Source organism: Falco punctatus, assembly GCF_963210335.1.
Source record: "Falco punctatus genome assembly, chromosome: 3".
NCBI lineage: Eukaryota > Metazoa > Chordata > Aves > Falconiformes > Falconidae > Falco > Falco punctatus.
This window is the reverse complement of record NC_137582.1, coordinates 57,571,822-57,643,910: the sequence shown is the minus strand read 5'-3', so window position 1 is coordinate 57,643,910 and position 72,089 is coordinate 57,571,822. Positions and strand designations below refer to the sequence as shown.

Below are 72,089 nucleotides of genomic sequence, written 5' to 3'. Positions count from 1 at the left end.
CAGGTAGTTGTAGAAAGCAGTGAGATCCCTGCTGAGTGACCTCCTCTCCTGACTAAACAACCCCAGTTCCAAGTAAAAAGAAAGGGAAGAACTAGGGAAAGAATGACTTTCTGTTGCCAGAAACATGAGTTGCAGTAAAGGGCTGTGTCTCCCCCCTGCTCAAGCCAAGGGAAGAAAAATTCCCACAGCTGTTCTGGATGCCCCACGACACTCACATGGTGAGCATCCAGGCAGGGATTGACTGGAAAGCTTTGCCAACAAACAACAACAACCGACTGCCACTGGGGAACTGGTGCAGGGTCCTTGTGGACCCGAGTACTGGGGAAAGTAGGCTTCCCTCATTAAAACTCACATACCTCAGAGTTATATTTGACCTATGTATCATTAGTGATTGCCTTTACAGCTATGTCATTATTGCAGTAAATAATGGGTGGATTTCTGACCCATGTAGGAGAGCTTTGATCCTAGACAAGCTTAGAAATATGCCTTTCCCAGTTTGGGGACTTTTCTTTTTTAGTGTTCCTTCTGTTACCTATTCCTGGGTGTATTTAAATTGTAGGTACTCCTCAGAATGATAGCTAGACACAGAGGAAAGGGAACATCCACAGATTCAGCTCTGCCAGAAAATATTGATTCAAGCTTTAAAACGGAAGCGGGGAGATAAAACACATAAAGGCCAGTTACAATAAATTCTGGATCATACATGTCCAGATGTGTTGGGTTAGGCTGGCCAACAGCCAAATGCCACCCAGCCGCTCATTCACTCTTCCTCCTTAACAGGGCAGAGGTAAAAACGAGATTAAAAAGATCGTGGGTCAAGATAAAGACAGGGAGATCATCAATCTGTTACCATCATGGCCAAAACAGTCTTGGCTTGGGAAGAATTAATTTCATTTATTGCCAATTAAAATAGATTTTGGTGATGAAAAACAGCAACAAAAAATGGCCCCATGGTGCCACCATTTTGGCTGAGGGGCTCAGTTGTGCCCTGCGATGGGCTGGTTGGAGCTGGCTGGCACCAGCTGTATCTCACAGGCAGCCCTGGCCCCTCATCACAGACGCCACCCCTGCTGGCCCCCCACTGCCAGCACCTACACACAGCACACCGTGTGAAACATTGCAGAGTGTAAAGACCCCCTTCCAACCAGTCGTAAACACCACAGGGGTAACAGGCAGCAGTTACAAAAAGAAAACAAGTTAGTGTGACAGATTTCTTTCCAGAATATGCAATTGCATATATAATTCCTTAATAACAGGGAGCTCAGTTTTTTACCATCGAGATTACCATAGAGATATCTGTAATCCATATTCAAGACTAGATCCTTTGAATGTGATGTTTCCAGATAAAGCTCTTCTTTCTGCAGGGATGTGATGTTGTTTTTGCAGATTTCATTGCTGTATATTAAATCTAAGTATCTTTACATTTTCCACCTGGACGCCAGAGCATTTCCATATTTCATAACACAAGATTCAGAAGTTCCATCAAAGCGAATGCACTTGCTCACTGGTTGTGAGACTTCTGTTGTACATAAATTGTTAGGATCAAAATACTTCTGAAAAAAAAAAAACAGGAGAACCCACAAGATATTTTCATTCTGTCCAGGCAGGAAAGAACCTACTTTATGAATAAATATCTTTCAAATAACTCGCTCACAGCAGGAGAAGCAAATCTAGGAAAAAATAAAGGAAATCAGAAACTTTAGAAGAAACTTATTAGCATGCCTCAGAGAAAGAAAAGACCAGTGAGTCTGACTCAAGCAAAATCAAACTTCACATTAAACAAATTGCACCATTGATTTAGCCCAAAGTCTTGACTTTTCCTGGTAAAAGAACATGACAATAAACGGATCCCGTACATCCGTTAGATTGAGCCTTTCATGTAATGCATCAGAAGGTGTTTTTCAGCACATCCCATTCTGGCATCATTAATCAGCAAAGCCCCTATCAAGCCAGAAAATTTATAGAACAGAACTGCAAGATTATTATTAAACCAGTGGCCCTGACACAGCAAGAGCCTACCTAGAGGGACTAAGTGCACGGCAAGCTATGTAAGGTGTTTTTCTAGGAGGCTGTGATTTTTTCCAGTACAAATGAAACAAAAGATCTCTGGAGCTGTGGAGGCCTAAACCTCCGCTAAAATTAAACAACTTTATGTCAGAAGTGGAGACCCTCAAAATACTATTTCACTAACTTGGATTGTGAAGGAATCACTCTATCGGTTTAAGATACATTTGCTTAATTAAAGTCCAATGCCATCACAAATTATGTGCCAAGTAGAAACAAAAAAAAGACAACTGAGCAGAGAAATTATGTAAACCTTAAGATGGGCTGAGTATACACCTCTTCACAGTTACAGGACTTTTCAATGCCAAGCCTCTTCTCTGGCTTGCAAGTGTGACTTGATGAACCCTAACCAACTAATAAACCCAACCCAGTGTGAGACATCCAGGGGAAGTTAGTCTCCATTTCCAAAGGGCTCCACAAGTGCAGGGGCAGTGTCACCCAGGCCCACTGGCAAGGGACAGGGCCACCACGTGCTTTGGGCTACCTCATGTTGCTCACTCCTGAGTGCTGCTAGTGGGCTGCACAAGCCAAGGGACGATCATCTATTTTGTTCAACAGAAGGATCTTCGGGAGTATAGAAAGTTCTGTTCAAAATGTTGAAATTGTTTGACTACAAACTCCCTGTTCATGTTTAGAGGATTTCCAAGAAGTTATCATGAAATGTCTCCTTTTAATATTCCCAGTGGCGATTATCATGACATATCTGTTGGGAGAAGAGAGAAATAACCAAATTTGAAAGTTTATGTTTCTATTCCCAAGATTTTTCTAATGAGTGGAAACAACCTACATTTTTAAAGCCACTATCCCTTGAATATTCTTTAAGCATCCGGTCAGAGATAGATGTCCAGCATAAAAAATATGAGTCCATCTGCCCAAAAATGGGAGCAGTGACACCAGGGGTTTTTTAGGGAAGGTTTTCAATTTGTCAAGGCTCGTGTCACCTGGTGTTTATGTGATGCAGGATGGCCAAAACACTGTGGCGTAAAAATCTTGGGTGACGCAATATCTGTAGCAATATTACACATGCAAGTTGTTCAGGCAGGTCATTTATAAATCAGTAGGAAAAAAAGTGAAGGCTTTTCCAATGAATGGACAGGCCCCAAAACTACTACTTTTAGGTAAATTCATGCAATAATTTGGACTTCCCTTTCTACCTTCTAGTCTAGTTTAGAGCAAGGCATCAGTCCTTGCCAGGTCAAAGATTTCAATTTACCCAAAACGAAGCCAGTTCCTGCATATTGATTGTTCTCCCTAGCTGTAAATTATCACTGATTACTTTGAGAGCAGAAGTGTTGATAGTTTCCTGCCATTACTGACCTAATTGAAATTAAGTCTATAGTATAATTTTGTATTTATAGCAACTAAAATATGGTTAAAGTGCCTCAGTGTTTCAAAGTTGTGTTCTTTTGCTTTAAAGAAAGCTCTACAAAATAAAATATAACAATGTCAAAATCTTTTTTGTTCAGTGGTGCTTTATCGAAGTCAATAAATTTGTTCAAAAGCAAATTCTGGAGGACTGACAATCCCTTAAAATATGTACCTAGAATTCATGCCAGTGTTCTTCATTCACAATGCTCAAGAATTCAGAGTTCCTCTATATGTGAGACTTAAGAACCTTCATGTGGCATGGTGTGTTGAGGAAGAGGATGCTGAAAAGATTCAGTGATGGTAGCTGGGGATCCATACTGAAGTACAAGCCCCAGACCCCTGCTTGTCCAGAGAAGCTCAGGCCATGCAATAGCACCAAATCCATGTTCTGCCTGGTCAGACTCCCTCAGATTACTTCCTTCTAGACAGATTTCCACATCCTTTCAACCACAAGACACCAGCCACCTGTTGGGCTGCTCCACAGAGAAGCCAAGCAGTGACCTGGCACAAATCCAAACCTGTAGGGTTTTCTTCAATAAAAATTGGAGCATCTTAATGGGGTAAAGAGAGGGAGGATTGCACAGTTATAGCTCGTGTTCATTTGACTGAGTGAGTACAAGCCTTCAGTTCCCAGAGCTGTCAATCTGATCTTTTTCACAGATCACTTTTTTCTGTCTTAAGAATACATATGTCCATGCTAGACCAAATTGTACTGTCACTTCTCAAGTAAAATGGGATCAAATGCATCAGTATAGTCAACCAGAAATAGACTTTGTTACCTTCTTCATTTGCTTTCAAATTGTGTATGGGAAAAATAACATGTCCAGAAAAAACAGAAATAGAAACAAGAACAAATAGCTGAAAACTCAAACTCCCTCTTTGGGATCTGTCAGCAACATCAATGTTCCTAAAGTAGCTCTCATATTTTGACTCCTTCTGAAAAGTAGAGAGCAAACAACACAGTCAAAGTAAGTATTTTACTAAAGGATCTTTTGCAAGGCTGGTGATACTAAGTAATTAAACATACAAAATATGAATTTATATTTTCACAATTCTTTTTCCATTCTATAGGAAGAACAAATGCTCTGTGCAGACAGAATCAATCATTGTAGAGAGAATTAGATCTCTACATATGAATGAATAACTGTCAAATATTGAAAAATGAACTAACATCTCAGAAGAGGACCCTTGCAGTACAGTCACATAGAGAAATCTGTGCATAACAAAGGATGATACAAAAACCACTTCATTATCACTTCTAGGGAAAATATTTTTAAAAATCTTAAAATCTGCTTTCTCAATTCTATAAACTAATAAGTGCTGCAAACACGCAAATCTGCAGTGTACCATCTGCTGTTCGTTTTCTTGAGATAGATGGCTATGCCATCCTCCTGAGACACAGAGAATAATGAAGTTGTGTATTGTTGCTTTATATTGTTTGTGAGGTCATATCTGAGGCCCACTTTTCTATATAAGAGGCAAAAAAAAAAAAAAAGGCAACAAATTCCTGGACAAGGTTCAACAACACTAACAGATTTGGAGCACACCATAGCCATTTGCTTCTTTTACATCCTGCTGGTTGTACAAAGGAGCAAAAGATGTAACTGGGGTTGATCAAGGTGGGGAAAATTTACTTGCAACTTTTGAAATAAATTGAAGAAATAAGTTCTTCTCCATTTGACTGCTTATTTACAGTGTGATTTTTTTAAAGAATTTAACAAGTCCAAGTCTTATCTAGCCTGAAGAAGGGAGATGCTGGGGGAAATGTGAGAAGGGGGAGCTCCATCACAGTACCAGAGAGCTCAGTCTCAGAGCTACTGGCCATAATGAATGCCCTTCCATGCGCCTGAGATCAGAAGTTGAAAGTAGAGCAACCAAGGAGGCAAATGAAGGCTTTGACAGACAGCTTAAATACTCGGATTTTTTGCCATCGAAAGCTTAATTCTGCAAATGAACATGCAACGTTGAGAACCACAAAGTAAAGTGAATAGTGAAAAGGGGGGGGGGGGGGGGGGGGGGGCGGTTCCTAGTATTAGTGGTTTGAGGGCTTTCATCATATCACATCTGTGGCCTGTCGAAGTGTGCTGAGCTCAAGCTATAACCATAAGGTGAGTCAGCAGATTCAGATGAGCAGTGCTCAGTACAGTCAATACAGCAGTTACAGAAGGTTTACACCTCCAGGAGGTCTGGGCCATTACTTGTTTATCACTGAAAGAGTCTTGGGTTAGAAGATAGCAACTGCTGGCTAGAAAAGATTAGTGATGCTAACTAGTCAGAGCAATGCTTGTGGCCTAAAGAGGGAAGAACAGCGAGCTGCAGCAGAAAATGTTCATCTGACCAGAATAAGCATTCAGCAAAACACTCTACCATTCATATCCATTTATTCTTAATACTTAATATTTTAAACTGAAATAACTTTTAATAGTATAAAGACCAGAAATATGCAGTAGAAAATTCTTTATTAGGGAAGCACTTTTTCCTTCGTTAGGGTAACTTCAAGTGATGGATAACTTGTGCCTATGCCAGCCCTTACAGGTCTAGCTAACACTTTTCTTTTTCCCAGAAAAAAGCATTCTAACACAGCACTTGCTCCTTAGACATAAGTAATTCAGCCTAAAACTGTAGAAATGTCTATCATAAGACACCACTGAGGAAGAGAAACCAAAAATTTCCAATCTTACGATGAAATTTGGAGTCAAAGTCATTGTGCTCCCTCCTGGAACTCCCACTTCTAACTGGACAATTAAGAGAAAACAACATGCAGGGAAAATGCTTTTATCAGTGCAGAATTAATTTTAATTAATGGAAAAACATTTTTTTCCCCAGACTGCCTTGCTGGTCAGAATGTATGTATAAAATCACACCATCAGAAACTTCCATTTATGTTCTTACTGTGGCTGAGTGTGAGCATTTTTACCTTCTCTCAAGTGAAAATTACAGCTGAGATTTTCTCCATGACATTTAAAGGAATTAAGCTCTGCATTCCTGTTAGCAGCAGGATATGAATGTCTACCTTCTCCAGGTAACTCTGAAAGGCCCTTTAGTTAGTTGACTATATAATTGTACCGCTGGAGCCTCAGAAGAAAGCATAACTTGATGGTCACCCATCATTTAGCACAAAGGCTGAATGCTCACATACACCTCTGTGTCTGTGCTTATCCCAATTGCTTTTATGATATTCTTTCATAGGGCTGATTTTCTGCAGGAAAAAGGGAAAATACCTGTAATCAGGCAAAATTTTGCAAAGACAGGTAGCATCTACATTCCGCAGACAGGAGCTTCCCTTGGAGGCCTTCACACAAATTCTTGCCACAGACGAGACAGGAAACTTGTCACTTGCTCCAGGACTGCCTCACTGTGCACCTGGCATTTCAAAACAATTTCAGTGATCAGGTTCAGCAAACTGGATCCCACACACCATTTCTTTGGTTTAGTTGTTTTCTTTTCCTCTTATTTTGGGCAGTGTTGCAGAGAACCCTCTTTGGGGACCAACTTTCCTAAGTTAGGCATGATTTCAGTCATGGGTCCCCCTGGGCTCAATGAAACAAAACAAACAGATGTTTCGAGTTTTGGAAGGAATGTAACAGTGGAAATAAAGAGTGATAATGCTGACAAGATCCGGCTTAATCTAAATATTACTACCAACTTTTTCTACCACACAGTACCAGATTCGTTTTTCTTAAATACTAGTCACAAAATCAAATGCTCAAACTTATCTGTTTTATTTCTTAGATCTCAAAGTGATGCAGGAAAGGAAAGGGGGACCATTATCTTTAGAGCTTGTCTTTATATTTTTGCCCAAAATTGACACTTTGCCTAGCACAGTGTACATGCCAGTTTATACCACAAGGTTTAGGGGTAAGATCCTTCTTTCCATTTTTGCTCTGTTCAATGCCCAACAAAATTAAGTCAGTTATTTTTAGGTGTTTCCTAAGTGCAAGTAATTAGGTAAAGAAATCAAAGGGCTTGAGGATAGCAGCTAACCCAAACTTCAATTCAGCATTCATTCTGGTTATATTGCTGACTTTGGAGGCCATATTTTTTGGTGTTTAAACAAGTCTAACATAGACTTGTTAGTTACTGTTACTCCAAGGAGGCTCCCTTGAAGGAAACCCTTGGACCACACCAGAGGCTAATGGGAGTGCTGGCAGAGCCCATGTGTTCTGTTCTTGTCAGTCCAACCAGGTACAAGACATAATACCAGTGAAAATATTTTGACACAGGCTTATTATTACAAAAAGACCATCAAAGTTGGAAAGAAAGAAAATAATATATACTTGGAAATACATTCATTTGCATATATAATCAAATATTTAGTGGGGCTCACAGTCGTCTCCATTTTGAGTGATGGACCCTTAAAATAGCACTAATGAAAATACTTCTGTTTACTGTGTGCACTTTAATTTCTTTTATGAAACTGAGGCTTGATTGTGTATTTTTCTCTGCCATTTCGTAGCCTGCCATCAAAACTCTAAGTGACATAACACACAATAGATTCATCCACCATGAAGTAGGCGCAGTAGGGGTTTGGGGTATTTGTGTTTTATTTCCAGTCAAACAATACACAGGAGGCTGTCACACTAACAAGGTATATAATGATTGACTTGCTCAGCCACTCTGAGACCTTTACTCTGACACAACAGAAATCTCAATAAACAGGAAATTTATATTTGAACAGCTTTTGTTTTGAAATGTTGGGTGTTATCTGCTTCCTTTTCTGACCAGTACATATGGCTCACTCCTATTTAATTGAAAAAAAAAAAATAATTTGTTCAAGTTGAGCCATAGTTGTACATATTAATGTTCTCAAAGTGATGTTTGCTTTGTTCTTTTCACACTTCTATTTAACATGTCATTTGGCCTTTTGATAGACACAGTCTGCAGACAATCCTTAGTGCTGTAACTCCAGACTCTCTAATGCTACAAATGTCTTCTATTGAAGGCATCATAATATAAAAACATCAATACAGCCATCCTGTTGTCTGAAATCCATAGAATAACTTAACCATCATGTGACTTACGGGCTCATTAAACATCAGACTCACAGCTTTGTAATGGTGTCTATGGTCCTTTATCTCATACGGCAGTTAGAAGATGAGAAAGCCTGCAAAGCAATGTTATTCCTGAAGCCTGGCTGTGTGAGTTCCAGGTGCAGATGTGCTGCCTGGATCCCTCTCCAAACCACTCTAGACAAGTTTCAGGGACATGTAAGCTAGGGCTCTCCCACTCTTACTTGCTGCATAAACAAACATAAGCAATTATACATCTAAAGTAAGGCAACAATTTCATCTTTTAGCTGTGAGGAGGCTTTGATCCAGCTAATTCATTTTTACCCTCAAATTCTGAGGTGCACAGTCCTGCTATGTAAGCATTAGGTTTTACACAGTACAATTTTAACTCCTTAGGCTGCAGGGATAGACTTCTTGCTCCTGGATCATATGACAGTTCAGATAAGGTTGGAAGGCACCAAAGTTGCCATTTTTCTTTATCAGGTGCTTCAATCCATCTTAACACTGACCTCCTGGTCTGGAAATGATGATGGACATCTGTCATGACAGCTACAATAATCTTTGCAACAGGCGGATTATGCAATGTCTGCACATGAAGCAGGAGCTAGTGCCCCCATCACAAAAGGCTTAACTCTGGCTGTATGTGCACTCTTTGCGGTTTCATTAAATACAAAGAATGAGTTTTAAAACTTGAAAGTTCTCCTGTCATTTTTCTGTGCCCACACATTTGAGCCAAACAACAGGGCTCTGTGAAAAATAATCACTCAGCTACTGAGCATTTGGCAAGTGAGGAGGCACAGGGCAAAATCCTCAGCCATGATAAATCAATACTCCCTGATTTATATTAGCTGAAGTTCTGGCAGTCTCTGAGTAAACCAGCCATACTAGACAAAGTGAGGAGGCGTTTGCCACTCTTTCACCCCTTCATAAAATGAAGCCAGCAGTCAGCTTCTCATCTCCTAAAATCCTTTAATATGAATCTAAACAGGCTCCTGCATGAAGAGTTCAGATTGAGTTTGTCCCTGAGCAGTGATCTCTCTCTTGTATCTTTTAATTTACATAAGAATACATGGGTAATAAATCACTTCTGTCATGTGAGACGTGCAACATTCATTGAAATTCACTGGCAGCAACTGAAAAAAACCATACCTGCAACAGGCAACTAGGCTAAGCCTTGTGGGTGAGCTCTTCTGGGTATAGACATGTAGATCTGTATCACGCAACACTCAACAGAAAAAGATTGGCCACTGTCTGGTTTTATACTAATGAAGACTGGGGAGAGGGAGGTGTGAAAAAAAATTGAAAAAGGTAGAACTGAGCACACATCATATCCTCTTTTGAACTTGCGGAGCTTCAGCCCGTTGAACTTTGTCCTGGCAATGGATATTTCCCTTAAAGAAGGGACTCTCAGCCCAGGTAAAATTCCACAAACAGCAGGAATTTTTTGCTCTGGACAGCACTGACTGTGCCTGTGGGTGGTTTTTTCCATACTTAACTATTTATCTTACTATAATGTTGCTTATATTTTACTTAGATAACAATATGTAAGTGGGTAGTTTAAAGGCAGGGCTTAATACCTTGTTGTCTATGTTACCCAGATGACACAACCCATGCTTCTTCAGACAGGTTGCAGATAAACAAAGTGCTTCTCCTTAAACAGAGTTTACCTCACATAAGCAATCCATAAGCGACCTACAACTGTTGCTGAACTAGCAGCAGGAAAACCCCTCACATTTTGCCAGGAGGGCAGCCTTCCCATCTTCACCAACTTTTTCGCAGTTGTTCTGGTTTAACATTTCTCTGACTTTCAAGGTGGCCAGTGGAGGGAGTTGGCAGCACATTCCCCCTTTCCATGCTCAAGTTGCCCTTTCAATGCTCCCAGTTCATAACAGAGGTTGTAATATTCGGCAACATTCTGCACTGGCAGCTTTGCTCCCGGAGGCACAAAATTAGGTTTGTTTTGTCTTGCAGTGGAGCATGTATTTCTGATCCACGATTCACCTCAAAGGCCATAGCCAAACTAGCAACAGCAGATTTAGGAGCTGCTGTGATTAAATCAGTTGCAAAGACAAAAGGAACTAGAAATGAGCTGGTTGATTGCCAGAGAAGCAACAAGAAATAATTAGCTGTAGATTGGGATGTCCCGGGGTCTCTGTGTCTGTATCAATACTGGTAAATAAAACCGTGAGCGAGTGCTTGCTCTTTTTGCTTACACTTCTCTTCCCTCGAGCAAGGCAGCCTAAGACAGGCGCATCCCCCCTCCCGTGCTTCTGCCCATCCCTCCCTCAGCACCTGCGGCCACCCTGCTCCCACCCCTCCTGCGGCTGTGCCCGAGGCTGCCCGCACCCGGTACACGCAGGCCAGCTCCCGTGGGACGGGGAGGCGGGGGGGGAAGCCCTGCGGGATGGCTGAACACGCGGTCCCCTCGCCTCGGGGGCCACCAAGAGGGGAATGGCTTGCTAAGCCGGAGCCTGCAGGGATGGCTGGGGTACTGAACGACGCTACTCAGCGTTTTCAGGCTCCGCATCTGTATTGACAGGGAAGAGCCATGCTGCAAGCTTTAACCCGCTGACAGAGGCTCTTAAGGCTTCTCCGTTGCTTTTCCTGTTATCTGCACAGAAAGCCAAACCAGAGTTATTTTCTTTCATTATAGCAAGGATAGCAGGGGATGAAAAATAGCCTGGAAGCCTGTACTCAGATTTGTCAGCTGAATGAAGCATTCACTCTCATCAAAACTCAGAAATACTCAGACTCAGCTTTGGATCCTAAAACGCAAATGCACTGACGTGGGCCCCTGGGTTCAAACCAGGAAAAAAAAAAAACCCTTGTTGACTCCTTCCCAGAGATTTGGGGAAGGATAGGTCTTTTCTTCTTTTTCTGTACTTGCATTGTCAAAGCTAATGTCAAGGAAAATGATTTCGTGTGATTGCAATTTCTTTGAACAGATATATGAAGCCTGACTTGCCCTTCAGTTCTGAACAAATTGTTCCCTGTGTCGCTTTCCGTTATGAATATCTTGGGATGTTTGTTTGGTTTCTCCCTGGCTTGCAAATTAGAAAAAAAAATAATATAAAAGGAAAAGTAGGCTTACTTGTTTAAGCCATCTTTTAATCAGTACCACACAAAAATTGCTTCCCTAGACACAGTAGCACTGCAATTCTTATATACCTTTAGATACTGAATTTAATCAAATGAAGTCTAGTTAATGTAGAAAAATAATCCCAAAATAGGCTTTAATGACTGAGGACTTACCATAAAATCTTTGGAAATACACAAATGTAACAAAGCACATTATTTCAAGGAGCATAGTCTTAGGAGACCCACCCAAACCCAGAGTTTGTTCATATACCGATGAATACTACACAGTCTTGTCATCTTCAGGGAAAATCAGCCTTCAGGTCCTACTCTGAGTAACATCCCTGTTTAAGAAGGGTGCAGCCACAAACAATTAGATCTCACTGAAGTCAACAGCACTTAAATGATATTGGCCTGTGGGTGTATGACTCAGTGCTTTCCTGAACAGGTGTGGGTTTCATCTGGGCTTAAGAACATCACCTGACTGAGGGTTTAAACGAATGCTGTCAGCTCAGTCAGCAGCTGCTGTGACCCAAAATGCAGCATCGGTTTTTAAGAAGAATTCCCTGTTCTATACCTCTCATAAAGGCTAAAGAAGTGGTGTTCTACTCTGCTGATATAAAGCCTTCACCTTTATGTTATATGCTGGAAGAGCATAAATGTATCTTTCATCCAGGGCCTCCACTGATTCACCTTCAAAAATTCTTAGTTCTGTAATTATTTGTCTCCTTTGATACTTTAATATCTGCATCCTGTTGAACTTCAAATGTCTAAATCAATACATTTTTATCTTTTAAGCAGCTGACAGAACAGGCATGTATTGGAGCAAAGGTCTTGCCACTAAAACTCGTCTCTGCATGCCAAAGTAACTGCTGGACTCTTACATTACTGGTACAGTGGCTAAAACATTTCTAGCCATCAAATTGATTCAGACATCTTTGAACTGTCCCTATTCGGTAATTAAGTATTATTGTTCTACATTACAAATGGGCAGTGAAGGCCAAGGGTCCCATCCAATGAGCTTTGATGCTGGATGTCTCGATGATTTACTGTGGTCTCCACAGAAAATCAGCACAGAACAGGGACTTAAGCTCGTATTTCTGGCAGGAGTCTAACCCCTTCACATCAGCTGCTCAGGGAAGTGAGCAGTATATTTATATTTAGTCCACACTAAATCTAAATTTACCTCACAGCCTCCTAACACTGTGAATCTACATACAGTTTAAGAGTCTGTCACAAAGGTTATCTGAAACCTCATTCACTTTTTCATAGATAAAGCTCCCCTAGCAGATGCAGCTTTGACATAAAACAGGCAAGAATTTCAGATATGCTTTCCTGAGTGTTAGTAAAAAAGGCTTGAAACTTTGCTGCCGGGAAGAAGGTAGGCTTGCAATTGCTTCAGAGTTGCAAATCAGGAGCAATCTCACTACCACTAGTGGCATTGGTATTGGTGGGATGGCAAAAGTGCAATACCAATGTGGGTCTAGACATAGATCCATCCCTTCCACTAGCAACCCTCAGAAATGGATTCTAATGCAGTTGCAGCTGAGCTCTTTTATGATGTAGTACATATAAGAGTAAAAGCTGACAGGCTTTATAGGCTGGAAAAATTATAAGTAAGCTTAGGTTCTCAAAAGAATTTGAGAGTTTTAATGTTTTGTCCAGACCAAGATGTCCCAAGAGGTCCACAGCTCCAGAGAATGATGAGCTCCTGTCTTATGAATGAAAATCTCTATTCTGAAATTCACAAATGGAAGCTCCCAAAATCAAAGTAATTTTCAAATCTCTTGGTCACAGAATAACTTCTTGCTCTGTTCTTAAACCTGAGAACGATATCTATTTTTATGTGTGCACATGTACAGATTTGTGTTCGGATATAATAATCAATACAAATCAACTATAACAAGTAATAATTGCATCAGAACTTTTAGAACAACCTTTCCCTTTGTATTTTGGAAATTCTTTTTCTCCTGTATGTGGACAGATGGCCACTTTGCTTTGGATCTTTGCTTGAGGGTCTTTTTTATACCATGAGGCTATTGATCAATATGCAGTGACGATATTGGCCATGCTAAAGCACTTAGCAGGGAGGATCATGTAAAAGTTCCTTTCTTCCAACCTATTCAGACGGAAGAAAGATTAAATATAAATAGGACTTTTTAAGGCTCCGTTCAAGGAGTTAGAGGAGAGTTAGAGGAGAGGAGTTAGAGGAGAAAATTCAGGTCAATTCACCTATCCCTCTAACACTGCTTAGAGTTCATTAAAATAAAGAAAAATAAAGAAAAAGGCAGTGCGAAATTCTGACAGTTATAACCATCACTTAGAAAGGATGAAAGTGTCCTTATAAACTAATAAGTCTTTAAAATATCTCATAGGGAATCACAGACCCTCCGCTTCCCTTAGCTTGTTTCCTAGAGATGGCTAGCCATGGGAAATAAATAGAAAAATGGCATTAATCTTGTTGTTATATTTTACCCACAAGCCTATTTACTTAATATTTTCTTACTGCAGGAGCTGTAAAATGAAGTTTATGGCCTGTATGAAGCTCAATAAGGATGATGATTCATCTCAAGAACAAATGTTTGGGCATAAAAAAAAAAGGGAAGATTCAAGAAATGACGTCTGTCCTAACATAGATCCTTTTGTGAAGAGTACTGTCCTTACCTCTACCACCAACTGACTCAACTCACTTTTTCACTGGTGAGCAACCAACAGACCACTTACTCCTCTTCTAGATTTTCCTGACACATGTAATGTATAGCCCTGTAAGGCTTCTTCACATTAGTTAATTAAATTTGACTCAGTCTGCACGCTGGCACTGAGACCTCCAGGCATGGGCTAGCCCTGTCCAAGCTGTCGAACTCTCCTAGCCTTCAAGAGGCCACACTGCCTTTTGGGGGTTGATAGCTCCTGAATCACTTCATGAGCTGGCGGCAAGCTGTAATTTTCTGTGGGTCACAAGTGTGCCAATCATGGGCTGTTGCAGCAACACCACCACAGACAATCAGGTGTCTATGCTCCTCAGCTTTCCCTGGTACCACTTAATTTCCTTGCATAGACATAGCCATTTGCTCAGCCCAGCGTTGCCCAAGTTCATCAGCTTTTCACACCTCTGAAAATCAGGTTTCCAACAGCTTCCCAATTCTGATCACTTACTTAACAGTAAGGACAAACCTTTCCTACATGGTAAAGAAGGGCATTGTATTTAGGCATGAACAAGGTGATGGGTTTGAGGCCTGAGATCGTTACTTATTTGATCTTTTAACAGCTGCAGGAGTTTTAAAGCAAGGCACAATGAGGAACTACCAAAAAAAACAGGGTCTGACATTTGTGAGCATGACCTTGACATGTCTCCACCACTGGACAAGAAGAACTAAACCCTGAACAGAGACCTAGCAGCATGCGTGTGCTATGGTGCTACACATGGCTACAAGAGACCAGTTTACCACCAGTTAACGGATACCCTTTGTCAGATGACCTGCAAAAAGTGACTCTGGGATTCCTCCTAGCCTGTGTCAAGCACAAAACAAAACACAACAGCTGAACACAAGAAGTTAATGCATTCCGATTCAGTGGTGGGAAGGACTAAATGCTTTAACAAAGTGTGCAAATGCAACTCAGCTGACAAGTGTTAACTCTCTAATCTACGGTAACTCCATCTCTTTGTGTTTCTGCTGACGTTCCCTGAGATGAAAAGATATTATGGATCTTTTGAGTAAGAACACTGAAAAGCAGAAGAAGAGACATCACAGCTCACAGACACCGTGCTTTGAATTCTCATCTACAGTCAAGCCAGTTTACAGAGTTTTCTGCCCATGAAGAAAGAGCCAGCAGTACTATATATGAGATTTATTTCCCAGTTGCAGTAATATAGCATTATCAAATAATCCCTCCATAAATAACGATCACATCCACAAGACATCTTAAGAACTGCCCATGAGGAATCTAGAGAAGTAAACATCAAAGTAAGGCACTTTAATTAATCCTCTAATATAGCTAAAAGCCAGTTTTGGAAAGAAATGGCTAGATTACGAGAACACATTAGGTTACTAAGGGAATCCATTCCAATGGAAGTGAAATCTTATGCTTTTTACGGAGAAAAACACCCTTTTAATTGCAAAATGACAGTGGCACTTGTCATACATAAAGTGTCTGGCTTAGCAAGTAATTTGTTGATCTCAGCTGCATCATCAGATCAGTAAAGATTCAGAATAAGAATGTGATTCAGAGTTCTCCAGGATCACAACAAAAAATTTCTTAACCTGCTGAGAAATCATGTAGCTCCTACTTCTAGCTAGGTATATTTGCTATATTTCAAGTGTATATACATATATATGTCTGAGGTGCTACACATTTGCTCTTTATCTTCTACATGCAGCTTTATAAATGAAAATAAGAGAAAATAAGAGAGATACCTAGTTCAGTGCTGACCATCATGATAACTCTGGCATTCATAAGAACTCTATTCAGTATATATTTTCCTATTAATTCATAGTACCTATCGATCTAGGAAGCATTTCATGTTTTCTTAGCCATTGACTAATGATTTAAGTTAATACATCGTTCAGTAAGCTTAATATTTTTAAGTTCTAAGGAGCTTCTAGATACAAATGAGTATATCACAGGCTCTGCACTAAGAAGATGGCACTCTGGGGAGAATGTTAATGGGACCCCACAGAAAATCACTTTAATGTGTTATGTATGGACAATTTGAATTTTGGAAGGAAACATAAAAAACTAATGAGTAGCATTAAGCTTAACATTAAAAAGCAAGCCATTGTTATTGAGCGCTATAAAGGCAACAGCATTATCAGAAGTATCAGAAGTTACAACTTTATTATGAAAAAATCCTATCCCAGGTAAAAGTGCTACAAAGCTTGTGCTTTTCCACTGTTTCTAATGATTTGAGACTCCTGTGTCTCTCTTCCTCTCTTCTCAGCTTTCATAGAATTATAGAATATCTTTCCTCACCTATGCTCTGTATCTCCAAGTACCATGTTGATAGCACACCTGATTTCTTTTGCCATAGATCAGCTTTGCTTTTCCACTTGATTTGCTGGCCTGATTTGAAAATTCCTCTCCCTTTCTTGACAAATGAGCATCAATCATCTGTCTTTTCAGTTCACCTTGTTCCCAGGCCCAGATCACAAGCGTAGATAGCCCTGCTTCTGCTCTTTGGTGTCTCCTGCTCCCCCTTTCTCTTTCTTCTCTTATCACATGCTCATGAAGTTCTCCAGACCTTGCCTCTCCCTACTCACACTGCTTTTTTCCCACTTTCCCATTGCAAGGTCTATTGCCCTCACCCACTGCACACCCCCACCTCTTGCTTCTCCGTTCCTCCTCTCCCCAGCCTGAGCAATACACTCCATTCTGAATTCATCCCCTTCTTCTCCCTTTCTCCTTTAGTTCTTCAGTTCTGCTACATCCCTAGCTAAAAAAAAAATATCTATAATTCTGAACTTTAACTGAATCTCATGTTTCCAGAGCTGACAGTTTATCACCACCTTTGATTCAGTCCTTCAGCCATGTTTTCCATCTCCAGTTCACCCTTCCCAACCATACAGTTCTCCTGCTGCGCAGAATTTCACCAGCTCACTTTGAATGAAAATTGTCAGGTTTTTCAAAACTCCTTCCCTTCCAAGACTTTTCTCCTCCTTCTGCAGGACATATAATCTGCAACATTGACTCTGAGCAGACAAGTATCTCATTAGTTTCTTTCCAAGATTGTCTTTTAATCCAGCTGGCACTCTTCCACTCCTTCTTTATTATTTCTATTTCTCAGCTTCCTCAGGATTCTCCACCTCACAATATAAATGTCTTCTGAAAAACAAACCACCTTTGCCTCCACTTTCCTCTCTACCAGCCGTTCCACCCACCTTCTTTATCTGCAGGTGTATTCTGGAGCTCTTCCAACCAAGTTCAGTCTTAAGCCCTCTTTTCTAACTTCTCTCCCTTTGCCCTCCAGTGAAGAAGCCACATTTTAACCAAAGTTCCTCATGAATCATTCCTCCTAAAACCCAGAACTAGCACCCTTTATCACCCTCTCCAACCTGCCTGCAAGACTCTTCCTCTTGGAAAGCTGCGCTCCATGACTCATCTACGTCTTGATTCTCCTCTTTTCTGTCTAACCACACTTTCATGTTTCAAATGATTTTCCTCATTCTTCCCTCCAGTTTTCTACAGAAGCCTTCTACACCTGGGCTCTGGCTCTGTTTCTTTTCATGTTGTCTCCAGATAATTCATTTACAGATAATTCTACAGATAATCAAATTTCAGATAATTTCATCTAAAAAATAAATAAAGTACCTGCCCCATGATTCAGACATCTGCTTAAGAGTGGCATGGTCAGAGTAGGGCTCTTCATCTTTCCCTCTGACAGTTTTCCTTTTTCTCTGTCACTATGGAAATACCACTGTCCTGCCTCTTCTCCAGCTCCTCAGGTCCATAGCCTTGGCACAGCCTTTAGCTGAATCTCCAGTTGATTCTTACTCCCTCTTTTTATATTACAGTTACAAGTTACATGCTTTTATTCTCATTCATAACCTAAAACACTCCTCCAGGCTCTCACCATCTCCCATCTTAACTAACACCATCTTCTACAAATTTGTCATATATAACATTGCTACCTATTTCCATTCATAACATTACAGCAAAGAAAACTTTCCTAGCCTTTTGCTCTGAGCATGTGATTTCACTTTTCACAGCCTTCCCCCTCTTCATTCACACTAAACATCAGCTTCTTGTCTTCATTCTTCACAGCTTGTCTCCACAGTATTTATCATCTTTTGCATGCTATAAGTGACAGTAACATTTAACACCCGTTCCCACAGCACACATGGCAGGAACCGGCATTCAGGGCCAAAAACAGAAGAGAGGTGATTTAACATCCCTTGCATGAAGCCGACTGGGGGTGTGCCCAAGTGCCGACAGAGCCACTTACCCTATCTTTGCTGGTAAGGAAGGGAATTTACTCATCTGTAGCCTGGGGAGCAAAAGAAAGCTTAATTCATGCAAGATAAAGTAGGAAGAGACAACCCTTTTGAATCAGCTACTCAGCAGGTGGTAGGGTACCGTGTTGACATAGTCCAGGAGCCGGAGGCAAAATTGCCGCTGGGCTGATGTTGGCAGTCTTGGTCTGTGCCCAGTCATAAGATACCCATCAGCCATCAGAAGTATCCCTAAAAAGCTAAAGATGGAAATGACTGAAACTGCAAGATGTGTTGGCAGCAGAGAGCTCAGACACAGGGCTCTGTAATGGGACACACCAAACAATCCAAATACACAAGGGTAACAGCTCAGTACAGCCAGCAGGCAATTTTTTTCCAGAGTCAGTGCTGAGTAAATACCTACATACAAATGAAAGGATCTCACAAAAAAATGTTCTCCAAAGCAGTTAACATGTTAGCCTCCCAGTCTTTCTTTTGAACTGTCCTCCTAAAAACATTCGCAAATGACAGTCACCAGTCATGGATACACAAGGCAGCTAAAAGCAAGGGCTGTTCAGCCCACCCCATTAGAGCTGAACTGTGCAGTACGTGCAGCCTGTGCACTTATTCGTCCCTCCTTACTCGTACCAGTGCTATTCACCTGCCTGGGCTTCAGTCCCCGCTGCATGTCTGGGGAGACTTCAGGGTCCAGTTTTGCAAGTTTTTTCCCTTCACTCTCTAGGCTGAACGTGGAGCTTCTACACCAATAGATGACAGAATCTGAGACTTCAGCTACCTAATCTGTAGATGCATGCAGATACAAAACCTATCAGAGCTAAATACCATTTTTTGAAAGTTTTCTAGTGTCAAATCTGAACTGGTTTCCCATTGGTTTGCCCATTAGTAGCAAATTGCCTGGGCATTTGGCTTAAAAAAGCCTCATACACATAAACAGACTTTTTGTCCAAATAGAAACTGAACAAACCTCAAAGGTTTGCCCTCCTTCTGTTGTGATAGTAACGTTTTTCACTACCTTTATTTCTTTGTAGTATGTGTATTTTTACCGCATAACAAAATGGACAAAATCTGGGATTGTCATTATGGTATCCAAAGGTCTGTGCTTTTCAAGCAAAGGAACCCAATCTGTTCCTGTAAGCTCTGTGTCCAAACAGAAAGTCAAATCAAGTTGCTTATAAATCCATATCTGTTAGAAAGAAGAAAATGAGCAAATCTCCCTCACTGTGTCTTCAAAGAAAGCTTAGTCCCCTCTTCAGCCTCAAAAAGTTCTTTTAACAGATTTGTGCCCTGTAGAGTCAGCTCCCAGAAGCTCAGGGGCAGCTTGCAGCCCTGGCCAGCTCTGCTGGTGAACAAAGCCAGGCTCCAGGCACCGCAGCTCACGCGGGGTGGATGGATGAGACAAGCCCCTGCCTTGCCGTTGTTCCCCGGGCAGTAAGGGAAACTGCTTGCAAACAGCAGGACTTCACGCCAGCTGAATCCCCTTTCTGCAACAATATTGCAGGCATCCCCGTTTTCTAAGGTCTTGCTGGTTTGAAATGCTGTGGTTTTCATTGTCACTTCTACTTTACAGGGTGACCAGGAAGGTTTACCAGCAACTTAGTGTGGAGAGGAAAGAGGCAGGGGCGATGGACTGTCAACGTTAGACTGTTAGACAAGAACACATCCCCCACAAGCACAGTACCTTCAGAAAAAAAACAGAGAACCTCCCTGCAAAGATGCTTACAGCATTTGAGTCTGAAGAAATATGCCTCCCTCAGGACTCCTCTTATGGCTGCCAGTTATAAGGGCCACATGCTACCACATCATTAATATGGTGTGTTTAATTAGCACATACGTGTTGTGTGGTGTTTGTTTTGAAATCATACAAATCTAAACGCATCGTGCAAACTCCCTGCATTAAAATGACAAAATAAATTGTGTCTTCATTCAGGCAGCAAGTTGTGGTGGTAACGTACTGCAGAAAAAAAAGGCTGAAAATGAGAAAGAGAGAAAAAAAAGTAAACAGGGAACTAAATAAAGAGATAATGAAGGGAGGGAAAGAGTTAATTGGCTGTGTCTTAGGACACTAAAAAATTAAGGAAGATTTCAAGGCATTAACGAAGCTAGCATTTCTGGAATGTAAAATGGCATTTGTATTACACAGCTCAATACCATGCTAGGAATCAATATTCTCTGAAATGCAGGAGAATTTAAGAAGGTCGTTGCTTTGTGTAATCATGGTCCTTTTGGTAGTGCCTCCCCATGGGATCTGTAAGCCAATGGTTTCTTATAGAGGGCTGACAAATTTTCTTCTTAACGAATATGAAGTTTCTCTCAGGTCAATGGCAAGATAATGGGAAAGGAATATTTCCAGATCCCAGGTTCATTAAAGCCTGAAATCTGTACCAAAGACCATTGCATAGTTTTCCTCACATGAGGAGGTCGTGCTCAGCCAGATTAGTGGAGATGTTCCCACTAACCATCCACCCATCAAATGCAGAGGTGTTGCAGCATGAGGTCCTTTCTTGGCTTGATAGAGCCTGAATTTAATTCCTTAAGGGCATGGTTCAAGGTCTGCTGATAATGCCAGCATTTCTCCAAGGAGTTTCAGTGGACAGCCAAGTTATCACTGAGCTCCTGGTTGTGGTTTTATTTATGTGCTTATATTGGAACTTGCTTTACATTTATTGTCTGCAGTTGCCTACGTGACCTCAGAGACCTTTTAAAATTAAGAACACTTTACTAATGCAAATATGAACTCCTCATCTGTTTTTCTTGTTTGTGCAGTTCCTAGCAGAATGGGGGTTTTGTCTGTGACTGAGCTCCTAGTTGCTATGGCAATACAAATAATAAATAAATAGTAAAATTAATACATTGGCATAAAATATTCTGATTTAGTAAGCACGTTCTCTAGAATAGTAATAACAGCACTTCCTACAGTTTAGTTTTCTGAGCAATATTTCCCTACCGGGGTGCCTCAAAACACTTGTTAACAATGTCATGCCTTATACACACTATAAAATGGTAATGCAGCTCTACCACGTATTACTGCAGCATTTCGGCAGCGCTGGTCATTGCTTCCGTTCTCTGTTGTCAGAGGTGTGCCTGGGAGAAGACGTATGCTGTTGCGGGGCAGGGGGTGCACGTGCATGCACACACCAGAGCCAGGCGTGTTCGGACTGGTGAGTTTGCACGTATGGAGGACAAGCAGTAACTTCATGGGCTTCTCTCCCTCAACAACACCATAATGTGCCCACTCTCATTCAGACAAAATCCCTTTCACAGTTCTCTGTCTGTGCAAGAAGGCTACAAAAGAGCTCTAATTTACATTTATACTCACTTGAAAGAGTACATTTATTTATCATAGAAAAAAATTAAGCTTCTCTAGCCAAGATACAAGTTTGTGACATAGAGCTGTAGATCGAGTCGTTATTTGAAAGAACTGCAGAACTGATGCTTCCTGAACAATCTCAAAATTACAAGATTTTTCTCTCTTTTTTCTGAATGTGTACTAATACACATTTCCATTGTAGATGGACATAAGTTCTAAAAATTGAAACCATGCAGGAAAATAGCTATTTTTCTTCCGTTTTGCAAAGAAAATAATGAATATTGTGGAAACCAAAGTGTCTGAAGATTTGTTTCTTTATGTAAACAAAATTATATTTGCGCCTAAAAAAATGATACATAAGATCGTACAGACACAGAAACTGCTGCTAGGTATATTTACAAAATGAGGAAGAATGAACTTTCATTCTTGAACAGTGACAGATGTACCTGATAATATCCAGCAGCTCTGCTGGTCATTGAAATGCTTAAGTATATTTTGGCCTGTTGACACACTTCTAAAATAGGTGTAAAATTAAATGTTAAAAAAGAAAGCGTAAACACTGCTGGCTTGCAAACAAAAAGGAAGGTTAAATGCACAGCAATCAGAGATAGTAAAAAGACCTGGTACTGTGCAGATGTAAAATAAACTTGTATTTCTGAAGACAAACCTTGAAAAATTAACTCAGTAACTCTATGCATCTTCATTGCAATACATTTAACTACATAGGACTAAGGACCAGCAGTAACACATTCAAGAGCATGTGGGAATTGCAGTTGCTTACTACTGCAAGCTTTAAAGTGACTTCTGAAATAGTTATTAGTTACAGACAACATTTCTGAAGAATTAAAGTACAGAAGTAACAATATCATAATAAATAGCTTTTGTCAGCTGTCTCCTAAATTTCTTCTGTTTTTCATAGCAGGCCTCAGCAGGGAAAAATAGGAAATTAAAAACAAACAAACAAACAAAACCAAAAAAAACTATATATTTTCCCTACCTTTTTCCAGATCCTCTGGTTGCAGAAAACTCTTTCCTCCAACTCACTTCTTCATTCGTAGAGTGTAATCTGACTTTACAACATAACAAACATCCCTTGAAAGAAAACATTACATGGGAGAAAAATTAACTTGCAGTTCAACCACAGGCAAAGTGATGTTCTGCTCTTCTGCTCCTTTGAGGACAGCAGATTATTAAAGATCTGACTTTCTCATGAGAAAGCAAGAGGACAAACATGCAATAGTGGGGGGGGAGGAGGAGGATGTGACCCTCATTTCTCCAGCTCACAGCTTAATCACTGGCTTCTGCTTGATGCTGTGTCCTGCAAGGGTGACATCCCTCCTCCACACGCCTAGCAGGTGACACCCTGAACATTAAGTAGGTGAAGTAACATCTGGTTTGTGGATCTTGCCAAAAAGTCAATGTTTGGTTATGTCAGGACTTTAGGCAACCAAGCTGATGCCTGCCCACAGAAAACTGATGTTTGTTACCAGGACAAAGAGAGACATCACTGAACTTCAAACATCTGTACTGCTGGGTGGGAGGAACAAGAACACAGTGCTGTCTCAGGCACCAGGCCATCTCTTCCCCCTGCTGGCTCCAGCCTTCAATGTCAAACCCTGAGATACAACTACCACCAGCCTACAAAGCAAATTTATCATGACAAGCACAATGATCTAGGGACAACAGCTGCCCAGCAACTTGGCCCTGCTTTCACTCAGATCAAAGAGATGAGCTGCTTGTTAACAGCAGTAACCTCGATGCACACTTTTAATGCTAGTTTCTACTCAAAACTGAGAGTCTTCTAATGTACTCCAAATCCAAAAGCCAGGGGGAGAAATGAAGGAATAGGGTCTTGTAAAAGAGAAGCCTAATACTTTTCCATATCTTTATCCTCCAAAGGTGGAAAAATATTCAGTGCTGTTGGTTAGGGAGCCAAGTTTTGAAATGGCAAGTAGTGGCAAGCTTAATGTGCAAGAGCAGACCTGTGTCATTTAAACTTATTAAGCCTAAAAATCAAGATCTAAAATAGGATCTGCACAGTCTGTACAGAGTTAAAATAATCAATACAAGTGGGTTCTGCATTAGCTTTATGTAGAGCATAACCTGAATTGCAAGGCTACGTTTGGTTACCCTTCAGCTTTCTGGTTGAGCAGCACATAGCCTACCAAAGGCTCACTCACCCTCCCTCTATATCTTTGGCAAAAGCATTCAGGCCACCCCTGCAGCACCGGTCCACCAAGAATGTTTCCAGGTTTCCTGTCCTAGTTTCAACTGGGACAGATTTAATTTTCTTCTTAGTAGCTGGTGCAGAGCTGCGTTTGGGATTTGGTATGAGAGCAATGTTCATAGGACACTGGTGTTTTCAGTTGTTGCTGGGTGATGTTTATACTAAGTCAAGGACTTTTTGGTTCCTTGGACCCTGCCAGAGAGAGGGCTGGAGGAGCACGAGAAACTGCAGGGGACACAGCCAGGACAGCTGGCTGAACTAGCCAAAGAGGTATTCCATACCATATGACATCATGCTGAGTAAATGAACTGAGGGAAGAAGAAGGAGGGGGGGTACATCCGACATTATGTAATTTGTCTTTCCAAGTAACAGTTATGCACGGTGGAGCCCGGCTTTCCTGGGGATGGCTGACCACCTGCCTGCCCATGGGAAGTGGTGAATGAATTCCTTGCTTTGCTTTGCTTTGCTTGTGTGTGCAGCTTTACCTATTAAATTGTTCTTATCTCAACCCTCGAGTTTTACATTCCTTTCCAATTCTCCCCCCCCAATCCTGTGAGTGAGGGGCAGCGAGTGAGTGACTGCACGGTGATGGGTTGCAGGCCGGGGTTAAACCTAAACAGTCCTTTTTGGAACTCATGACCCCTGTCTTACTTCATTGAACAGAATAGCATTTATGCTCAATATCATTCCACATCAATGTCCACATTAAAGTACTGCCTGTAAGGGCTCGTCTGCTGCATATGCACATTGCTTCCAGCCCCCACCAGGCAGCATGACAGGGAAGCCCCAGTTGCTCTCCCCTCTCTTCCACTGACCATGAAGATTAAGCTGTGTAAACCTGAGTGTTTGGCAAAAGGTTTGTTGAAATGCTTTACTGCAACTGGAAGAAAAGATTTCTTTCACAGACAGTTCCATGTGTAGGTTGAGGAGGAGAGCAGAGGGCACAGTTGCTGTGAGGCTGGTGGCAGGGTGCAAGCAGCTGTGGGCACTGGGGAAAGCCACCTGGTTTGGAGCTCACAGTCATTACTACAAATACCTCTAGCAGAACTGGAACTTATAATTCCTTCCTCTCTCTGCTAAAACTCTTGAGAAAATGCTCCCCAGCTCCTTAAAAAACAATCTGCTCACTTTCTGCTGGCCTGGAAACATAATAAAACCCCAGCATCCCATGTAACCTCAGTGTATATGTTACTTTTGTTTCATCTGATAGAAGTCAATCTTTTCCACCCAGGATTATACGCTCGTTACAAAAGGAAGTCCACTCCGTGTCCAGCTTGGCTTTTCCCATGATGGTTGGTATAAGGTACTCCACAAAGTGATGGATCTGTCAACACAAGACAATTTGATTTGTGTTCATCCCTATCAGAATGGACTTCTGCTGAAGCATGGCTCCTTGCCAGTCCAAACCATTACCTGAAGTTTTCCCTGGCTATGTTGCCTGTGTGCTGGCATTGATGAATTTTGATGGTTGGGTCGAGTGCTCTCTCCTGGAGATATCTTCTTATTCTGCAGCACTATTTCCCTCTTTAAGCTAGAGTGCAGAGCTTCTGCTGAATTCATGGAGTCCCACTCACTTTCGCTCATGACCATTAGAGACTTTTTGCCATGGATCATGCGTGCCCTGGTGGCAGCACAGGTGGTATGTTGTAGAACCATTGTCAATGTGGAATTATTTCTCATCATGGGGGGAAGGACACAGACTGTTATTTTTATCTTTATAAACCCATCTGGACATTTTCAGCTCACCAGATATTTTTTTTTTTTTTTTTTTTGATTAAGGCAGCCAGACTCTTAACAAACTCCTGCTGGCTTATGTCTTTCACTGCGATGTGGAGCATCTTAATCCTAAGTGGTCAGAGAAAGGCAGCAGCATTTCCCTGCCCCTTTCATATTCCTATGGCAATGAGCCTGGGATGATTGCTCCACATGCAGAAAGTCATAAAAAGCCAGAGGGAATTCTGTACTTGAAAGAGTTTCAGCCACAAAATGCAGCGAGTACCAGCAGCAGCTCTCAGTGTGCTTCAAAGGAATAATGGGTGCATAGCATATCTGGTGAACAAATGATACAGTACATATGACATTCTTTGGGTATTCTGAATCTTGGCAGGTATTTTAGCAGTATCTCTTTTTTCCTAGATGGTTATGCTACAGTTTCTGTACAATTAGGTGTGTATACATATCAAAAAGAGAACTGTTCAAAACAGAAACAATGCAAGTCTTTGACCAAGCTGGTGAAAGTGTCAGACAGTGAAAAATTATGCGATTTCTTTAATATTTCACTTTAATCACTGCAAGTTGTTAGGTAAATTACTGAATCAGCTGAAATTTATTCAAATATGTGGCTTTGTACTACAAAAGTATACTGAAACACTGTTGGATTTACTTATGGTTTACTTGCAAAAATTCACTCCTACATTTCAGACTCAGGCTTTGGAGCAGTATGGAAAGCATAGCCAAGTTATCATACAACGCTTTCTTGCGGTGCTTGTTCTAGAGGCCTTGTTACGGAAACAGAAGTCAGAATGCTCCTGATACATAAAAAGTAGCTGTACTGGGTATAAACACGAAGTGAAATAACTTATAAGTCATGACCAGAAATTTTTAAAATTGTAAACAAGACAGGAAAGAATAGCTCAGGTAAGATTTGGGGGTTTTAATGAGCTGTGACTTTTCCATAACATCCAACAACGTCTAGCATGTACCCTGCTTGGGAATATACAAGAAATGATACTTTGAATATAGGTACTCAGAGTTTTCAGGGATTTTTATGCAGGTAACAATGTGATGTATCAAATAGCAAGAGCATATAGTGCATAATTAAAACACGAAATTCATTTCTAAAGTAAAGTTAAAAGTGGACTTAAAAAGGGAGCCACCCAGTCGATGAAGTCCACCTGGTCTGTTAAACAGTCACTTAAAGGCAGCTTACAGAGTAACGAGTCCTTAATTTACTGATGGCCATATGCTCGTTTTGGCAAAGATGATCCTTCCGCATGCCCTGATTTGTAGACTTCTCTTAAACTGTTGGTGACCATTAGAAACAGGCTGCTTGGCTAGCCTTTGGCCTGGTCCATATGGATGCTCTTAAGATCTCACCATTAGAACTGAGCAGAAAAGTAGTCAGCCCCTATTTCCCACAATTCAAATGCGGAGGAACCGAGTTCTTCTCCTGTGGTGCCTTCTCAAGGTCTCTGCATGGTCAGTACAGCAGAGCCCTCTGACACCCTCTTCTCCTGCCTTGCACTCACAGGATGTGCCAACCTGGTCCCCACACAGGTGCATAGGTAAGGCATTTGTTGCCATTTAAAGGCTATTTTTCACCTAGCATCTACCTATAGCAAGGGAAGCTAAAAAACTCCCGCTGGTTTGTGTCTTCACTGTGTTACCAAGCATCCTAATTCGAGGCAGAAGCATTTTGCTGCAGAGTCAGAGGACACATTATACCCCTTTTATCAGTACACAACCCCAGTCATAATGTATGCCCACAGGAAGAAACATTTCCCATGCAGGGGATGACTCAGACTAGGTCAAAGCAGAGATATAAGGAGAGTGGAGAAAAGTGAACAGTAACTGCAGTTTACTAAAGGTGGCATTTATCTTAACAAAGTGACAGCTGCTCACTGTGGAGTTACAAGGAAGTATTGTGGGGGTTTTTGACTCCGAAGCCCACCCTTTACAAGCCACTGACCTGGAATACAAGAAGACTACACATGCTGCAAAAGTCATCTTTAATAAGATAGGGTCAGATTGTGATGAAGCTCACTCATATTTGAGTGGCCCTTCCCTTCCGCTTGTGGCCCCATGGACATTAATACCATCACTATTGGGAAAATAAGGCTGAGTAAGGTGCAACTGCAGTTGCACTCCTGTTGGGCGCTGGTAATTGATAGCTTTCAATAGATTTAATTTTTTTTTTTTTTCTCTGAGTGCCCAGCCCTACTGGACAGTAACAACAGTATGGGGTTCCCCTGGTAGGACTCTTACAATGACCAGGTTATCGAACTGATTTTACATCCCCACCCCATGGTACCTCCAGCTATGTTAGAGCTCAGGAGCGTGAGTTGCAACAGCCGTCAGGAATTAAGTTGACTCTCTGTTTATAAGATTAAACAATGACTAAGCTTAGCAAAAAGCATAAACAGTGGTGTAATAAGGCTGTCATTGCAGTATAACTAGAATAAAATGAAACTGTTATAAAACATAACTGCATTTTATTATAGCAAACGCAATCAGAAAACTGCTTCCTTTTAGTAAAAATGTTCCACCTGTCTGCATACAGTGTACCACACAAAGTCCCCTCTTGGCTGTATCATGACTCTTTCCTGATGCAAAACACAGCACTGCACCAAACCAGCTAGAGAAACCAGAAATCATTAACCAAACATACTCTTAAAGAGTCTGGCCAGTTTCCCTTCGTTCTTGTGTATTTGCTGGCCCAGGGGAAAAATAGATACAACCTACAGAAGCTGTACAAAAGCAGAGTGACCATTCGGTTTGTATCAGAGATGGGCTGTGCTTTGTACCATCCATCTGTCAGGCTGTGCTGAGGAGAGATGCCATGAGAGTGGAGAGGAACACGTGAGGCTTTAACCCACGTTGCACAAGAAGAGCATCCCGGGTCTGGTGCAGAGGAGACAGGCTCGTAACCTGCTGGGAACAGGCTGGCCACAGCCTGCTTACAGAGAAAGTGCACTGCTCTTCCCTTGTTCTGGCCATGAGTTTGTCTTCAGAGGGACCTCTTGGAGAAGGAATGAGCTGGCTTTCACACAGGCTATGGCGCCCCATTACCTGCATGGTTCCCTCAGCCTGCCAGGAAACTCATCGACCCACAGAAAGTCTTGGGAGGGAACAAAGCCTAACAGAATGACTACGTGTAGTTTTGTGGCAAGCAGCTAGCAAGAGGTTGGGCTGGGTTATGGTTCATTTCCTTGCAACTGGGGAACATCTCTTTGCTCAGGTATCACTTGAACAGACCTCGCTTTTTTATTTATACTCATTAATGACAGCATTCCTGAGACACAGATGTCACAAGGTAGTATTTGCAAGGTCATCAGGCAACCTGATTTTAAAAACTCGCATCAGCTCACTAAATAAAACTCTCTGATTTACCGTACAAGACCAGAGAACCAAAGATACATAAAAAATCAAGTAAGAAAAGAAAAGAAATTGTGATGCTTCTTTTTTTTTCCCTTTGTTAAGCACTGACAATGTTTGAGAAAAGTAGAGATGTAAAGGGAAAAACTTGGAGACAGAAGATCCAAACTTCCCCTTGATTCTAAACTTAGCTCAGCCACTGGCCCACCGTGCAGATGACTCAGTGCACTTCCTTGAACTTAAATCGTTCCTCTTACAAAACTTGTTAAAGAAAGACGTCAGTGTAAATTAGATGTTGTGTCTAAGTTTAGCTATGGCCAATACATAAATATTGGAACTTTAATGTGTTATCATTTTTGTCTGATGTAGAAATATGTGTATGTACCTACACATATGCATACACATATATATATATATATAGCAAGGGAGAGAAAGATTTCTTTGTGCTATTTTTACGATTTAATTTACATATATTGTTATTTTGCTGGTGACATAAGAGCTCACAACTGATTAAAAGTTTAACCATTTTCAGAGCAGCCTGATTCCCACACCGCCCAAGCACTCTTCATTCTCTCAAACTGTCAGGGAAGTTTCAATCCCATCCAAGCAGTGGGAGCTGAGAGAGTACACGTTCGGCATATAACATACATGATGGCTGATTTCTTGTGACACTAATCTTCACTCCTGAGGGAAAGGCAGTCATTTATTCATAACTCTACCACTCAAAAGTAACCATTCTTCTCACCATGGAGATAAATGTCAAAATAGAGATCAGCCATAGGCTGAGTCTAATCTAATCTGTCCAAAATGAATATATATTTAGATCTGTTGTCAGATCTCGAATAGTAAATGCTTTAGCCTGGGCAACTATTTTCTCAGTCTGCACTCTCCACCTATAAATATGCATACTATGTTGGATATACACTATCAGAGAAGCATATTAACCCTGCAAAAATGGGCAGGATGTGAGGCTGTCCAACCTTTCTGGTATGAGCAAAGAGTCAGAGGACAAAGCACAAGACTTTCAGAAGTGTGTAACAGAAAGGCAAAAACATGCAATTTTTGTTAAAGTGTTTCTACCCTTGAAGACCCATCTGAAATTAGCAGGCCCTTCACTCCCAAGTAGTTGATCCAGCAAATGAGAAAAACAGACTCCAGCCTGGATCCCTGTTTTGAAGGATCTGTGGAAGATGCCAATGGAAATTCCCTTTCTCATAAAACTGTTAATTTTCAACATCCCCCTCATTTCTCCAGGTCACATTTCCATTTGGAGGATGTCAGCTGGGACGTGTTTGTTCCTCCTAGATCCTTTCCCATCCAATTATACCTATGCAGTTATTCATATCCTGATATTGAGACTCTGGAGAACACCACAGAAGAACCAGCAGTGATTGCCATTTTTCTGTCCAGCTTCTCTGCTTCATGCTACTATAAATCTCCATGACATTCTTTTTGAAGTGGAATATCTGAAATTCATCTCAGAGCCTGAAGAGAAAGAGGTCTTCTCTGAGCGACCCACATAAAGAAATTACACTGTTTCAGGGATAGGTACATCTACCTTTCTTAGGTATTTCATTATTGAAGTCGTAAAACAAACACTCTTGTATAAACGGCAAACACAGGATGATTGTTTCCAGTGCTTGTAAACTGGCATATTTCTGGTGCCCAGATATCCTTGTTCAAAACCAAATCCCATTTTTAGGCTAGGATAAACTCTATCAACCACCAATTAACTAAATATTGCAAAAGATGCATTAGTTTTTACACGTATTCTGCCTTAGCAGTTCAGCCACGTTACCTCTAAGACATCACGTACTACTTCTCTACGTATTACAGGTAAGTAATGGAGTCATGGTCAGTTTCAGCGAAAAACACTTTCAGATGTTCCACATGGATTTAAAGTCAACAGGACCTCAACTGTGCCAGGATGGGATTGCCTCTAGGAACCCAAGTGCAAAACAAGGAGATTTGGCCAGGAGCCTGGTATGAGTCACTTTTGCTCTGTCCTACCATTTGCACTTAGAATGGGCCAAGTCTTTCTCTGGCATAATTATACAGATCTGCACCAATGCCGGATTGGGCCCGTGTATCACAAATACACAAATATACAAATGGTATTGCTGGAATGGGTCTACACTTTCTAAAGGTGGCAGTAATGGGTGCCAAGTGACAGCGGAGATGATAAAGCATGGTGGTGGTGCAGAAAAAGATGAATGCCTACCAGAGTAGTAGCTCAGTAAGGTAAACTCTCTTGAAAAAGTTTTTTAAGACAACTTAACACAAAGTAGTACAAAATAGGAACAGAGAATGATGGTGTCACTTCCAGGCCACAGCTTCTATGCATGTAAAGTGATCATCCAGAAAAGAAGAGAGGTGTAGGAAAGGGTTATGAACAATCATGATCTCCCAGCATGATGAAATGGCGAAGAGAGCAAACACAACCCTTGTTAGCAATGACCAGCTCCTAAGGAATGGGAAAGTTACTACTTTTTGCCACATCCTCAAGGTGTCCTCAAGGTGGTCATTGCTAGGTACTGTAACCATTCCTAGCCTCAACACTTTAGCAAGGATGTTAATAAATACAAATTGTTCAGAAATAATGCCATCTGTGGAGAACCTCTCTCATGGTGAGCACTTAGACATCGATCTTGCTACCTCAAAGACAGGGCATAGAGGAGAGTAGATCTCTGCCTCAGACTACCTACATGGAGAGGAAAATCTACAGACTCAGAGATTCTTCAGGAGGCTACAAATCTCTTGGACTCAGAAATGAGACAAACTGAAACAAGGAACAGAGTGCTAAACTGCCACATTTGGAACAACTTACCTGGAAAATTTGCCATTCCTGCAAGTCTTGTAATCAATACTGCTGTCATACAGAATAGCTCACTCAGAAATTAAACCCTAAATGAAGGACTCCATGAAAACCTACGCCCTGTATTATCTAAGATAGAACAGATGAACATAACAGTGCCCTTGGGTCTTAAAAATCTATGAGTGTAGTTAAGAGGACATGTACTTCTAGAGGCTAAGCATGAGGTCCCTAGACTTTTCAGGGATGTGCTTTCCCTGAAGGTTTTTCCTGAAGAAAAACTAAATAATTTATCCTAGAACTGGAAATTAAGCTGCAGAAGTATTGAGTAACAAGCCCCCAAATAGATCAAACTTCCTCCTGATTTTCTATTTTCTATTTTCCCTAACTGTAGGTGAAAACGTATACAGCCAATAGATTAACTTTTTTTAAAAAGGCTCCAGAGGCACATGGAGGGGAGGTCAATACCCTCAGAAGCAAACCCTGTGAAAGGCAGATGCCGGCCACAGCCAGGTTTACACTGGGGCTCTACAGTCATTCTTGTTTCCTCAGCCAGCTTTCTCCATTTCTGCTGTTAGTCTTATAGCAGCATACAGAACATCAACAATCCCCCCAAAACTCATGCTAAAGGACTCAGTATTGCACATTCTCCAAGTGTATCATTTCAGATGGCAGTTTAAATCACTCGGAACAGAGCTGAGCTTCTTTATTAAATACTTGATTTGGTGAAGAGGAATTTCAGCAGAGTGAGGCTAGGACCATCTCTATGTCATTTACAGCAGAATTTCCATCTTCTGCACATCTTCAGCGAGTGCCAGGACTAGATGAAGATGACCATATTTTTCAGGTGGACCAATCCCAAGTTTCATCCTCTAGCTACCAGCACTTAGAAGGTCTTCAGCTTGGATCTCTTAAGCATGTTTTCAGTTTATAAGGGCAGGAAATTTAGTGTGATTATATGTATGAGGACCGCATAGTTTACTGAATAAACCTAACAGCAGGTTTTTGCTGTATGCTGCCTTTGGGAAACAGTGACTTGGTTTTCTTATGCTGTCTTGTCTGAGAAGTGATTGTCCTCTCCCCCTCCCCCAATAGGTATTTTTTGCATTCTCCTCTGACCCAATCTGCATTTATCAGAACTTCTATCATGCTTTGCACTAATTCCTAAGACATAGCACTGACATCACCAGATTTCTAAGTTCTCTCAGTGTTTTGCAATTAGCCAGTGAAAAGCTGTTGTTGAAACTATCCTAGGAGGTGAATTTGTGGCAGAGAGGATATGACCAGTCTGCTTCAAATCCTGGACTTAAGAGTTTTGAAAAATAAATTGCTAGGAAATTGACGTTTAATTCCTGTGATTTATGTTTGTGTGTGGTTGTGTTTGGTTTATTTTAATTGTATAATCTTAGAAGAAAATAAAGTTTCCTTTAAACTAAATTGCTGTTACTTTTCATTTCAACATACTTAGGTAAAGTCCCTGAGCTAACAATAAAAAATAATCAACATAAGCAGCTATTGCTAAACTAAAAGTGAAGATTAAAGGTCGGACATCCTGACCTCTGCTTTGAGACAACAAACTACCCTGCCTGTGCTTTTTTCGTTGTAGCCACATATTACCCTCTAAAACCTAAGGAACTCTTTGTTGTGTTGCCGTATCATTTTTTAGGACAGCTCAGTATATCCTTAATCCAAAGAAAGATGCTGCCATTGCCCAAGCTGGGTGACGCCGGGAAGCACATTATCACATACAGAATGTTCATTAAAAGTGGATTAGGTAAAGATCTCATCAAACATACCTATTCTGCTTAAAATAAACGGCTTCTAAGCATAGGAATTGTTAGAGGAATGAATGATAGGCACCGACTGATTCGGTTTGCATATTTTAGAGAGTGTCACCGAGCTGGTGTGTGTGGAACTAGGCTCTTTACTTCTGCAGTTCTGTTTAGTTTACTCGAACAGAGGAGCAACCATCAGTAAAAATATTAGAGGTTATTTGTTGATAAAATGTGGACACTTAATAAAAAGATATCCCAGGCACGAAAAGTTAGAAGAAAGAAGAACACTGCTTAAAAATGAACTAATTAAAAAGACAAATTAAATGAAATGCAGCTTTCACTCTTAGGTTCTAGATTTCTCTCCCCCAAACATTAGACGAAATTGCATTGTTTACAAAAATTTATTAATACAAACTTTACACACTTTATATAACAGTTATCAAAGTCCTAGTTATAGATATCATGTGTGTAATAATACTTTGTTTAAGTTCTTTTTATATTCATTTGCACACAAAATAAGTTCTCCAAGACTAACATCTACCTACTATGTATCTCAAATCTGCTCAAATTTTGGTAAGGCTGTTGGCGTTTCTAAAAAAAAATAATTCATACAAAGGATAATAACCTAGGTGATCACTTCATAATGCTTGCGACTAGCCACTGAACTCTAGCTGATAAAGGTCATAAATAAAACGTCAAGAGAGCCCTATGTCATTATACCACAGCTGACACAAACACAGCAAACTCTGCCCGTTGCCAAAGAACAGAAGAAATACGACTAAAACGCAAGCCGATGTGTTGCAGCATCGTAGGGCCACTAAATAGCCATCCGTGAACTCGTGGCGATTTACAAGGTGAAGAGAAGGCACGAAAGCTGCAAACCGCGCCCCGCGTCCCTGGGCCCCGCAGCCCGCGCCGGCGGCGGGCAGGGCGGGCAGGGCGGGGAGCGGCCGGGGCAGCCCGGAGCAGCGGTGCCGGCAGCGCCCGCCGGGGTCTGCCCGCTCCTCTCCTCGCCGGCGGCCGGCGGCTCTGCCCGGCCGGGGAAGGGGGGTTTTACCCGCCGCCTTTTTTTTTTTTCTTTGGGGGGGGGGGGGGGGGGGAGTTGGGGGGGGGGTGTTGCTTTCCGACGTCTTGAACGCGGGGCTCGCTTTGTGTCTTTGGAAAGACTCCTGTAAGGTGTGTGTGGTGAGCTGGAAGGAAGCAGGTACCTGCGTGTCCTCCTTCGCCACCTGCCCGGGCGGAGGGACGGGGCCAGCCCCCGGGCGGAAGGTAAGATAGGAGTCCGTACATAGAGAGATGAGGTGAAAATGGTTTATCTCGTTAGAAACCCGACCACAGGTGAACACTACACATTCTTTTATGACAAAAGTTTGTTTTATGAAATAAATTTTACTAAGCAATAAGCCAGAATGTAGAAAAATACATTTTACCTCCAAACTCAATAAACAAGGAACAAAAACTTTCGTAGTAGTGCATAATTCTTTAGTGGTAGCTACAACAGGGGTTCCTAAACTTGTACAATAAGAGCTTGCATAAAACAGAACAAAGGAGTGAGAGAGCGTTCACAATCTTTTTTTTTTTTTTTTTTTTTTTTCCCCAAAAGAACACAACCCAAAAAGGTGACTCAGGTGGGTTAAACAAAGCTCATAAAAGTGCGAAGAGAGGATGAGAGGCGGGAGGGTCTACAAGAAAAAACAATCAGAAAGAAAAGAGCAACTCCGAAATAAAATGCAAAGGCGAGAACCCTACTCATTACACATGATGAGAAGCATGGACAGCACTGGAGAGTAACACACTGTACTTTGCATCCAGGTCCAGTACCGAGCTGCCCGGGGCAGTTGGGTAGCGGATCGGAGGTGGGATCGCCTCGTCTTCCCTCGACCCTGCGGCACCGGCGCCGGTACGGGCTGCGGTACCGGCTGCGGCCCGGGGCGCGCCGGGGGCCGCCCCCGCTCACTTCCCCACTCTTTCCAAACGGGTCCTGTCTCCGCTTTCGCTTTGTTCTGCAACTCTGCCCAGCCAGCCAGAAGAGCAGTGCACGGGGCTTAGTACTTACTACCCTTGCTGCTGGTTCGGGATTTAGGGGTTGGGGTTTGGCTTTTTTTTGGTTTTGTTTTGATTTTTCTGTTGTTATTTTGGGGTTGTTCTTTTTGAAACTATTTCTCCCTCCAATAGGCAACAGAGATGTACAATTTAGATCGAGCTGTTGTTTTCACAAGAGAATGATCCTCTAAGCTCATTGTTTGAGGAGACACTAATACAGATACAACTAGAATCAAAGAAAGCAGGAGGGGGGGAAAATCGAAATCTAGAGGAATGGGGACGCTACCCCTTCAGAGAGGCTAGCGGCAAAGGAGCCTTGAGACTCACCGGGGGAAGAATCTGCTTCACCAATTCTCCCAAATCATTTTCCTCATAATCCCCTGGAAGCAGGGCATCCTTCTCTATGTACAGTAGCAAATGGTGAAAATTAATGTCTTCGACCCTGTCGCGGGTAAAAATACTATCCTTTTAATTTCCGTTACAAAAATAGGAGTAATATTCAAAACAATGATTGTCTTTTTTTCTATTTATTTTATATAAAAACATAAACAGCTCAGGCGAATTCTTGTTCTTGTGCAGGCTTTATATGAAGAATTGTTCTTTAGTATTCGTAGTAGTATTTATATATATTTATATATTATATATAACTTAATGATTGGTCCACAAAGTAGATCTGTGCGTTTCTCTAGTGCTTTTGTACAAAAGAAAAACAATATTATTATCAAAATATTCATTTAATGGCTTTACTTCATACATAAATACATGTTTAGATAACACAGGAGCGGTGATTGTTCAGTCAGTTTGGAAATGACTTTTGTTTTTGTTTAGAATTTTTTTGTTGTTGGGTCTCTCTCTCTCTCTCTCTCTCTCTTTCTCTCTCTCTCTCTCTCTCTCTTAGGACTTTGTATACACAGGAGTGGCTGGTTACTTATCGCTACAAATACGCTACTCGGCGTCCTTTGTTTTTAACTCTTTGTTTATACCTTTTCCCCAGGACGGCTGCTAAGTATTTCTTGACAGCCATTTGTTTCCGGTAGCGGCTGTAGCTGTCCGTGAAGATGCCGTCTATGTGCCGCTTGGTCAGCGGTTCCGCCTCGTCCCCCGGGCCGCCGCTGGCACCGCTGCAAGCACCGAGAAGCACAGCTGCGTCAGGCGGGGCCGCTCCGCCCCCTTCCGCGCCCCTCCGCTCCCCTCCGCACCGCCCCCACCCACCCACCCCGGCGCAACACGTTGCGCGGAAGGTGCGCGGGGAGACAAAGGCCGCGCCGAAACCCGCTCCCGAGGCGGTGCGCGCAAGCGGCGGCGGGAGAGACAATATCTCCCCGACATGAATTATTCATTGCGGCAGGGAAAGCTGCGCTCCCCGGGGCTTTATTAACGTGTTACCTTCTGCCGAAGGGCGGCGGGTGGCACCGGGCTCGCCCCTGCCCCGCCGGCGGCGGGCGGCGCCTGGGGGTGCGCAGGGCTGCAGCCAAGCCCGCCCCACCCCACCCCCCCGCCCCGCTTCAGCCGAGCCCTCGGGCATCGCTTCCGACAGACTGCTCCCCCCAGCAAAAGCGGGGAGGTGGCCCAACTTCTTAATTTTAAATCAGCTGGTTGCAAATAATTATAGAGACATATATAAATATATATACACACACATACATATGCACGTATATATATATGTATACCCGAGCGCATCAAACCGCACAAACCTCCATGAACGCCTGCGCTGAGAGCCGGGCTCACGCTGCGCCGGGAGCGGGCTGGGAGCCGCCGCCGGGGCCGGCCGCGGTTTGGGGAGCCGGGCTCCCCCAGCCCCACCGCCGGCGCAACAAACGCCCAGCCCCCGCCGGGGCAGCTTTGTTCCCTCCAGCGGCGGCCTTTTAGGCGCCCCCGCTCCAGAGGCACCAACGCCCACCCCGGAAAAGAAAGAGCAGAAACCCTTACCCGACCCGCTTGGCCATCAGGGAGTGCAGATATTTCCTGGCGGATAACTGGCCCAGGAGTTTCCTGTAGGCTTTGTTGAAGATCCCATCGGCGTGCCTGGGCGGAGGGAAGAGCCCGGGGATGAGCGGCGAGGACCGGGAGGCGGCTGCGGCGGGGTGCGCCAGCCCGGGCGGTGGCGGTGACCGTCCCTCCCCGCCGGCGAGCGGAGGGCGGCATCTCCCCGCGTCCCCTGGGACCCCTCTTCCCCACCCAGACCCCTCCCCGCCGCACTTGCTCGGCTCCTCGCTGCCTGGGCATTTCTGCTCCGTTTGCGGGAGCATCGCTAGCCCTCCCCGGCGCGGGCGGCTCCCCCGCTCCCTCCCCCGCGCTGCTGGAGGTAAGGCGGCTTTTCCATTTCTTGTAGGTTTTAAACTGGGCACCGGGACCCGAGCAGCGTGGTCGTTTGTTTGGGTTGGGATTTGTTGTTGCTGTTGGCTTGTGGGGTATTACAATTACATTATTACATTATTTCTTTTTTTCTCAATCGGCTCGGCCAGACCCGTTTTGCTCCCGGCTCAGAATTCACGCCTGACACCCCGCGAGTTGCAGTCACCTCTTTTCCGGTGGGTAGTACAAGGTGTACATCTCGCCGATCATGGAGGATGGATTCGCTATACCGAGGGGCTCGTGGTCGTAGGCGAAGTCCTGCAGGGTGTTCCCGTCCTCGTCGTAGACTTCATCCTCCAGCCTGGCAACGAGAGCAGCGAGGGGAAGGAGTCAGCCGGGCTCCGCGGAGCGCTGCGCTCCCCGCTGCCGGCTCCGGGCTGCCTCGGCGGCCACCCCCCGGCGGAGCCGGCCGGGGCGCCCCGTCCGACTGCCCCCATCCCTTCCCTGCGCCCGCCCGCTCCCCATCCCCGCCCTCCGCCTCCTCTGCGGGGCAGGACCGCGGGGGAGGGAACACACCCGCCGTCAGACGCGCTCCGAGAAAAGCCCCAAACATCCCCCCACCCCCGGCCCCCGCCCCAGCCCCAGGAACAGCCCCGCTCTGCCACGGCCACGGCTGGTCGCTCCCCGAGCGGAGCGCACGCACGCACAGGCGTGCCGGCTGCCGCGCACATACACGCACACGCACACACGCGTGGGGTGCCAGGGGCTGGGCGGGAGCCAAACTGCCTCCCCGGCAGAGGCGCGGCGGTCAGCGGCAGCCCGTGGGGCCGGGGGATGCTTTGCCGGTTGTTGTTTTTCGTTGAATGGTACTTCTGCCCTCTGAGACGACGCCAGTTTTGTCCTACCCCCCCACACACCCCCCACCCCCCCCACCCCCCGCCCCAACCCGCTCTCTGCCTCCCCCTCTGCGGTACGATGTAGGTCATTGTACGTTACAGGCAGCTATTTTTGTCTGTGAGCTTTAGCGGAGGCATTAATAATAGATGCCGCTAAAGTGTTTCACTCCTGCTAATTCAGGCGCTTGAATGAAGAGAGCCGGCTCGTTGCCGGCTAATGGCCCCGCAGGCCGCCGAGCCCGCTGGCCCGCAGTCCCTCTGCCCCGGCAAGGGAAGGGGGCTGCTCTGAGCCAGCCCCGACGGGCTCCCGGTTCGTGCAAGGACACCTCGGAGCCCCAAAAAGGACACCCTCCTCGGACAGCCTTGCGCGCCCGGCATCGCCCCCCCCCCCCCCGCTCACAGCTGAGCCGCACGGCGGTGACCCCCGCAGGGCATCCCGGAACAGAGCCAAGCGCCGGTGGGGCCGGACAACAGCACCAAGCCCAAAACTGTCGCCAAGCCAAGCAACAACCGGTCGCCCAAGCAGGCTACGAGCAGGGTGGGATCAGGCTGGCAGCGGCCGTCCCGGACCGGGTACCCTGCGCCCCCAGCCGCGGCCCAGCGTGGGAAAGTCGCTTGTGCCGACGCCTCCGGGGGTCCCCCACTCCTGCCCCAAACACAGCGGGGTCCAAACCCCCCCGGCTCCCAGGAGGAAAGGGCCTGCACTGCAGCCCAGCCTTAAGACAACTCCGAACAGACGCGGAAAACCGAACAACCCTGCGCCAGGCTCTTTCCCCCTTGGGAAGGGAGGTCGTATGCAAGACAGGTAAACGGGAAGAGACTGAATCCCCGACAACTCCAGTGCTGCGACACGAACCGTGACAGCTCTCACATGTTTGCAGCCCACGGCGCACCCGCCCCCCCCCCCTCCCCCGCCCCGCTCCCCACGCTCCGGACAGACGACGCTCGCCGTTCCCCCTGGGCGAGCTGCGGGCAACCGACAGCGGCCGGGGCCCGTGCGGGACAGGGGGCAGGAGGGGGGGAGCTGCTGGGCCACGTCGAAGTGCGGCCGGCCCGCTCCCGCCGAGACGCAGCAGAGCGGCTCCCCCCCTGCCCGGGGACCAGAGGCCGCAGGTTAACCGCGCCGAGATCCCGGGCAACGACCCTGGGGGGAGCCAGTGCTGCAGCCGGGGGGACCCCCCTCCCTGTGTGACCCTCCCGGCGGCTCCTACCCCGGGGCAGACAGGGTGGGCACACAACCGAAGCAGAGAGGGTTTCGTTTGGTGACTCCCCCCCACATCCCCTTCCACTTTCTTCCCCTGTAAGATTCCTATGCCCTTAGCAAAGCTGGGGCACCCGGGGCTTGAAGGGGTCCCGGCGGAGCCCCCGGGCGGGGGACGGACCTACCTGAGCGCCGGGTACTGAAGTCCGGCCGCAGGTGAGCAGTAGACGCTGCAGTGCATTATTATGCCATAGACCAGAAGTGCTAGGATCGCTTTGCTACACATTGCCACTCTGTGCAGGAGGGAAAGGAGGGAAAGGAAAACCGCTGTCAAAAAAAACCCTACCATCAAAAACAAAAACAAAACAAAAGAACACCCAACCCCCCCCCAAATCCAAACCCCCCAAACCCAAAAAAAACCCAAAACAAAACAAAACCCCACCCCACGACCCACCAAACCCCCAGCCGAGCCTGGGGGGGAGGGAGGCAGGGCGGCCTCTGGGGGCAAGCGCCCTGGGCAACCGGGTGCCGGCGCGGAGCGGCGCGGAGAGGCTCGATGAGGCGCGGAGCGCTGCCGCCGCCCGCCCCGTCGGTGCCCGCCCTCCCGCCCGCCCCGGGACCGCTGCGGGAAGGCCCAGCGAGCCGCCTCGTGTCCTTACCATTAAATTCTAAAACACCCGGCACTAAGAGCGTTTGGCTGCGAAGCTAAAAGGGCAGGTGTTTTTTAAAAAAAAGAAGAAAAAGAAAGAAAAAAAGATCCAAGGGGGGGGGGATGCAAGCTGTCTCCCAAGTTGCGGCCGAAAGGAGTTAACACCCTCGTGGCATCGCCTTTCCGATGGGCAAAGGACCCACGGGATGAAGAAGACGCAAAAGCAGCGGTTAGTTGTTTGCTGGTTTTAGGGGAATCCACTCAAAAAAAAAAAAAAAAAAAAAGAAAGAAAAAAAGATAGAGAAGGAAAAAAAAAAAGAAGACGAAAAAGATAAAGGAAAAAAAAAGTTTGCAGGTAGCAGCACAGATCTGGAGTGGAGTCTGCAAAGGAAGGGAGAAAGAGGGATGGAGCGAGATGTCGCCGGAGAAGGGAGCGCAGGGGAAGGGGGAAGAGAGCGAGCGAGCCCGGGAGGGAGCGGAGGCGGGGAGCCGCGGGCTGGCTGCGTGCGATGTTGTCTTCCCCAGATCTCTCCCCTCACTGAGCGCCTTCAGCCTTTTCCTCTTCTCTTCCTGCTCGGTGGCTCCAAACTTGACCAGCCTTCCGCAGCCTTCCGTCTGATACGCAATTAGTAACAAAATCTTTGCAAACACCCCGCTTCTGAAAGAGCCCTCTTCGTAAACATTTGCCTGCTTGTTACCTTAGAGAACGGGCAATATTGTTTGTTGCCCCCGTGATGGTGTCCGGATTTTTATTCATGAATCAAATGCCTTTTTTTTTTTTCCCCCAGTCACGTAATAATCGGGTATCAGAAAAGACGTCACCACCCCAATTCCTCAAGGAACACATTTCTGTGTCGTCCTCAAAGATGAGCTTATCAGGAGTCATAAAGGTTCTCATAAACACCAACTCACACTCCCCCCACCAAAAAAAAAAATTAGATATAAATATATATATATATACACAAAAACCCCCAAACCAACACAAATCCAACAACCAAACAGCAACACACCGCAAACCCTATCCTGCAAACCTGGAAGGACACTCGCCACGGTCAAGTTTTACCTGCCGTGGGAAGGGACCAGGAGACGGAGGAGAGCGGTTTGGGGTGGGGTGGGGGTCCCCGAACCCGAACTTGGCGGGCTCCCCTGCGGCTTTGCTCCGCGTCTCTCCGCGGGGCCAGCTCACCGGAGCCGGGGCCACTGCTGGGCGCAGGCCCCTGCGGAGCCGCCCGCGCTGAGCGTGCAGGCGGAGCAGCCGGGCGCGGAACCCCCATTTCCACGGAGATTTGGGACAGGAGTGCCTTTTTTTTCTTTTTTCCTGAGCTCATTTTTTTTTTCCTTTTTTTTTTTTTTTTTTTTTTTTTTTTTTTTTTTTTAAATTTGAAAGGATTGTTAGCATTGTTCTCATTAGGCAGGGCTCCCCCCGGGGAAAGCAGCAGCGCTCTGCGTGTGCCGCAGCCCCGGGCCGTGGGGGACGGGCCCCTCGGCCGCCCCGCAGGGAAGGTCCCAGGCGCGGCCGCAGCGGCCCGGGGGCGGCGGGGGCGGTTTCTCCCCCATCCCCTGGCCCGACGCTCTCTCCTCCCGCCTTGTACAGACACAGAAGTGCAACTCGCAGCGCTTGGCGGAGCGGGAGGGAAGAGGATCGCCATGGAAAAAAAGAAAGGGGGGTGGGGGGGAGAAACAAAAAGTTGATTTGCCGGAGGGACTGGGAGGGAATTCCCTTCTCTGGGGACTTCCCCGCCGCCGGGATTATTTTCCTTCCAGCGCTGCGGGAGCGCCGGGCGCGGACCACCGGCGGGCTCCCAGCCGCTGCGATTGCGCTCGTCTCCGCGCTCTCCTCCCTCAGCGGCCGAAAATCAACCCTTCATTTCCGAGAATTACCCAAAGAAACACAGGCTGCAGGAGCCATTACTGCACATTTTAATTATTGGGATCATAAGCAGAGAGTTCAGGAAGCGGCAATAATATAGTTCTCCTGTTTCCTATTCGAATGGGTTTGGTCTAACACGCCGAGATGAGTTATTTGAGCCCAAATCGATTTCTCAAAAACAACAACAACAAAAACCACACCATACAATTACATTCCTATTACGGTCATTTAAGGTTTCAATATTTTCCGGAGATAAAGGAAATTAACGTGAATGAATTCTTCCCGTAGAAATGGCCACCGACGCGGTGCCGGGGAAGGGGGGAACAGGACCCGGGGCCCAGCAGGATGCCACCCCGCCTGTCATTCCGTGCCGGGCGTGTAGGACCGGGAAGGGTCCCCGGCAGGAGAAGGGACCGCGCAGGGCGCACGGCGGAGCCGCTGGGGAAGGGGCCACCCCGCCGCGCCCCGTTGCCGCGGCCGGCGGCACGACGGGCTTCCCCGCCGGCGGCCGCTGGAGCAGCGCCCACAGCTCCGCGCCCGCGGAGCACGGGGAGAGGCGGGCCCCGCGCCAGCGCGGACCGTCCGTGAGCGGAGGGCGCCACCGCGCGGGCAGCTGCGCACCTGCGGCTGCCGCCACGGGGCCGCCGTCGGGCGGGCGGGGGTGCCCCGTCCCCCGGCTGGGGCGGGCGCGGGAGAGACCCCGCCGGGCTCCCGGCCCCGCTGTGAAAGCGGCTGGCGGGACGGGGCTGCCCTCTGCCTTCCCTCGCTGCCAGCGCCGGGCTTTGGGGGCTGCGGCGCTTGGGGGGTGGGTTTTGTTTCCCGTTAAATGACTCTGCGATAGCGGGTGTAAACGTGGGCTTTTCTAGAAACAAGCGTGGCAGGGATTACGTGGGTAACTTCGGTTTGCAGGCTGAAACCGCACACTTAGCCTGAAGAACAGGAAAGAAATATTCCTTCTTACCAAAGAGACCAGAATCACGGGCAATACATTTTAAAGCTGTGGCTGTCTTCACTTTGGAAAAGTTACTTTTTATTTATACTGCCTCATTTCTTCTTCTCCCTCTCCAGTCCTCCAGATCCTTACAGAAAGCACCAGCATGCCTGAAATACTGGGCAGCAGCAGCACAGAGATACCAAATTCGATAAAACAGACCCCACGTAGCGGCCTGGTGCCACCCCAGTGGCACTGCGCACGTAAGAGCCAGGTCAGGACGGTTTGCAAAAAATACAGCTTCTAAGCTCTCATCTAGGGTGTGTGAGTAACTCATGCATGATTCATGCCAATAAAAGTCTCACAGCGTCTCAATCTACTTCATGGGTGTACGTGTGCAACGTGAATATGCATATGCATATTTAGGCTGAATAAGTAAAGGTTTAAATCTGGTATCCAGGTATAAGAAAATTTCTAGGGAATTGTCATTTCAGGGCTGACAGGGACTTAGGGTTTGTAATACTTGCCTCTAAGGCAAACTCCTAAGGCAACATCTGAAGAAAAGTTTTTTTCACTGGCAGAATTTCCTTCATCTGTCTCCTACCAGCTCAAATTAGACCTTTTAATTTACCTGACTATGCTATTTTAAGTATCTATTTTTTAACTATAGCATTATAATTCTGCAGATATTTCTAAGCAAACTTACATCCTCTGAGCCTTGTTAAGCCTGACTAGGACCGATTGCTGTAAAACCTACTGCGGTAGGTTTAATTCAAGGGAACATATTTCATCATGTACCATGATGGGTACCTTTTGCACTCCTCAGAAAACCCCTTTTTTGCATATTTATGTGTTTTTTTAAAAAAATACCACAAGTAATCTATCACACTGTCAGGAACTCTATTGGTCCATAAAGCTGGATGATATCTCAAGGACACTTGTCAGATGTCCAGCCACTATATTCATATTTTCAGTATGTCCCACCTTAGCTTCATGTTTTAAAAGGAACCTGGAAGACTGAGGGACCTGGCACATGTAATTTTGTCATGAAAGGGTACATGCTTTTCTGCCAATATAGAAAAGGATGAATTCTTTTTTCTGAAAAGCAAACAACGCTGCCAACACAGCTGTCTCTCTCACACACACGCACTATGGGTTTATTGCCTATCCTGTTACCAGGGGTCCTCAAACTACGGCCCGTGGGCCGGACACAGCCCCCCAGGGTCCTCAATCCAGCACCCGGTATTTACAGACCCCTCCGCGTCCCCCCCCCGCCGGGGGTTGGGGGGGGAAACCAAGCAGCCACAGATGGCTGCCTGCCACTTCATCCGCACGCCGGCCCCTGTTTAAAAAGTTTGAGGACCCCTGCGTTACTACCTCTTCCCAGGCCTCCTTTCTTACTGGGATGGCTTGGGGAACCCATTGCAGACCAGTCTGCCAATGAGTATACATCTGCACCAGCTTTATGAACGTAACACCAGCCTTGATGTTTTCTTGGTTTTCCAGCTTCCTCCTCCTCCTCCCATAGCCCTAGCACCTAGGAAGGATGGATTTAGCAAAGGGGAGATTGACTTGCCCACGAAGTCACTCAGGTGTAGCTGTGGTTATCTCATAATGACTAATTAGGGATCACCTGGCAGAAGAACAGAAGTTACTAAAGCTCAAGCAGGGGAAGCCAGGGCTCAGCACTCCCAGCTGACACAGCACCTGTGGCAGAGGCAGGAAAGCCCTGATTCCCTCATTGAGGTTAGATCTCAATCAACTCAGCAACAGACAGACTTGAAGTGTTTCATTCACAGAGTTGTTCTCTTATTAAACCATCCCCTCTCGTGCTTGCTTTAAGTAAAAGCAGTGAAATGTGCTTTCTCATGTCTGTCACAGACTGAAGGAGCAAAGCTGTAATCCGGAGAGCTTGCTCACATTCGGGGCAGGAGGTACAAACTACGGCAAAACCAAAGAGCAACAACCAGGGACAGTACTGGGCCTGCAACTCTCTCAAGACATGAGAGAAGCAAGCGTCTTTGCAGGTGACCACCAAGCATTAGCAAAGTCTTTCTGAGGATCTTCCAAATAATTCCTTGCTGTCTTTTATCACCTTAATTATATTTCCAAGCAAACAGTTAGAAAACATTCTTAAGTATATGCCCTCTGAGGAAAAGGGCTAGATTTTTTTTTCTTTCCTGTTCTGAAGTGAGGAGGCAGGGCAATATTTCCCCGGGGCAGCAGTGTGGGAGCACCAGGAGCACAGTCATCCCGCTCTTGCCCTTGCTTAGGGCTCATGGTGAGAGACAAGGCCAGTTGGGTTGCCAGTGTCTTCTGGGATTGCCCACAGTGTTTGATCTTATGTGGTGGGTGTCCTCTCCCTTTTCAGTAGATGAAGCCAGATGACTACGGCAACACAGAGGCAAAGGAAGAGTCATTCCTATCCCAACACAAAGGCAAGAAAAACACTTTTTAGATGAATGAAAGACTAAACAGAGGTCTCGGTCTCACAAGGAGGTACCACCACACTGTGCATGTGACAGATAATTTCCTTGGATCACCAATAGATGTATTTATAATCTTCTGTCTTTCACCCATGTAAATTAATATTCTACAAGAGAAGACAAAAATTTTCCGTGATGCTTTCCGACAATGGTTCTTTGATCAATAATTTATATCTGAGAAGTAGAGAAATAAATTATGAAAGGCAAAAAACAACAACAACAAAATCACCTTTTGAAGATTCAATATTCCAAAGGCCTTTACTACACTAAAGCCAGCAACCTGCAAAATGCCACTAAAGGTCTTGCTAGTCCACAGGGCAGAATAAAAAGACTTTAGCACTGCCTGTGAGTCTAGGTCTATTTCTGGTGTTCAAAGGAGCAATCCTTAAGCAGATTGAATACACAATGTTTCACAGAATGCCGCCAAACTACAATAATTTATACTGGAAAAATAATGGCTACAATATCTTCATGTTCCAGGTTGCTTTAGAGACAGCTGTAACCCAGTGTGAACAGCAAGAACTGGTTTTGTACCCAAATGTGACAGAATTGTGAGTACACCTTTAGAAACAGTGGGACTGCCACATGCCTGTGTCCAGAAACTAAAATCCATCTGTAGTTCTGAGGTATTGCTAATGGCATAGCTAAAGTTATTCATAGTTTAGATTTACCAGAAATAGTTGGAACAAATTAATAATGAATTAGAACATTTCTTATCATTGCAGGAGTGAGAGGGAATAAATAGAATCATCCATATTTTCTTATTACAAAACAGTGTGCAGCCTATTACCAAACACTAATTTGGTGTTGCTTGTGCTGGAAAACTGTTGAAGGGTCCCTGGCTCCTGACAGTGCAGCTTAATTCAGTCTGACGGGAGCAAGGCTGTGCAGAAGCAGGCCAGGGCGGGCAGGTGAGGACCATCCCAACAGGGGTGAATCCCAGCCTGCCAGGGCCGGGTGCCGCTCAATAATTCCAATTAACCATGCTAAAGGCAACAGAGACGGGTCACGCAGAGCCCAGTAAATATCAATCAGAACCGCATATTGTGATGAGAGAATAACGGAGTCTGCCTCATTAAGGAAAAGAGAAAAGACATTTGGTTGGGCAAAGGAGCCTGTTCTCAGTGGCTCGTGCACCCTGCAGTGCAGCGTCTGCCTTGTGGGGCTGCAGTCCGTGATGGCCACAGCCAAAATGGTCCTGAGTGTCAAGCCCTTCACACGGCTTAGCTCCCCGTTTTGCGCATAGTGAGGAATGGGGAGAGTTCCCGCATCCCTTTGCTGCGCAGCAGGGCCCCTGCTCAGCCAGATGCCTACTTCCAGAAAGAAAAAGGGTGTGGAGTGAGACCCGGGAGTTGGGTTTGCTGGCTTCTGTGCCGGGAGTTGACTGGATAGCAGACAGTAGGGCCATGAGACAGACACCAGGGCCAGGAGCCAGCACATGCTTTTGGGCTGCTTTCGTAACTGGGTTCACAGAAAGCGCTGGGACATTTGCACAGCAGTTGTCCCCAGAGAGGCCGTGAGCTGGATTTCTCCACCAGCAGCCCACACTGACAGCCGCTTCTCTGGCTGTGTGAGGCCAGGGGCTATTTTAGCACACCATTGCCTTCAACTGCCAGCTTCTGGGCTTCCCGGGCTCTGAAACTGTAATCAAAAAGCACGAAATGAAGATCTAACTGCAGACATGAGCAACTGGGTGATGTTTAAGAGCCAAAGCCTGTAATTATAAGGCATCATTACAGTTTTTAAACATTTTTTAAATTTATTTAACTTCAATAAAATACTTGGGACTACTTAGCCTAAAGGGAAATGGAGATTCTTAGTTTTTTATATTTAAAGATTGCACAAAGAATTTCTTGTGTGTGACCTTATGGTTTGATCCATCTCTATCCTCTAATAAAATGTATTTCTGTAACAGCTGAGGCAATTAATCTCTTAAACAGAATTGGATTACAATCTCCATTACGTGAAAATCTTTACAGTCAGGCTTCCTGTCTTTCTAAAACATCCCAAGCTATCGAGCCATTCTTTGCCCTGCTTTATGCAAAGGTCAGACTGGATGTTCGTAATGGCCTCTTGTAATGTCAAAAAATTGGTCTCTGACCCTTGTAATGCCACAGGAAAGACTCTCACTGATTTCAGACAGAACTGCACTAGATTTATTGACCTTTCTCATTACGAATGATGATTGTCTGCAGAAACTCCTATGTGATTTCATAATTTCAGGTATGTGTCTGTTGAGCTCATTATGTAAATACTGCTGCCTTTGGTCCTTTTTGAATTTCTTAGGAGTTTACAGAGCTCCACACAACCAGAAGTTTCTAGGGCATTGCAAGACTGAACCTTCTCTTTTGACCCCCAAATCTGTACTGAATCTGCAGAGGGAACTGGATTTGTCAACAGTAACAACAAAATAATACACTATGATACCCTATAGATAGGTTTGAAATCCTGAAACTGTAATACGATATTTTCCGCTGTAGTGAAATTCTTTTTCCTGGGGCTTTCTTGCTACAAGTGCAAGTATATTGACTTTGCATGTGGGTTTTCAGAAAAAAGTAGTTAACTGCATATAATTTGGAGTGATTCTCTGACATACTGTACTCTACAGCAAAAACAGTTTTCTTCTAAGTCTCAGCAACACTTGAGATTGTTCTAAAATATATATTGGTTTTGTTTCAACTATCTGAAATTAATGTTTTAACATTGGATAAAGAACTTTAATTAGCTTCTCTGATTTAAAATCTGAGGGTGACCAGAATTTGCTCTGAAACAGAACAGACAAGAAGTATGAGCAAGAAATTACAGAAATAACATGATCTTATTATCTAATGTTAACAATTAAAGGTGGTTTGGCTTTTGGATTTTGGTTTTGTTTTGATTTTTTTTTTTAATAAGGACTCTCCAGGGAAATACCTTTATCTGTTTCGCTTACCTCTCTGGGAAAAGAAAAATATTATAATCACATTCGAAAGACAGCCATTGTCAAGAGCATTATTTATTCAAGAGTCTCTTCTATGGAAAGTAAATAACTCTGTTTTGAGTATATCTCCTGACCTTGTCTCCTCAGATCAGTTCTACCAGTTCTGTTCTGAGCCAGGGGTTCCTTCTGACATACTGTTCATTTCTATATCTGATCCTCTGTTTCTTTCCTCCTATTCTCAGTGTAGAATATTTTTATGTAATTACCCCAGAGCCTGAATTACAAGGTAAATAGTGGAATATGCGTATAAATTTCTACTTATGAAAGGGGCAAATATTTGTTTAGTACTAAGAAGATTATGCTAAAAACTCCATTTCATAGTTTTAGGGAAAAAAATTACATTTTTTCCAGATAAAAGATGAGCTGCATGTGGTCTGATTATGATATGCCCATAGTTATTATGGGTTCTTCATATTTATAAAACAAGATACAATTATGTAATAGCTTTCATGCAAACACATTACTATTAATCTCACAATGCTCTTATCACACATATAATTATTAATGTATTACGTTTATTCTACCCAGTACAGTATGAAATACAGCAAATTAAGTGACTCTTGGGAGCACACACCTAAAAACAGAATAGCTCTAAAATGGGGTCTAAAAACCTGACCTCATTGGTGTCAAAGTCAAAGATCCTAATGACTTTAGTGAGGTCAGACAATCACTTTTGGTAACGTGACTCCAATTTTTTGCCAGTGGTGGAGGCTTACTGCTCAGGAGTAAGACCTTCCATGCCTCCAAACACTCAGTACCTTTAATCTATGAAATATCTTCTGATGAATTCTGTCATGGATTCAGGGGAGTCTAGTATTTAGTCTCTATGAAAGAGTGATTTTAGTTGAAGAAAATTGTGTCCCACCCCAAAACTAGTAGTCATTGGGTGATGGTCTCTCCCAGTGCGTGTAGAAATCAGCATCACTTAAATGGCAAAGAAAACTACGCTCCCAAAAAAGAAAATGTACAGAGAATGACATGAAACACTAGTGAATTCCTGTAGTTGTTGTTAGTTTGAAGATGATTAATGACCTTGAACTAAACTAAAGATAATTAAAACCACATTACTCATCCTCAGAGAACAAGGTAATCAAAGGATACTTTGCAAATGAGCAAAAGCTGTCCTTCAAAAGATATCTTTCCCCATCTTCCAGTATTGATTAGTGGACAATACTGCTAGTGATTACACTCAATATAGAATCATAGAATCATGGAATTGTTCAGGCTGGAAAAGTTCTTTAAGATTGTCAAGTTCAACCATTTATAGTTGGCGTCCTTCCTTAATATTGCTGGGGGGAAGAAAAGGCAGTAGGGAGAGCTGAATCATGACTTTTCCTCTTATTTTTTCTTAATGAAAAATAGTGTGCACTGCCATTCTGAAACACAGCATCAGGTAATGCCAACACAAAAGATGACAGAAAGATGGCAAACGTTTCCAAGCATTGATCCACAGACTAAAAGCATAAACGTGCTATTAGGATACGAAGAGAACTGTAATGTCCAATGATTTCTCCTGTTTTCAAAGTCAGCATTTGGTTTAAGTAGTGAAACCTATAGTAAATACTTTCTCAGGATCATCCCTCCCCATTTATGTAGATACCACAGGATGGCAGACAAACCACCCCAGAATGCATGATTCATGGTTATAAAATTTAGGAATGGTTAACTGGAAACAGTGCTGCAAAACATCAGATCCTTGTGGTATTCTGTGCTGTGCTACATTAGTCCTAAGCCTAAATGAGCCTGCCATGAAAGGCAGGCTCATCTTAAAGAAGGAAATAGCTTCTCTCCTCCAGTTAGGTGATATAAAACTGAAAGGTCACAGAGATATTAAACTCAATTTTTTTTGAACTAGTAAGAAATGCAGAAAAGGTGAGGGGGTTGTGGGTTTCTCTTTTCAGATGTTTTTGTGGAAGGAGAAAAGTTGGGAATGGCTCTTCAATTCCATGGAGATCTGTGGGAAAAGCACTTAGAGTTGCTTTTACTCACAGCTACTGCCTTACTTTTGCCAAGCGCTGCATACCTGCAACTCCTAGTGAGCTACTACCTGTGAACTATGGCCTGGAGTTCTGTGTAGAAATGCAGCAAGTTTTAAATATGTAAACACAAAGAATGGCAGTGTTGAACATTTGCCTTCCTCAGGACTGGACTGTTAATGGGCACCTGTGTAGTACCAGGTGTAGGGACTGTTTATTTCACATTATCTTACACCTTCAGATTGTCTTCTAAGTGAAATGTTAAGGCAGAGGTAAAACCAAAATCTTCTGGGGGTAAAAGCTCTGCACTGCTCTCTCAAGGGGACCAGCAGAAGCTGTGCCTCTGGTGAAGCTCCTAAACATTTGTGCAAAGCACCTGAATGTATATTATAAGGAAATCCTTGGCTGTGAGTGATGCAGTATTGCACAAAGGACAGCAAAGTTCATATACATGTATTCTGTGAGTGAAGCAGTATTGCACAGAGAACAGCAAAGTTCATATACATGTATTTTCAAAGAAGCCCTGTGACGCACTCTTTAATAACCCAGCCCCAGATTCCCTCTCTTTCTGTCACATTTTCATCGCTCAGTTTTGCTTTGGCAAAAACTACAGCAGCACAAGATGCATCCATCCATCCTGTCCTGTCCCAACCTGTCCTGTCCACCCCCAGCCAGCCATAACCTGCTAAATGTCACAGATGCATCATATACCACAGAGATATCACAAAACACCAAGGAGGGGTTTATCTGTGAGAGAAAAACCCAGTTTCACTCCCACTATAGTGTCACCATGGTGTCGGTGTGGAAGATTGTTGCAGCCTCCTGTGTCAGTGATTTTCTCATTTCGCTGGCTGTTAGATCTGTTACAGATTAGGTTGACAGCAATGATATTAGAAGACCTGAACTGGGAATACCCACCGCTCATTTGAGCTCTCACCCCCCCCCTGCCTAAGACCTGTTGCCGCCACGTGAGTGCTGTGGGCACAGAGCACACTCAACCCAGCAGACACCAGGGCTCTGGCTGACTTAGCCAAGGGCTTGACATTTCACTGTGTTTGGGAGGCAGCGTCATACACACCGCTGACCCTGTAAGACAGAAAGTGGTGGCCCTCCTGGAGGGCACCCAAGTGACAACAGGAAGGGAGGATTTGTGCAGGAGTAGGCGTATGCCCAGGCCAGTCTTTATTTAAGTAGACTGAGAAGAAGCAGCCCCAAGGACGTAGCAGCCCTGGCTTTTGCGAACAACAGTGCTTAGGAGTCCCCCCCATAACCAGCCCTGCACACGGGGAGGCCGACGCACTGTGGGAGTAGTGGCCAGGCGCTCCCCTACGGCAGCCATTTCGCAGAGGAAGTGCAAAGCCGCCGTGCCACCGCATTACAGCTGGCACAGGGGGATGCCACCCCGCGTCTGCTCCATAGACATGCTCTTAGAATAAAAGCATTTTGCCTCCTGCAAGCCGTGGGGAGGTCAATCCATCGCTTTTGGGCAGGTGTGAGCCCTCACCCTGAGTATCTCCTTTCAGGCACATTAAGGGGCCTGAGTCATGCCGAGGAGCGCTTGGAAGAAGCAGACAGGTCTCCAAGGTGAGTGGGGGCAGGCATGAGTGCTGGTCGTGCTGGGTCTGCCCACCAGCCGCACAGAAAATCGCCTTCTGGTTTGGGTACGTGATGTTCTAAGTAAGCTCCATGGCTGGCCATGGTGAGAAAAACATTTTCTTGTTTTCTCCCGGTGCATTATGAAAACCCACTAAAAGGAGCTTTTCACACCACAAAACCTTTTAAAAGGATTCTGTCAACACAAAAGAACCATTGACAGCAGTTTCCTTTAAAAGTACTTGAGTCTTCAAACTCTGGAAAACACTTCTTAATTTTTTAATTTTTATTTTTTTTTTAATTTTCCAGACTTGATCTACTCTCAGGCTTCAGACAAATGTTTTTTGTAATTGCATGAGTAAGAAATTGTATTGTGAAATTAATTCCAATAATAGTTTTTAAAACAATTTGTAAACATATTCTTCACAAAATGGATACTCAAATACATGGATCTTTGCCTCAGTAATAATATAAAACTGCTGTAGGGAAAGTTTAGCAGAGATACTAAGAGGAGTACAAGGCCCATTAGCATGTGGTGCCCATGGCCCAGGTCACATCACCAAGCAGTCAATACTCTCTGCTGTATTTTCTTCTTGTTCTTTACCCTTCATCCATGTGTATCAGCATCCTGGCACTTGATGATAGGATTCACAAAGCTGATTTTTCTAACACAAATTTTCCTCTGCTTTTGATGATATTAAGAGGCAAGTTGCCCCACAGAGAGCAACGTGCCCATCTTTCATACTTCAAGTACAGTGCTACCATTGCTGTCTCTGGGAAGACATATGGATCGGCCACCACTTTCACCCCTTTCATCTCTCGGCAATTAGAGAAGTAATTTTTCTTAAAAAGGGGTGGACACTCAGAGTTCTGTCTCCTGAAACTTCTCCCTTGGCTCTCATTCTGATCATCTCATTACCATAAAACTTGTATAAATGCTTCCTATAAAGCAATTTCAGCATAGGAATTTGCAAGTCAAAACAGCCAATTAGTTTACATATTACCAGTCTTCTGTAATTTGGTGATTACTTACAGCTCTGGCCACTGCAGCATGCAGTTGAAGAAAAATCTAGAAGATCTTAGCACTGTTACTGCTGAGAAGGAATCATGTGCTACAGTCAGTTTTTGTACTGAGAGAAAGTAGTATTACAGTAGGAAGAGCCCACTGTTTTGGAATAGTACCAACCAGCAGCTTATTTTGTGTTTAAAAAGGTTTTCATTTGATCATTCAATAGGAAGCATCAAAGATGTTAATGGCTAAAAATTAAACACCCTGCACCAAAATACCCTGCTTCCAGAAATAATCATGCAAGTGATAAAACCATGGGTCAGCTGTTGCTTTGCAAATAATTTTTAATCTCTAACAAGAGGGCACTCCACAGCTTGCATCAATTGTTTGGCAAGCAGAGAGTAGCCAACCTGGTTGGACAACTAGTAAAAATGAAATTTCAGATGTTCAGAACCAATTCAGCCTGTAAAGACTTCGGAGCTCAGGTTGACAGCCAAGCCTGACACCTGTCAGTAACAGTGACTTGGCAATGTTACGCTGTAAAGGATTCCGAAAGGGCTTTAATGTTTTGACCTTATATCATGAACTCAGAGGCAATCGCTGGAGAATATCCTTTCATAAGACGTAGTTATAAAAACCACCAAATGCATAACACAAAATTCAGCCCTGGGAGTTTTGAGGGTTTTTTGAGGATTAAAAAAATGTGTCCAAAGAATAAGCAAAACCACCTCATCTCCATGCAATACTGATAAACTACACATCATCTGCAACATACTAACCTTGGAAGACTGTAAAGGATCCATATGGAACATTCCGCATCTGAGGAACATTATCTCTGGATCATGTGGCAAAGTCTAAAACAAGGACAAGAATAAGCTGGCTTCTTTAATGACTAGAAGAAGAAACAAAAGGAAAACACCCACCTTCCAGGCCTCAACCTGTGCGGTGACCTGGAAAAGAAACCCTATTGGTACCAGCAATCACGCTTTCCTGTGTTATCTTCCTTGGGGGTTGATTACACTGTCCTAAATGTGGGTGAGTGCTTGAGGGCCACAATTCTTTACACTGTAGTTATTCCTCAGAAATCCAAACATAATTAGAAAAGCAGAAATATACAGTGGTAGCCAGCATACAATATTGCATACAGTAACAACAGTTCAGAATTGCCAGTCGGGGGGTGTGTGTGTGTAAAAAACCAAGGCTATCAGCAGGCCAGCTGTGGAGTTTATGATTTTCAAGGCACCTTTTAAAAAAAGTAGCAGGAAAGTAGTTCAGAAATCAGAAAAGCACTGCACTATCACATCTGTTTCTCCCAAATAGGCAATTTTGTAGTTGTTTCCAATGCAAAAAACGCACATATTCTTCAAGTGCTGTTCACCAGAATTCATTATTTTCTAAACTATTCCTAAGATAAAACTTTAGTTTTATCTTGCACACATGATTTGATTCATGGATGCTTGAAAAGTAAATTTTTGAAACCAGCAAAAGCCTTTAAGCATTCTAAATAGGTGTTGAGTTTGTTATATTCACGTTTCTAACTTACATTGCTCTAAAACAAATGAAGGACAGCAAGTGTTCTTCCAGTATAAGGTTATTACACTAACAAAGAGTTTCTCAATGTTCCACTCACATTTTTATTCATATTATGATCAAATCACAATGTACTGGCTAGTACAGGCAGTGTGTTATGCCAGGCACTGTATGCACCTGTTTGAAACAGATCTCATCCAAAGGTTTCACAATCTGAACAGAGAAGACACGCATGAAGGAGAAACTGTAGGCACAAGAGTGATTGCTTTCCCTGTGATTATACAGGAAAATTAATCTAAAAGTGGGAGATAAACTCCACATCTCCAAATCTGCTGTTCTTCCTCTTCCATCACCCTACTTTGCAGTACACAATTGTTTTTTTCTCTTCTACTTTTATGGTTTGGGGATTTAACAAGGCTTGGTCTCAATGAAAAATTCCATCTAGAGATCACAGGGAATGTTTTCGGTTAAACGCAAGTCCAATGGCTCTGGCCAAATTTCTGCCTGCCAGCTAACATGCAATATTACTGTGGTGTTAACTACTTCGTTTGAGGTGTTCACACTTGAAACAGAGGTCACATTGCATGGATTTTTTTCCCCTTCAACTTTGATAAACAAGCATTCCTGCTGTTTGCATTCCCACAGAGATTTCACATTCAGCACTATAATTTCCAATTCCTCAGCCTGTTGAGCACTGTTGATGTTTTATTTCATAGCAGACAGATGAGCATGAAGTGATGTTTTTTACCTATGAGCTTGTAAATCCTCTCAGAGGCCTTCAGGAGGAAACGATATCAAGCTATTTAAGAAAAGAACAGTAAAATTCATGTGAAAATTGTGTCTATCCTTATTTTTATAACTGCAGTGGAGGACATGTACTTATCCGTATTTCACTTTATATGCTAATTGCACACACTTTTTTATTATGAGGTCTGGAAAAAAATACCTTTCTGTAACAATATGTTGAGCCTTCATCTTAATCACATAACTTTAGTTGGAAGCTGTTCTCAGGAAAGATTGGTTAATATTTATAAAGTGCTTTAAAGATGAAAGAACTGCATACTTATACATTTTATTGCATTCACAGCACTATTATAAGCTTAAACCTGAAGTGAACATTTCTTCTGTTGATTTGGAATCCAAACTGAGAAACTTTTTAGCAGTAGAGGTTTTACTTCATCTGAAAACTTCAGCCCTGAAGTGATGAAATCACCCTGAATGCCACATGGAGAGAATGCCATTCAGTAAGCAGTGATTTTTTAGTTGGAAAGACCAAGAAAGTAATTTGTGGCCTTTTACATCTTTAATGCAGGACAGAGTTTAGTCATTTTGGACAGAGATAGATTAGATGTGTCTGGGTAAGTAACCTGAGGGCAATTCATTAATTAGGGATAACATGCAGCTGCATATGGTTAAAATTAGGAAGGAAACACATTTGCAGATGCATGAATGACAGCATCAACAATTCCTTCTTAATACTTGTGTTTATGCTGTCATAAAAGCTTGATATTATGCAAATTGATCATTTATTTTTGGAGATTCTAGAGTTACCTGTGTAAAGTACAGGTGGATGAAGTCCACACAACTGAAATCCTGTTCCAAATTGCTTTTATCTAGCTCCTCATGGTTCATGCAGTGTATGGTGTTTTGGTCAAGACAAAAAGTATGGTTAATTGACATATGAAAGTAGATTTGGGAGCTGAATGGCCTTTCTCATGGGTAGCTGTACCCAGAGCACAGGTGGTAGGCAATAAGCAAAATAAAAGATCAGACTCAGTAGTGAGAGTGATCAGGAAATGAAATAACTTTTATGCAGCTGTAAATATCTGGTGCTGTCTCTTAATTTGCAGATTTCTGATGAATAAGAATGCTTACAGAAATCCACCAAAATAATGAGTGTCACTATACCAGTGACCGTTTCTCTGTTCTCCTGAGAAAATAATTGTTTAGAGACTATAGATTGAGGCAGTTTATAATCAGCTGTCCTTAAACATGATGGAAAAGGAGGAAGGGTTGACAGTGCAGTACATTCTCATTTATTAGATTTTTCTCTATATACTGTCCTTCAAATCAGGCATATAATTCCCATTTGCACTTAATTTCATTACTGACAGAAGATACTGAGAGAGGGGAAGAGAAAACAACTAAGCAAGCAGAACTGCAAAATTCTCCATTTAACACGAGAACTGAGCACATCAACATTTTCCTCCACATGCTTTACAAATGAAGAGATCCCGGTTCTCACATTTAGACCACCTGGAATCTGCTTTGAAGTTTTAAAATACTACAAAGAAAAAACTTTAGTATGCTAAATTTTCTACCCATATTTCATGCCTTGAAAGTTTAGCCAAGGTGTACAAACTAAAAAGAATATAGCAAAGTCCTTAGACATCAGATGCAGCAAGTGAAGTAGTTTCCTTTGTAGGCAGAGAAAATAATGTAGCTTTGTGTTATTGGACTGTTCTTCCCTGAAGTGGTCAGGAGCATCTCTGGTTGAGATGCTTCTTCAATTGTCCACCAGATCAGCTTTCAATTCCCATTTTTCCTCAACCAAAAATGTTTGCAGTGAAGACAGATGATGAAATTTGGAAAGGCAAATAGTGAGATTGATGGTAACACTGAGAAGGAGCCACAACTGAAAGGGTGGGTGTTTTACAGGTCAGTCTTAGGTGTGCTGCCAGAGTTGGAGTTTACACAACAGACTAATTTGCCATGTATAGTGAATGGTTAGCGCTATTAATTTGCGTATCAGAAATCAGTCAGATGTAATACAGGCTTAGACTGTCAGAGCTTCAGGTGATTCCTGTGTTTGGGAACAGGTTTCTTTAATGGAATCCAGGACTTATTTTGACTGTGTTTAATTTAACACTGTAAGTCAACTTTCATTCAGGACTATACATCATATTTTAGGAGCCTGATGTCAAAGAAAAGACACATATGAATAGAGTCTCAGAAGTACCCATCTCCCACTCGGGTATCAGAAGTACCGAGATTTTCATGCACTTGGAATAGAGTGCTGGGTGTATTTGAAAATCTGGACTAAAATACTGCAAGGGTGAGTTTTTAAGGTCTTGAAAATTATTATTGTTTTGTAGGTGCTGATTCCTTTTGGTAATCTGTCTTTTAGTAAATTGTTGAAAAATGGTATGTTCAATGGCATACAGAAGAAATGGTATGTCAGAAAAGAGAAATCATAACACATGATTAGAGAAATAATTTAACATGGGCATGCACTAAAAGCCTCTGTGACTCTCCTAAGCATTTCAATTGCCAGGTTAGCATTCCTTTTTTTTAGTGTTTTATCTTAATTGCACAATAAAAGCCTGTAAAACATCACAGCAATGTCAGTTAATATTGGAATGGAAGCTACATATAAAAAAGATGTAAAGAATCATAAAACAGAAATGCCTAAAAGGAAATCAGACACTATTAACAAATGAATTCTATATGTGTCTAATGAGAAAGGGCACAAGAGAATTACTTATCTAAGTTGTGCACATACTTATGAGAAAACAGATGCTTATGAACTTTAAGATAGAAAACCAAGAACAAAATCCTTCAGCTACCATAGTTACTTTGGTACAGTTTGGATGGACCTCAGGTTAACAATTTTGAACATGCCAGAGTGATAAATAGAATCCTTGGCAGAATGTAAAACTGTGATAGCTTAAAAGAGGAATTCCTTGAGGAAATCTGAGAGGCAGAACAGATGTTCTACTTTTCAGAGAAAATGTGTTCAGCAAACCTGTGTATCCACTGTTGTTTAATTGAAGAATCATCCATCCTCCATTTCCACAAGATGAAGGAGACACTTGCTTACTGATGGAAGAGTTAACAGTTACTCCTTATTTTTCAATAAATATTTCATTGTGCAACTACAAAGAGTGACAAATGAAACCTCCAAACACAAGCTAATAGGTCCAAAGCTTAATGTTTTTTTGCAGTGCAAAGGACACATGACAGTTCTTTCCCACATTTGCTTAAAATGATTAAGCATTACCATGCCGGGAAAAAAAATATCTTATTCTGGTAAATTACTTTTGCGACATCTAGAAAAAAAATAACTTCTTTGCAGACATATAATAGTTTCTAAAGACAGGATGTTTATTTTCAAGTAAATGTAAACAACAAGCTTAGAGTTTAGACAATTCCTAGTTCATTTCAACTAACAAAGTCAGACATGAGAGCAAAACATAGTAATTGTCAGCTGATAGTATACCATGTCTCACCTTGATTTGCAACTCTGGAAATTTAAGAAGCAAGTTTGGAGAAAGGCTCTCTTGTCACCCAGGGGGCTGTATCCCCACAGTCACAAGCAGATTTCTCCAGCCCTCACTTTATATGGGTGCGAAGGACTGAAATTCATACCACCAGTGGGCAGGAGGAACTGGCTCTGCTCTTGGCAGTTCTGATCCACATTTTTTAATATTTTTTGTTTCACACCAAAGGGGAGAATGCATTTGTTTAGTTTCACTTCTTAGTCTCATTTAGCCAAATCTTGAAACCAAATAAGTTATGAGTTGACTAAACTTCACTTTGTTTGGCCAAGGAACAGATAAGACTCTGGGTTTGGTCTGAAGATGTTCAGGAACATAAAACTTGTCTCTTCGTTATGGCTTGTCCCAGAGATCCTGGAAAAACCTTGAAAGAAATGTGACATAACCTAAAAATTATCCAGACAATAGAGAGAAATTAGATAGGTTTCATTCCTTACTGCCTGAAGAGGTCCTCATTTGACATTAGTTTCAACGTTTTTTCATACAAGAACAGGGAGGAGACAACATCTGAGTAGCACACAGACAATTTTGAGACGAAGGTGAGTGTCATGCTGAGCCACTTGCAACTGCTGCTCCGGTGTTTTGCATGCTACTGAAATGTCACTGATCTCAGACCTAATATGGATATAAAGATATTTTACCAGCATGTCATTTTTCAGCCTTCCATATGTTGTGACACATAGAAAGCTTTAGAACAAGTGTGCCTCATGTTTTTCAAAGTTGGATTGACTCATTGATAACTCTGCACGGAAGGGACCACATTTCCTCTCCATGGGAGTCCCTGCCTCACAAAACACATGTAAAAAACGGGTACGAGTCATCGCATGCATGACAAAGGATACTTTCAAACTGATTATTCTCAAGAGCCTTATGGTCAGTCCCCCATACCCACCAGATTTTAATGCCAGAAGTGTGACTAGTTGAGAAGGATGTAGAGGTGGGAAAACTTAAAAATTCAAGCAATGCTGTGGCCCTGAGGCACCGCCAGTCCTGCCTGTCCCTTTCCACCCCCCAGGTCTCCCCCACCCTGCCCACAGCCCAGGATCCATGCCAGTCCCCCAGGGCCATCAGACCCCAGTGCTATCGGCCCCTGCCTCAGCAACGCCACAGCAGGGCCTGTTGCCAGCTCCCAACAACCCTGCCCTGCCCTGCCCGGCTGTTGGCCCTGCCAAGCTGGGCCCCTCTGCAGGCCCATGTCTTGGCCTGTCCCCAGCCCCAGGGAGGTGCTCAGGCCCGGGGCTGGGGCTGCCCCTGCGCCCCCTGTGCCCCGCTCCTGGCTGGGGTGGTGGGATGGCCCCAGCTGCCAGGCCTTGCCCCGACAGACCCTTCAGCAAGCTCCCACGGTCCCTGGGAGCCCCTGGCCCCTGCAGCACCCTGACGGGAAAGGAGATAAACTGTACAGCTCCAGGCAGAAGAGTTGGGATTTCCAACAGGCACAAATCCCATTGGATTTTCCAGCAGTTTTCCCTGAGGAAAGCTGCAATACACCCCCAAGGTGAATGCTCTGTAGTGGTCCCTGTGCTGCCACTTCAGCAGCGTGCGCCACAGCTTCAGCCAGAGACCCTCCAAGCCCAGTCCTGTTCCTCCCACCCTTCCAGTTCCTCCCAAGCAAGTTAATTTTGAGCTTTTTCTGCTATCTGCAATCCTTCTTGAAAATTCTGTTTGATTAAAACAAACACACAGGGACCCTGAGGCTACAGCAGGAATGAGAAAGCAGCTGTGGAGATCAGGGAGCTTCTCTGATTGCTATGGGTGCCGCTGCAAGGGCTGAAGCCTGCCCTGGCTGATGAGCCCTTCACAGTGCTGGTGCCCCTGGGGCTGGTGGCCCTGGGGCAGTATCTGTGTGTCCGTGAGGTGACTGCAGAGCCTTGTTCTGGACTTTCTGACTTCACCGTGAAGGAAGGCTGCGTTCACAGGTGGAGCACAAGGCACGCTGTGAACTGCTGTTCGGGGAAACAAGAGTGCTGTTGGCCAGTTGAAAGAAGGTCAGCGAGGCATCATGTTGATTTTCAGCAAAGGTTAGCTATGTTGGATATGTGGGGGACTTTCTGACTGGAAAGACAATGAGTCTTATGACCAAGGGGCAGAGAAATGCTGAGGGACATCCTTCACTCAAGGCCTTTACAAATAATTTGACAAACATCTTTGCTGGTGGCCTTGATATACTTGGTGCCTTTCAGCAAAGAACTAGATTAGATGATTTATTGAGGTCCTTAACACATTAGATTTCTAGGATCTCTATTTCTACTACTGCTCAGAGCAAGGTATTTTTGCACTATAGAGCTATCAACAGTATCTTACCCATATTTCTTACACAGTATCTAACCACAGGTATATTCTGCAGCGTGAGCCCCCAGTGTCATTCTGAAAAAAGAGAAATAAAACCTTATTTTTCTTCTGCCACTCCTAGAAGAAAGATGGTCTTTGATACTTTTGCATTAAAACGAAGTTGTGAAAAGCAGAAAATTTTGGCGGTGCTTACCTGCAGAAAAAGAAAAACAAAATAAAATCCAGCATGAGAGTTTGACTTATTCTTCCATTTAAAAGAAAAATAAAAGGAAGAAGAAATCATCTCTTCTGAAAGTGGTAATCCCAGTGGCATTGTAATAGATGAAAAATATCTTATTCACGTTCTCTATGCAAATAAACTTTATCCACTTTTAGATAATGACATTTGGGTAGAGAAGAATAGATTTCCTGTGGGAATGCTTTTATGTCACATGGTATTCAGTTCCTGAAAACAGCAATTGATCTGTCGGGTCAAATCTACTTAAACCTTGTTTAACATTACCAGAAATTAGTCCCTCAATAGTCTCTTTTTCAGACAAAATATCAATAATTAGCTGGCTTCTTTTCCATACACACGTAATACATACAATATTGATGTTACTTTGCAGAATTTGTATTTAAAATTTTTCCCATTTTTGGATTCACAGTTTTGTTAGTGTTAATAGACCTAAGCCCATAAAATTAATTTTCACCAAGATTGGTACGATCTATGTGGTTCCAGACCTTCAGTTTTACCAGCATTTATGCTCCGTTAGTTATGGGTCTTTTGTGAGAAAACTGCTGTGCAGAGGTTTCACTGTGCTCATGTGATAGCTGTTCATTGTATGTTTGAAAGGAGCTATCAGGTGTGTTTGTAGTTGAAGTGTTTAAGGAATCATCAACAGAAAATGGCAGATGTTAAAACCTAAGCTCTCCCCTACTCTAAGGCAAAGTTTTGGTGAGAGGAATTCATTGCAGAAACACCAATAGCACTAATAGCAGTCTGCTGAGATAGAAGTTCGATACCTTGCTCTGATTTTCTAGGAGCACTCTGTATGGACATTGGAGGAGTTGCACAAGACCTTACAGAAGCTATAACTTTCTGTGTTTTCTTATGAAAACTGTTCTGCTTAGAATACTTGTATGAAAATGCATACAGCCCCATACTTGAGGTCTCTGCAATGCAGGACACTCAGACTGAAGTCCCTGGGAATACAGGACCTAAGAGTTGCAGTGAGCAGAGCTGGTGATATAAGAGCCATAAAAACTGCTGTATTGTCTCAGACCGGTGGTCCGTCAAACATGCTTGCCTACCTCTAATAGCAGATGCTTAGGAAAGAATACAAGAACAGGACATGCCTATATTGATACTTTCTCCTCATGCACTTACAGTTTCTGGGTGCCTGTGGCTTAAGAAAATATTGAGATATTAAGTGTATCCTCATTCCGAAGTTCTGTCCTTGTTTGACTTTTCCCTATGAATGTGTCTAATTGCATTTTGAACTGTTTTATACTTTTGACTTGCATTAGATATGTGAAACAAGTTTCACAGCTTAATTGGGAGTTGTCCCTAATCAAGTCTTTATTCTGGATTGGACTTTTAGATTCCCCCGAGCCCTCCATCTTATTTCAAAGGCATCTTTAGCGTGACTAGAATTTCAAAGTTCAACACCTTTCATACACCAGAACTTCTACCTATTCCATCCCTTTGCTGGAATGCTCTGGTATACAGGGCAATACAAAATTGCCCTCCGGTTGACAACTAAATTCTTCATTTGCATATTATTAGCATTATTGACTTGTCCCTCAAATATGACCGGAGTCTATGGTGCAGCACAAGTTGGTGCCAAACTCCCTGCAGGGGCCTGAAGACAAACATGCTCAGAACTTAATGACAAGCAGGTTTTTTTGATACTGAGGCAGATGGGAAATAACAGAGCAGATAATGTCCAAGCCTTCCACACTGATCTTGGCTAAACTCCCTTTACCAGGCAAGAGGAGGAGATAAACTAATTGTTTGATCAGGCTTAGTATTCTCAGTTAATACTGTGCCAGCAATACCTGTTTATGAGCAAAATTCTGTCAATATTGTAGCTTATAATAGTTACACATAAATATTTACAAAATATTAATTTACACAATTACTGCTGTGAAAAAAAGACAACTACTATTATTTCACTTAAATGCTATGCAATATTCACCTCTGATATTTATTTTACATGTATATAGCTGTGTAGCATAGAAACCAAGTGGCTTGATATAGATTAGTGGAGACTGTAGCCGTACAGAAAATTGAAGCAAAATATCCTTAATCCAAGAAACATGTCTATATTATGCATTTGTGACCTAATGTAGCAGCATAGCTGCAAACCCACTTTCTTGCCTAGAATGAAGCTGGGCTTGCACTGGGATGATCACCTGCAGTATGAATACCTTAACTGCATTGGTTACAACAGCATTTTTCATAAAGCACTGTGTTTCTCTGGTCACTTTGCTGATCTTATGACCGAAGTACAAAATCCGTCACCTTTGACAAGCAGGCGTAGATTTTGTATTTAAGTCATAAGCAACATTTTCTAGTGGAGTCAAGACTAAACGCTTTTGATATTCAGTGACTTTTTTATTTAAACATCATTTTTGCAAATGCAATATGGGTTTAAGCATTTTTTTTGTCTGTTCTTAGAGCTTATAGAGAAGGCTAAGCAAGGGACAATTTCACTGTTACAGAGACTATTTCACTTCACAAAGAAAACTGTATACTGAAAAATTATACCTATTCTACACAGACAGAGTCAGGAAGAAGGAAAGAAAGTATTTTAGACTATCAGTGCTTGCCATTTTGATGTTCTTCCTCTGTTCAGTTCTGGACTAGCCAGCAATAGGTAGGAATGGTGAAGAGCTACATCTCAGTTTTCACATCAGAGCAATATATTGTGCCCACTCTATGCTGACAAGTCTGCCACCCTGGAGCACATACAGGCGTCTCTAAGACACAAGAATTCCCTTCTCGCAGTCTATAAGGGCTCTTTAGAAGCCCCAGAGCTGATATGGGTCTGTCCACTGTTGTATAGGTAAGGATGAAGGCTGAACTAACCTTTCAGATGTATTAGGCCATCCATTTCAATGTTAGTGCTGGCTAGGAAGAAGACCATGGCCAAGAAGCATGTGGAACGAAACTAAAGAAAAGCCCTCAGGCCATAGCTCTTCCTCTGCTGGAGCCCCTAGCACAAGGAACATTTCAGAAGATACAAGTTTTGATTTGTACAGGTCCTATGTCAGCCCTTCCCAGCTGTTTCAGCAACAAAGAGAGGCAAATGCAGCAGAGATTTAAAATAACTAAAGAGCCCAGTACAGGCTCAGATCTGCCTGTCTGGGAAGCAGCCTCACTGAAAGGGACCTGAGGGTCCTGGTGGACAGCAAGCTCAACTTGAGTCAGCAGAGCACTGCTGCAGCACCAAAGGCAAATCAGACCCTAGGCTGCACCCACAGGGGTACTACTAGCAGAGACAGAGACATGACCATCCCACTCAGCACGGATCAGGCCACAACTGGGGTATTGTGTCCAATTCCAGTCCCCACAGTTCCAGGAAGACACGGACAGATTGGGGAGACTCCAAAGGAGGGCCAAAAAGATGATCAAAGGGTCCCATGAGGAAAGACTGAAGGAGTTAGTGAAGGAGTTAGGTCTTTTCTCCCTGGAAAAGGGAAGGCTCAGGGGTAACTTCATCACAGTATTCCAGTACTTAAAGGCAGCTACAAAGAGAACAGAGGCTCATTCTTCATGGAGCCACATGAAGAAGACAAGGGTTAATTGATACAAGTTGCACTGGGAGAGGTTTCATCTTAATGTAAGAAAGAATTTTTTTACAGTGAGAACAATCAATCACTGGAACAACCTCCTCAGGGATATGGTAGAGTCCCCATCACTGGAGGTTTTCAAGGTGAGATTGGACAGGGTGCTGGATAATCTCATCGAGGCTCCCTTTCCCATGAAAGGTTGAGCCAGATGACCTTTCCAGGTCTCTTCCAACCTGGGCTCTTCTATGGTACTGTGATTCTATGATTTAAGTCACGGCAGGCTTACCCTGCATGTACAGCCACAGCCAGCTCCAGTTAGAAGGACCAGCCCATGTTTGTGCTATTTCCCCAGTTTCGTTCCAAGAAGAGATCTTGCCAGAGATGCACAGGCTTCCACATGTGTAGTATCCATGCAGTTGCAGAAGAGCTGCTCTCTTTTTGAGGAAGCATGTGCAGAGCTGTTACAGCTGTATACTGCTGTACTGAGTATTAATTGTTTCCGTTTCCAAGGAAGGGGGCAAAATTTAGCTCTGAAAGACAAATGAGATCTGGTTCATAAAGCTTGCTGGGAAAACAATGTTGGAATAGAGAAATCACTTTCACTTCATTGACACATCTGCAAAATAGCATAATTTTCTCAGTAATTTCATTCAACAAATGGGAAAGAAAAGGGAGAGAAGTTGTGAAAATTTTGCAAAATGCCCTTTTGTCACTTTTAGAAACGTTCTAAGGTTTGGGTTTTTTCTTTTTCTTTTTTGTTTCCCAAAAGGACTGTTAATTTAGTTTTACATTTTATTATAAAATATAAAATGTCCACATCTCAAAATGAAACCTCCAGGCCAGCCTGACACTAATCCTTTATGAAATACCCTTCTGTATAGAACTTGTAAAGTTACTGGTGCTGTAGCTAATGAGGATGAGTAGCCAGTCCTTTGCCAAATGGAATTTCAATCTTCTTCAAGGCTCTATTAATAAACTGTGGCTTCGTGGGGTCTGGAAGGTCATTTTTTTTTTTTTTTTCATTGCCCACTTGCAAGAATCAGATTTGCTCATCGTGGATAATAGCAGCTTGGGGACAAATTATTACTATATGGTCTTATTACCAGGCTGCCTGGCCTGACACAGCTTTCTACTGAAGGGTTTCTATAGTCAACTTTTGTTTAAAATCTCCTAGGAGTTACCTTTCGGTGCTGCTATTGTTCCCAACTCACCTAGCATGGTTACTCATTATTTCTGTGCTCTCTCCTAGGGTTTTTAAGTATGGTGTGGTGATAAGTTTAGAATTGCATCCATCCTTTTGTTACTATTACCACATCTTCCATTACCCTATCATGATCCATAAGTGATTTTTCCAAAAGATCCAAAAGAGATTTTTCTCATTCATCTGCTCAGTCTTGTCTCATAGCTGATACTCTCTTTGAGGCAAATACTGTCATTTTCTATGTGTATCTGAATGGCACCTAACACAGTGAAATGCCAGGCCAGCTGAGAAATGCTGTTACATGATTGTGTAATACTTGTCATTATCATCAGAGACAGATACCTATTACTAATCATAAAACCATCTAGAAAATCTTTCTTTCTGCTTCCCTCTGGTGTTCTTATTTTCCTTTTTCTTGCTTTTCTTTATGTTTTTTTAACCCTCTTTATTTTTTTTTCCCCTCTAAACAGGTACCTTTAAATAACAGGCTCCCTCAGTGTATTTATCTGGTATGAGTGCTGAGTAGCACCCATTCCACAGACAGTTGTAAATGAGACTTAGGTGACTAGCTGAATGATGTCCATCTTCATGATGTCACAGAAAAAGTACTGTCATGAAGTTAAATATGAATGCACTCTCATTTGTTGTGCTTTGCCTTGTTTCCCATACTCTGTAGCATACTGCATCAATGCTCCATGCCGGAGAGAGGCAGCTGCAAGCAGGCAGACAGACAGTTAGCAAGGCCATCACCTCACCTAAGAAACATTTGACTCCAAGCAAGCTGCAGCAGATTTTATAGGTCCTCCCTACCTGGAAGGCTGGCAATGTCCCATACCTACACTGCCTGCATAGCCACAAAGGTCCTTTCTGCACCAGTTCAGCCTGTCTGCCCTGGTTCAAAAAGCTCCTTCAGACAGATGGATAACTTCTACTTTCCTTATGCCCTGGCAGTGGGAGGCAGTGGAAGTCTGGTAACTCTCCTTCCCAGCCTTCGCAGAAGAAAAACTGCTCTGCAGGCTCTGTGATTTTTGCTTTTTGACCACAAGATGTCTCCTGCAAACCACGGAAACAGCAAAAGGCTGTCAAAGAGCCTGGGGAGGTGGACACACACACACAATATGCAGGCCCGGTACTTAGGCTCAACCTCCCTAGTATGAAAGTCAACTGAGGTTCATCCCACTTGCTCCAGTAATTCCAAAAAGAAGTCTGGAGCACGGAGAGGATTTTTAAAATTTTATTTTAGCCCTCATACTAGTTGCCTGTAAAAGTTTACAAATGTTATGAAAATTTCAGTCCCCATGTGGTAGTGGTAAAAAGAGAGCTTATCACACCAAGCAGCCTCCAGAAAGCTGCCTGAGAGGAGCTTCCCAATGCATGTCTCATCTACCACCTGAAAGAATAGTCTCCCAGCAAGCAACAGACAGCTTCGAAAAAAAGAAGGAAAATCTGCTTAAACTTCTCCTTGGAGGGACAGACTCTGAAACAACCTGTAACAATCTGTAAGCCTTCACAGAGATGAATGAAACAATCTGTGAGCATTCAGAGACAGTTTATAAATACCCTACGTGCAGTAAGAGACAAAAAGACTGACAGACTGCTGAGAAATGGCTGTGAAGTACAACAATGTGCACAGAAATAAGAAGTTCCTTGAACTGCAACATTTCCATGATACAAGCTTCAAAAATGGACTCAAGTTGGTTTGTGCAAACATAGCAAGCATTAGGCTTTGCTTTTCACAGTTATTTTTAAGCTTTCCAACACGAGTTATTGTCTCGGTCCACAGAGGAGCGGCTGTGTGCGCAGCCTGCATTCATTGTTTCCTTTCATACCCAATGAGGCCCTCAGTATGCAGCCAATGTTTTAGTTAATGCATTTCTTCACCCATACTCTAATGCCACATTAAAAAGCAGACTTGCCTTTGGACTACTCTGTTTCTAGTATATGTTCTCCCTTTAGGAATGTAATTGGCTGTAACTTGTAATGTAACTGGATTGTCCACTTTGAAGTTAGAGCTAGTCAGGATGCTTGAGAAGATTTGTTTCTAAAACTTTCCATTAAAAATTAATGGGACGCCTCCCCCCCCCACCCCCCACCCCCACCCCCTGCCAGTATTTAGAAATTCAGCACATTTATTTTAAAAAACCCAAACATTTTATCTATTGATTTTTTCAGCTTGAAGTTTAGCAGATTTTTAAAAGAAACTGAGCAAATCTTTAGGGATCTTCTGACAAAACATATATTTTTGTCCTTATCGATTATCTTTTGCTGAAAGAATCTCATACTGAAAAGAGTTCTTAAAATTGTATCTGTTATATTAAATGATACATTCTTTTAAGTGTGTCATTCAATTGATTTTTATAATTTGTAGTTGCAGCTTGTAAGGCACAGAGGCATTAAAAAAAATTAAGTAACATTAATTGCATCATTCAGACTAACAGGAGAACTCCTGTGACTTAAATCGCAGAGATGGAGGCATGGAGGAAACTCTCCTCTTGTGATTACCGATGCTGTACCAGATTAACAGACCTGCACAGATTCCTGAGTCAGGCAGGCAGCAAGCTCTGTGGGGAAGGAGCCTTAAGGAATAAGCAAATGTTGGGAACAGTGGCCTGCAGCGTAATTCCCGAAGGCTGTGCCTAAAAATAGAGCCACTACAGACAGACAGAGGGTTATATTGTTCACCCTCCCTCACAAGTCCTGTAGTCTAGTCTTAGAGCAGCTATCCCAGCAGTAGGCTTCGTCTTACTCCACGTTTAAAGGTGCCAAAGGGCTCCCTCTCTTTTATGTCTGCTATTTAGCTCTACAGGACAAGCACATGTGATACATGTAATGCTATATTCAAAGGCAAAAGTGCCTGCTGCAGTGAGAAGGACGAAACTTCACCTTGGTGTTTCCCAAGTTACATTCCTTTTCATTAAAGGGTATGCTCTCCTCAACAGCCTTTTCTCTCATGAGCAGCTCCACTGAGGTCGGTGAGACTGCATTACAGGCTGTTGGATTCACCAATATAAGTCATTGCCCAAAAAAGGCAAGCGAAAAGTCCTACTGACTTTCCAATAAAGGTGTTTTATTTAAAGAAACGTAAATAATACCAGGGGCTGTTCTGAAGTATAATACGTAAACTGATTTGTGGTCTTCATGTGAAATTCAACAAATACCTCCAAAGTCTACTTTATTAGAGTGTGAAAGAATCGCTCTAAGTCATTTTCTAAATTTCTGTTATTGAAATATTGATTCAACAATTTTGAAGGGCCACTAGCATTTTCTATAAATACCAAACCAAGTTAGCCGTGAAATTTGTTACAGAAGTGCATAGGCTACTGCATTCCTCTATGCAATGTGCATTATGTGATTTTTTATTTATGTATGATACATGTTATCCATTGGGAACCATTGTTACGAGGAGATTTAACTCAGAATACTTAGAAAGATGGGTGAATGTGGTTTAATTTCATGTGGAAAATGTATAAATAAATTGGTAATTACTACTGTCTGAGTTCTATGATGGTAAATACAGGACTTAATGAGAACTTGAGTGGTAGTCACTGTCTTTGATAAAATTGGTAGCTAGGCCTTGACCTGAAGTATTCCAATTTTCTGAAACCTCCCCACAGTGATGCCTCAATTCTTCAGTTTTCTTAGAGCCCATTCAATTAATCATATGTGTGTGTGTAAATACATATATATGTGTGTGCGTTTCCTGTATGGGACCCTGAGAACACTGGTTAGATTTGCAGAAACACTTTTTATACAGGTGTGTTTGTTTTTCCTGCTGATCTTAGCCAGCGTATCTGACATCTGACTAAATTTTCTGAACACTTGATTTTTATTTAGTCACAAACTCTGTTCACTCAGAATCAGCTCTAGCTTTAAACTCATCAAAATTGGCTTTGGCCAACCTAATCTCTTCTCTCCTTCCCCCAAAATACAATAGCTGAACTCTTTATTAGGAGGTCCCTACCTCCCTTGTCAGAGCCAATATTGAAAGAAGCAAACACTAACCAAAATAATCTTAAACTAGTCTAACAGTTCTCCTTACCTTAGCATCTACACTTGCCAGGACCAGCAAGAAACCAAACTCTTTTGTACCTAAGTAGCAAGAAATTAAGCCCTGCTATACTTAACCTCAAATTAAGTATAGAACTAAACATAAATCATTCCTTTGCTTGAAATCAGCTGCTGCACTTAACCTGAAGTAACTTAAACTAAGTCTTCAGTGTCCTAAACCATACACTTAACCATCATCCAGAAACTCCTAATGGACTCTGAATGAGACACAAATTATTTGCCAGCATGGATCATATTTTTCATGTACAACTAGCAGAATTCAGCAGTAAACTGAACCCTTCCATTCCTGTTTTCCTGAACCCAAACCTAATCGGACACCCTTGATATCAAACTAATGGCATTGTATCTCAAAAACTAACTGTATTGTATCTCAGACTAGAGCAAGCTACCTAGCTTTTGTTACCCTGCACTCAAATTCAGCCTACCCTTGCTTCATTCCTCACCAAAGTCCTACAGGTCTTAGAAGATCCTGAATTTTCCTGAATTCTTCAGATCCCTGTAAACCAAACTCTATCATTAACTCTAATGCAACCACAGTGTTTACGTATGTCCTACCAATCCCCTCCAACACTAGCCCAGACAGTGAGCTATATTCCTCTACCAGGGTCAGTCCACAGCTTAACCCCATGCATCTCTTGGATCCAGCAGTCATCTGACTCTTCAGCCCTCTCTCTTACGCCCTGGGTTAGGGCCAAACTCTAGCCATAGCTTTAATCAGAGCTGACAGTTTAATCTGCAGTTGTGGTTAGCATCTCCACCCCTGACTACCTTTTTGGATTAGCCCTTTCCACTTGAACGTCTCCTGTAGCTGCAACTCCAGTCTTCACTCTAAGGACCCACATCCTATCCTGTCCTGTTACCCTGATGTGTCACTACCAGCTGTAGCCCCCATTCTAGCTTTAATGTTCTTGTAGGAATGCACGGTAAACACAGATTTTCATGCTTTCTTTTTCAAAACCCAGATCTTTACCCCAGTCACAACACTAGGCTCAGAACTGACCTTTCTCAGTTCACACACACACACCACCACCACCACCACCCCAGCTATTTTCCCTTTTCTGTGACAGCAAGGAATGAAGAAATTCACCAGGATCCTGCAGCATCTATGTGAAGGACTGGGGTTACTGTGGGAAAGAGCAGTGTTTAGATGTAAAGAGTGGGTGATACTGTGCTCATGATGCAGCCAGGATTATGATTAGAGCTAAAATTCACCAGCCATGATGAGACCAATGAGTCACGTTTATTCCTAGTCCCTAGAAAGGTTCATGGCACTAAGAGCTTCTGCTAGGCGGGATGAGTGAGGCATGCAAGATTTGGGAAGGCTGCAGCTAGCAGAGAAT

The 72,089-nt window shown here is 43.3% G+C and overlaps 1 protein-coding gene across 5 annotated transcripts; it reads right to left on the bottom strand.

Moving 5' to 3' along the window:
• Window positions 1–34,975: 34,975 nt before the first annotated feature.
• ADCYAP1 (adenylate cyclase activating polypeptide 1) lies at window positions 34,976–71,683 on the bottom strand. Of its 5 annotated transcripts, none has more exons than XM_080378840.1 (6): window positions 41,461–71,683; window positions 40,299–40,406; window positions 38,243–38,377; window positions 37,651–37,746; window positions 36,705–36,842; window positions 34,976–36,163 (listed from the first exon to the last, which is right to left on the bottom strand). In XM_080378840.1, exons 1-6 carry the CDS (start codon window positions 41,517–41,519, stop codon window positions 36,004–36,006), a joined length of 696 nt encoding a protein of 231 aa, XP_080234966.1. In that variant the 5' UTR covers window positions 41,520–71,683; the 3' UTR covers window positions 34,976–36,003. The 5 variants fall into 5 exon arrangements, with proteins under 5 accessions (XP_080234966.1, XP_080234967.1, XP_080234968.1 ...); XM_080378841.1 differs by having other exon boundaries at window positions 41,826–71,683; XM_080378842.1 differs by lacking the exon at window positions 41,461–71,683 and adding an exon at window positions 40,568–41,451.
• Between the last annotated feature and the right edge of the window lie 406 nt (window positions 71,684–72,089).

Coding starts and splice junctions, on each gene's coding strand:
- ADCYAP1 (XM_080378840.1), bottom strand. CDS start 41,519: ATGAATAAAAATCCGGACACCATCACGGGGGCAACAAACAATATTGCC. Junction 40,407..41,460: donor AATATTGCCCGTTCTCTAAG/GTAACAAGCAGG, acceptor CCTCCTGCACAG/AGTGGCAATGTGTAGCAAAG. Junction 38,378..40,298: donor CTTCAGTACCCGGCGCTCAG/GTAGGTCCGTCC, acceptor TCTCGTTGCCAG/GCTGGAGGATGAAGTCTACG.